Below are 72,089 nucleotides of genomic sequence, written 5' to 3' on the forward strand. Positions count from 1 at the left end.
TTCTATGGACCACCATCATATTTCATGTGCTTCATAACTTATTGTTTTCAGTTACTTTCTTGAGTGAAACTTTAAGGTATTAATCATTTTTTTAGTAATAAGATAAAATCCTCAACAAGAATAAATACAAGTAAGGAGGACTAGACCTTACCTTACCAATTCTAATGAGGTCTTTCTACGATATTAATTTTGTAGAAATAGTTTTTTACTTAAAAAAAATACTTTTTTTCGTTTGCATATTTAAGTCAAATTTGGTTACTAGCAACTTAAGTTCAAATTGGTCAAAATTATAATTCATGCAATCATAGCTTATTTAACTCACTCAAGTTTAGGTTTGATTATTAACCTTCCTCTCATCAAAGTTTGGGCTAAATATCTAACTTAAGATTTATGAAAAATATAACCAATTGTTTTATTTGATATACTATATATAGTACTAACATTGAAAAATAATAATTTAAAAGCAATGATCTAGTGGAGTATTATACATTCATGATCCCATTTTTAAAAGAAACATTCATCAAGTAAAACTAAACAAGTTTTGAAATATTGACTTAGACACCAACATTTAAACAAGAATCTAACAAAAAAGACAACTATGATCAACAAATGTATTCTGATGTGTTTTCTTTGGTATTGTATTTTAGTGGGCCTGGGCTGGTTGAGAAATAGTTGGGCTGAAGTGGGTAGCTCTCTTCTGGAAATATTTTAGTTTGCTGTAGAGGTGTCAATATAGGCTAGCCCATCTAATCCGGGTTAATTTATACAGGCTTTGACATTTTATGGATCAGGCCGGGCTAGTCCATTTTTTATATGAGCTAGAAAATGGTCGGATCAATCCATAAGTATGTAGGTTTGCAGGGTTACATGTGTATATACAATTTTCTCACGTTTTATACAAACAGAAACACAATTTATACATTTTGCTTCTGTTTGTATAAGCGAGATTTGGGAGAGTGGCGAGCGAGATTTGGGAGAGTGGCGAGCGAGATTTGAAAGAGGGGAGAGAGAGGAACAAAAATATATGTATTTATACAATTTTCTCTGCTTTACACAATTAGAAATAATTTTTATACACTTGTGTTTGTATAAAAGGTGAGGAAGCGAGCGAGAGATTGGAGGAGAGTGGCGAGCGAGATATTTGGGAGAGAGGCGCCTGACAATTTTTTGCAAACGTTTGCAATGGAGCACAATTAAATCAAACCCTAGCTACTCCATTTATTTTAAGTTATTAATTTGCTATTATATACAATTTTCCCATTAATTAATGAGTTTATTAATATCAAAGATATAGAATAATTACCTTAATTATAAAATGTTAACTCAAAAATATAAACTAAATAATTAAACAATTAATTTAAATAAAATCCTTTTTGAGACGATTTTTGAATATTCTTAAACTATACTAATTAAATACATAATTATGTAAAGACATATATATTATTTAAAAATCATAATAAGTGACACAACTATATAAAAATAACTTGAAAAATATTTTGAATTTTATAAAGTCAATTATTTCAAATCGTTTGAAATTTAGAAAGCTCGTTGATTAATATATATTGTGCATGATCAAAATTGGGTGTCAACACTTCCTTTGAAATTTATGTCCCTTTCTAGTTCTAAATTTTCAAATGACCATATATTTCTTTCAATTTAGTACTTGCTCACCTTATTTACTTAATCAAGTATTCTTACTTAATTGTAAGAATACTTTTTACATTTCAAAATGATTTTCCAAAAATTGTTTCATAAAACTTTAAAAATCAATTTATTTTTGAAAAAATATTTTTTTCAAAATCATTTTTCAAAAAATCTATTATCTGTTACATGGGAAAAAAACATGATATCCCCTCAAATTTATGATTCTTATGGAAAAGTATAATCTGAAAAAATTAAACTTTGAACACATAGGATTTGTTGTTACAATTAATAGTTCTCAATATTCTTCCTATTCTTGCTGTAATAAATTATTCTTTGAACAATTATTATTAATTGTAGCAAGGAATCTAAGAAAATAATTTATACTTTGTACATCTAAGATTTGGTTCTACAATTAATAGTTTTTCATATTACTCATATGTATATATTTGTTGTTACAATTAATACTTTTCCATATTATTCATATGTATATATTTGTTGTTACAATTAATAGTTTTCCATATTATTCATATGTATATATTTGTTGTTACAATTAATAGTCCTCCATGTTATTCATATGTATATATTTGTTGTTACAATTAATAGTCCTCCAATTTATTCATATGTATATATTTGTTGTTACAATTAATAGTTTTTCCATATTATTCTTCATATATATTGACTTCAAAAGTAAATCTTCCTCAATTGGCAAGTTAATTAAATATTTTTCATTGAGGCTCTACCATTATAAAGAAAAGTAGAGGGACTATTTTATTCACCACAAAATTATTCAATGGAAAATTTTGGTGCATCTTTTCGCTGTTCTATTTTTCTCATTATTTGTATCTATGGTATGTATTCATCTATAATTTTTCTTATTTATATTTGTTCAAAATTAAATTAACATATGCGACTAATTAAATTTGTAATTCGTAATCTTGATCTTGCAGGCGTGTTGATGATGAAACAAGTGAATGGCGATGATACATGTGATGAATTTTTTCCTTGTGCTATTCCTTGTTCACAAATATCACCATCTTGCTTATCATTTTGTAAACAACGTTATGGAAAACTTGTAGTTGGTTCAAGGTGTGATGACGAAGGTCCAGGACATTATACTTGTATTTGCACCCTCAGTATATCTTGTCATCTTCTTACTTAGTTATTACAAATACATAAATTATTAGCTCTTCTACAAAGAAAAAAAAAATAAATGAAAAAGTATAATTTTATTTCAAAATATCTTTTTTTGTAATTGCATTGCTCACTATCTCTATTTTTTCTTTTCAAATTTTGGATTAATCTAATTACCTAATTCTGAAGCTAGGTGATTTGAATTGAAGGAAATATAAGCAATAAGAAGAAAATGTTTATCTGTATGACTATATCTATATACATTTTTTTAAAAATTTACAATATAAATGATTTTTAAAATATAACAAAAATTTAAAATATATAATGTTTTAAGCACTAAAATAAAATAATAAATAATTTGATCAATGTTATAATTACTTTGAGATATCAATGAATCATAGATCAATCTGAAACGAATGAATCATAAATTAATTGAGAAATCAAAATCAACTAGATAAATTAAAAAATTCGTTCAAAGAAACAATTAATAAATAAATAAATTGATTGGCTAAAAGCCAAAAAAAAAGAAGGCGAAGAAGTCTTTCCATGCACACTTTCTCTTTTGCTTTGTATCAACTAATGGAGAGGTATTTTTTGCTTTCAACAATGACGTCACTCATGAATCTCGACTCAAAGCCTTTATCGAATCCTCAAACGAAGGAATTACACATTAATTTAAGAAACAAAAACAATGTATCAGAAAAACATGAACAACAAAAAATCGAGAAAATAAAATCATCATCTGTTGAAAGTAAAAAAAATGATGAAGAAATGTGTCTACCCTTTTTTTTGTTGCTTTGTATTAACTCTCATAGCTTTTCTTACATTCAACAACGGTGTCACCGATAGATCTCAACCCAAACCCTTACCAGAGCCACCATCAACTCGACCTATCCCCCTAATTTTTTGGGCCTCTTTTTTCACAATGAATCTTTGACTAAATTTGTAGATGAAAAAGTTTTTTTTTTTTTTAAAAAGGATACAATTACACTATTATCCAACTCCATAAAGTTCAATCACCGTCAACAAGTCAATTTTAAACAGGTTGAAACATTTTATCTTTCCTTTTCTAAGTTGACCACATGCTCATAAGCGTTTACAAGAAACTAAAAGTTTTTGATAGGAAGTGAAATATCCACAAGAAAAGCGGAGAGTCACTTTCCCAAATAGTGTTTTTGTTTCACTTTCTACATAGAGAGAGAGATGTGATGATGATCAAAGCTGAGTAAATTACGATAAATATAAATTAGAAAGAGAAAAGATTTGAAATTAAAAAATAGAGTGATGGAGGTAATTGGTGATACCCTAAGTGATTTTAGGTGTGAAAAAAGAAAAAAAATCGTAAGATAATAATGTATAATAATATACCTGAAAAAAGTGAGAAAAATTGTGGAAAAAAGGAATTTTTGTAATTTTTCTAAATGTTGGAGAATAATAGAAAATAGGGATAATGCCCAAGTACTCCCTCAATCTATGACCGAAATCTCAGAGACACACTTATACTATACTAAGGTCCTATTACCCCCCTGAACTTATTTTATTAATAATTTTTTACCCCTTTTTTACCTATGTGGCACTATCTTGTGGGCTCAACGAAGGTTGACTTTTTTTTCAAACTAGTGCCATGTAGGCTAAAAAGGGGTAGAAAATTACTTATAAAATAAGTTCGGGGGGGGGGGTAATAGGACCTTAGTATAGTATAAGTGTGTCTCTGAGATTTCGGCCATAGGTTGAGGGGTAGTTGTGCATTATCCCTAGAAAATATGTAAAAATGATGTTTAGTTGATTAATTTTTCCTTAATATATTTAGAGTTAGACAAATTGAATAACTAATCAAATAAAAAAAAGGGCAACTTTCACATATAGCAAACAAAAAATTCATATTTATATGCTATACCAAAGTTTGCATAATTGTGCTCCATAGTAAACATAAAACTGTATAATTCGCTATACATATACAATTGTATAATTCGCTAGCCTAAATTGTATAATACGCTGGCCTATTTCGCTGCAATTGTATAATTCGATATCCTATTTCACTGCCTATTTCGCTGTAATATTTTTATAAAATTTGTTTTGTATACAATTGAATAGAATTAAAATGTATGTATATTGTATAATTATAAGTGTATAGCAAGAAGATATATGTTTTTCTCTCGCTTTATACAAAAATAGAAACACAATATATACACTTCTGTTGTATAAAGCTAGAGAAAATTGTATTTCACTACAATTGTATAATTCACAATTGTATAATTCGTTGACCTTTTTCTCTGCAATATTTGTATAAAATTTGCATTTGTCTACAATTGAATTGAAGTTAAATGTTTGTAAATTGTATAATTAAGTGTGTAACACGAAGATATATGTTTTTGCATGTGTATATACAATTTTCTCTCGCTTTATACAAAACAGAAACAGAAATTATACACTTCTGTGTATAAAGCGAGAGAGGCGAGAATGGGAGAGTGGTGAGCGAGACTTTTGGGAGAGAGACACCTGACAAATTTTGGCTAATGTTTGCTATGGAGCACAATTAAATAAAATCCTAGCTACTCCAGTTATTTTAGGTTATTAATTTGCTATTATATACAATTTTCCCTTGAAAAAAAAGGGAAGAAGGATTTTGGGCCCAAGTCTGATTGTTGTCGGGTCAGAACTTGGGCCTTAGCTGTTGATCTTTTGGGGTTTCGGCTCAATTTTCGTTCTTGTATATTGTTATATACATTTACTGTATATTGACTATGTATTTAATGTATACAATTCATTTTTTTGCCTTAGGTACTTGTAACAGATTCATTTCATCATATATATTAGCTTAACTTTCGTTGTATATTAGTCCAATGATCAACTACTATGAGGTAGACTAAAACGAGAATAAGCTTAAGCCTCCCTTGCCCAACTCGAGCTGCAAAGGGGAAGAAGCCAACTTGTGTTTGCAATTGCATCGCTCCTTCTCTATTTATTTTGTTGAAATTTGAGGTTAATGGCATGACCTAATTTTGAAACCAACTTATTTGAATTGATGAAAAATCAAAACTCATAACTAATAAGAAACAATATCCACGTGTATGACTATACCTGTATTCATTAGTTTTTGAAATTTGCAAAATATATATAATTTGGTTCATACTTATATCTATACTTGAAATTTAAAAATAGAGTGATGGAGCTAATTGGTGATACCATGAATGATCTTAGGCATGAAAAACGAAAAAATCATAGTTTGATAATTCACAATGATATATCTGGAAATTTTAGATAAACTGTGGAAAAGAGAAATTTTGGGAATTTTTTGAAATGGTATGAAATAATAGAAAATATGTAAAAATGATGTTTAGTTAATTTTTCTTAAAATATTTAGAGTTAGACAAGTTGCAACAACGAATCAAATAAAAAAAATGAAAGAACGATTTTGGGCCCAAGTTCGATTGTTGTCTGCCTGGGTTAGAATTTGGGCCTTAGCTGCTGATCTTTTGGATTTTCAGCCCAATTTCCGTTCTTATATATTGTTGTATACGCTCACCGTATATTGATAAATAATAATATATATAGACTACGTATTTAACATATAGTACCCTTTTTTTTTTGCCTTTGGTATTTTTAACAGCCTCATTTCATCATATATATTAGCTTCCCTTTCTTTGTACATCAGCCCAATAACCAACTTCTATGAGGTAGACTAAAAAGAGAATAAGTTTAGGTCTCCCTAGCGCAACTTGCGATGCAAAGGGGAAGAAGTCAACTTGTGTTTGTAATTGTATCGCTCTTTCTTTATTATTATTATTTATTTATTTTGAAACTTGGAGTTAATGTCATGACTTAATTTTGAAGCAAACTGATTAGAATTGAGAAAAAAATCATAAAACTCATTACCAATAAGAAACACTATTCATATGTACGACTATATATATTCATTAGTTTTTTGAAATCTACAAAACATACTTTGATACACCATGAAATTACGGATCAATAGAGGAAATAAACATTAAATGTCAAAAGAGTACCACAAATATTTGAAGCAAACTAACTTAAACCCTTGTCATGTTCATCTGACTCTTCAATCTTCATAGATTCATCATTCTCTTCCACCTCCTTAGTGAGATATTGAATCACAGGCGTCTTCATGATTTTGGAAGAATGCACTATTATGAAAAATGCATTTAAATATAAATTTAATTGATATGATCTTTAGATTCTTAATATAAATCATCAAGTTATAAAAACTATATGTCCAACATAGATAATACTACTATTTTTTTTTAAATATACATATTTGATTTAATTATATAAATTTTTTACAAGTACTACTATTCTTTCAAAGAATTTTCAATGTAACAACTTGAAAATTTTGATAATTAAAGAAAAAAAAAACAAAAGAAAAATTAGTTGAGACGTAAAAATGGTTACTCATAACTACTTAGAGAGGTGTTACTAAAAAAAACAAGATTGTTGTTAGATTTAAATTTTTATCCTCTCAGAGAGAGGTGCTCAAATCTATCATATTATTATATCATACTATGAACGTGGGCTTACACATCTATATTAAGTATTTCTTAAACAGAAAAGACATAAAAACACCATCAAAGTAGTTCCGTATTTGCATAAAGACACCTTAACTTTCAAAGTGTCCTATCACCCCACCGAACTATTTAATATCTTTGTAAATGGATCATTTTGACTCATTCCCTAATCTATGTAGTGGAGCGTGTGCTCACTTTCTATGATATAATTCGACCCGCCACGACCCTATTCTTTGAACAAAAGTCTTCTTCTTTCCTTTTCTTCTCTGTTTGGCATGTACCTTCAAGAAATTTCCATTTTTTTCTTCATTCGGGTTTTTTTTTATTCAGTTATATATGGAATTAGGTGACAACAAGATTTTGAATGTGGGATTGCTTTTAGTTGTAACCCTTTTGGTAGCAAAGCTCATATCTGCTCTAATTATGCCCAGATCTAAGTAGCGCTTGCGTCCAGTATTTAAGGCATGGACTGTTGCTGGTGCGTTTAGAGATGAGTATCCAAAGCTCGGGAGTGTTTACTCTGAATTTATTGAATAAGAACATCACATTCTTCATTGCCCCAAAAGTTTCTGCACATTTTTTCAAAGCTCCAAAAACAGATCCTAGCCAACTGTGGTATCTTATTTTCTTGGAGAAGATGATGAAATCGTCAAACAGAGAATAACAATGTTGATTTTGCTGTGGAAAAAACCATGAAATCAAAAAATTAGGGTTACCAACGATTATTTTGGTTTAAATTTGGGAAAGCTAACATAAATTGATTTAATACTTAATAAATAATGACACATGGCGCTTTTAAATTGGTTCATGGCGGTGAATATATAGCATGACACACTTATGTGCATGGTAACAATCCAGACTAGGGAATAGGTCAAAATGGCCCATTTACAAAGATATTAAATAATTTTGTGGGGGTGATAGGACAATTTGAAAGTTAAGGTGTTTTTATGTAAATACAAGACAATTTTAACGTGTCTTTATGCCTTTTCTCTTATAAGAATTACAACTATTATTGAGATACAGCTTGAGCAAAGATCAGATCAAACTTGGGCTGGGTATTGGCTAAAGTTTGGTGTTTAGGAACATAGCTAAATGATAGTGACAAACAAAGTTAAACTCGAATAATTATGTAATCAATAATCCTAGTACAAGTATGAAGACGTTGTATGTCATGAACAGTGAAGCCTCCCGTTTACTACTACCATTTGGCAAAGATGGATATGAGTCAGGCAGTGGCATCACACAATAATCACCATTGAAATAAACCGTGTGTGGAAATGCCCACCCATTCTTAAAACTGAACAATGTGGACGAATCTTTGGCGAATAGCAGCTCGGACTGGACATTTCCTAACGGACCAGCCTGCATTAGGACATTATTATACAACTCTTTACCCCAGAGCATCGCAGTGTCATCTGTAGATTAGATGATAGATCGCCAATTATATATAGTACATTTAAACAGAGCAACAGTAATTAGTGATTGCAGTACTTACTAATTTTTGTTCCATAAGGAGTTAATGACTTATAATTGAAGCTGAATAACTGAGCAAGGTTGTTGAAATTGGGATGTTGGACAACTAAATTCCACTGCGTATAATTCACATTGTAATTGAAGTTCGTTATCGTGACCTTTACCCTCCAATATTCCTTGTAGTTGAACTTCACATGCCAGTGAATTCGAATAGGGCACATATGACTTGTGCACCCAATCATAGGAGAATTGTTGTCTTTTCCAAAGCCCCAAGCTTGCTGTGGTTCGTCTCGACTACAAGGAATTAAACAAGGATGATCAGGAACTAACTAATATACCAATTTTATTTTGGACTTACTCTACACAATCTCTATTCTTCTGGCAGCCACAACTGCATTTTTGGCACGGTACAATGGTGTCAGTGTAGAAGGCTGAGAGGGAGACACAGCATGTAGGAGCATTTTGAGCTCGGAACTGTGAGTATGTGCATGTGAGTTTCCAAGTCACTGTCAATCAAAAGTTAGATATTAGTAAAATTATGTTTTATTAATCATATCGAATTATGAATGAAAAATGTATCTTACTGATGGCCTGTGTTACTCGTCTCCCATCTTGACTAACAAACTTACTGGGTTCAACTATTTTAGCAACTCCACATGTATAACCAGGCCCTGGTGTCTTCAAAGTGAAGTTCTTAGGAAGTCTAACTGTAGTTCCCGTGCCACCAACACTGAGTTGGAAGGAACTAATAGCTTTTCCTGGATCTTGCACCAGCGAGTTGATTACTCCTCCCTTGCAGCAATTTGCAGTCTGTTGATTGTACGCAGTAGATCAACAACTGTTGGATCCCTCTTGCAACAGTGAGGAATAATATCTCCACGAAACTTGGAGCAATCTCCTTGCTCTGTCGTTTCACCTCCTTTCATGCTCCATATTACTTCTTTCCTCGCCCACATCCATCCCAACTTCCAGCCTGGGGCTTCCATATGCCTGTACTGCTGGTAGTTGAATAGGGTCACAGTTGCCTGTTCACAATTCACAATATTATATTGTAAAAAAGTGTAGTTTATTAACTTGAAATTTACGTGCAACTTACAATATATCCATCTGACGACCAGTCGCTAACATCCCATTGAACGGTTATATTTCCGTTGGGATCAAAACTATCATATGCTTCTAAAACTAGAGTAGAAAATAAAAAAATTAAAATCGTAGCAAAAACACCTGAACGAAAATCCATGGCGACAAGGAAAAAGGATTCTAATTCGAAAGTAAAAATTGAAATGAAGGTTGCTTGTACATTTAGGATGTTGAAAGAAATCACTGGTCTACGTGTTGAAAATGGTATGAATACCCATTGAAGAAAAAATGAGTTGTACACATCAAATACAACAAGAACGGAAATGGGACCATTTGTTATGATATTGCCAACAAAATTAATGCTCTTTCAAATTAAACTTTTCTATTAATTACTTTTATATATATAAGTGTCACATTGGTCACATGCACAAGCTAAATCATTTGTTCACTTATATTAATTGCACATGCCCAAAATAAAAAACAACTATCAAGGTGCATGTCTTTACTACCACAAATGAATATTAACACAAATTTCATTGTAATTACATTTGTAGTAATCTTTTTTAGTGCTTTTGCTTTTTCGATATAATAACACCCACATACTTCTTTCTACATCACCGCCTTTTTTATGTCCCTTTCTTCACTCTTTATTATAAGTGACTGATGGGGTCGATTAAATTGAATTTAAATAGATAAAAATGAACAGGATTATTAAATATTGGATGAATCAATAATTACTTCAAAAAGTTACTTAACCTGAAATAAAGTGAAATGCATGTCATAATCCAAAACGTTCAACTCTATTAATTTTTAATTATTTTATTTGATTTCTATTATAATATCTTGTAAAATTATTATTTTTTAATATTAGGATTATATATAATATATCAAATAAAAAAATTGATTATATTTTTCATAAAATTATAAGTGACTGATGGGGTCGATTAAATTGAATTTAAATAGATAAAAATGAACTGGGTTATTAAATATTGGATGAATCAATAATTACTTCAAAAAGTTACTTAACCTGAAATAAAGTGAAATGCATGTCATAATCCAAAACGTTCTACTCTATTAGTTTTTAATTATTTTATTTGATTTTCTATTATAATATCTTGTAAAATTATTATTTTTTAATATTAGGATTATATATAATATATCAAATAAAAAAATTGATTATATTCTTCATAAATATTAAGTAAGATACTAGCCCAAACTTTGATGAGAGGAAGGTCAATAATCAACCTAAACTTAGTGAGTTAAATAAGCTATGATTTCATTAACTATCCATGCATTAATATTTCGATTTTCACTTTTCACTGTATTAGTTTTGGTAGAGCAATACAAAGTTCTTTAATGGGAATTTTATTATCAATTAGATAAGAGTATGCATTTTTTAAATGACGATGGTTGAAAGATATATGATATTATCAGTTAGTTACCTTACCTTGTTGCTACTGACAAGTACAGACGGTATCTAGATAAGTTTTATGGTCATGTATCATGTATAGTAGTGTTACATATTTTAAGAAAGGGAAGACATAAAGATTCTATTAAAATTATCTTGTATTTGTATAAAGATAATTTTAAATTGTCCTATCACCCCACATAACTATTTAATATCTTTGTAAATGAGTTATTTTAATTCATTCCCTAGTCTGGGTTGTTACCACGCACATGAGGTGCTTCATGCAATATATTCACTGTCATGGACTAATTTAAAAGCGTCATGTGTCATTATTTTTTCTTTATTATTAAGTATTTAATCAATTTATGTCATATTCCCCAAATTTAAACCAAAATAATTGTTGGTAACCCTAATTTTTTGATTTCATGTTTTTTTCATAGCAAAATCAACATTGATATTCTCTGTTTGACGACTTCATCATCTTCTCCAAGAAAATAAGATACCACTGTTGGCTACGATTGGAGCTTTGAAAAAATGTGCAGAAACTTTTGGGGCAATGAAGAATGTGATGTTCTTGTTCAATAAATTTAGAGTAAACACTCCCGAGCTTTGGATACTCCTGTCTGAATCCACCAGCAATAGGCCATGCCTTAATTATTGGAGGCAAACGCTACTTAGATTTGGACATAATTAGTGCAGACATGGCTTTGCTACCACAAGGGTTACAACTAAAAGCAATCACATATTCAAAATCTTGTTGTCACCTAACTCCATATATAACTGCATAAAAAATCCGAATGAAGAAAAAGAATGAGAATTTCCTGAAGATACATGCCAAACAGAGAAGAAAAGGAAAGAAGAAGACTTTTGCTCAAAGAATAGGGTCGTGACAGGTTGAATCATATCATAGGGAGTGAGCAACACGCTCCACTACATAGATGAGGGAATGGGTCGAAAGGATCCATTTAAAAAGATATTAAATAGTTCGGTGGGGTGATAGGATACTTTGAAAGTTAAGGTGTTTTTATGCAAATATGAAACTACTTTGATGGTGTCTTTATGTCTTTTCTCTTCTTAAAAATGCACGTCGTTGGCGTAATGTATGAAAATACTATTAATTATCACTTTTCGTCTTTGCTTCCTGTTTTATTGGGATTTAAAGAGAGTTTAATTATTTTCAAGAGTCGTCACTTAATTTATTAAGTAAAATTAAGAAAAATTGTTCATTTTCAAGAGATTAAAACAAAAATCTAGTGAAAACTTATAAAGGGATTCGAGGATTGATATTAGCATTTCGGGAATGATTTCAAAGCACCCGAAATGTTCGCTAACACGCGATTATCCTATAATTAACTATTTGACTAAAAATAATTTGACTTAACTCGAATTGAACAATTGAACCATTTTATAGTTGAGATCATTTTAAAGGGAAATTTGAATGTTATCTAAGTTGAATACTTTGGAAAAAAATATATATATTAATATCATAGGAAGTGAGTGTTTAATTAATTAACTTTCAGAAAATTAGTTCAGTATGGATGTCTGGCGAGAAAAAGTGAATCGACTAGGCATGTCTGGTTTTCTATACGTCTGGGCCAGATTTTGGGCCTAATCATACTTTTGGACCAGTGGCCACTAAACTCAATTGTAGCTCCCCAATAAATTCAACAAGTTAACCGAATTAAACTAATTAGTGATTCAGTTAAAAATTAAATAAGACGAATTAACATAAATTAATTATTGAGCATTTTAATGTCAACGAAAAAAATAATTAACTTAATTATAAAATGTTAATTCAAAAATATAAACTATTGAATAATTGAACTAATTAATCTTTTTAGACGATTTTTGGATATTCATAAACTACACTAATTAAATACATAATTACGTAAAGACATAAATATTATTTAAAAATCATAAAAAGTGAAAAAAACTATATAAAAATTAACTTGAAAAATACTTTGAATTTTATGAAGCCAATTATTTCAAATCATTTGAAATTTAAGAAGTTCGCTGATTAATATATATTGTGCATGATCAAAATTGGGTGTCAACACTTGCTTTGAAATTTGAATCCCTTATCTAATTCTAAATTTTCAAATGACCATATATTCTTTCAAACTTAGATAGAATTATATTTCCTTTCCCGGCATGAACTCCTCCTAATGAGTCCATTTGGACACTTTTACTTCTTTAATAAAAATTAGATCATGCTTGTATTAATTAATTTAATTAATAGAGTCGTTTATGATAAAGATATAAAAGAGCTATAAAGGTCAACTTCAAGAGCATTTTGTGAACAATCATAATAAATAATAAATTTGTATCAATTTTAATAGTTTAAGCATATTTTATACCCTTGTTCGAATTTTAAAAAACACTTCTGAGCAAACTATTGTTTGGCCAAATTTTTAAATAATTGTTAAAGCATGTTTCATAAAACCCTTATCAACTTATTTTTAAGAAATATTTTTTCAAAATTCTTTTTCAGAAAATCTATTATCTTTTACGTGGAAAGAAGACATCATGTAAAAGAAGACATGATATACCCCTCAAATTTACGATTTTTATGGAAAAGTATGATATATATATATATATATATATATATATATATATATATTTGAACATATAGGATTTGTTGTCACAATTAATAGTTTTCAGTAATCTTCCTATTGTCGCTACAATAAATTATTCTTTGAACAATTATTATTCATTTTAGCAAAGAATCTAAGAGAACTTAATAAATTATACTTTGTACACCTAATATTTGGTTCTACATTTAATAGTTTACCATATTATTCATGTATATATCTGTTGTCACAATTAATAGTTTTCCATATTCCTTATATATATTGGCTTCAAAAGTAAATCTTTCTCAATCGGTATGTTAATTGTACATTTTTCATTAAGAAGAGATTTACTTGCTATAAATCTTTGAGGCTCTACCATTATAAAAGAAATGTGGAGTGACTACTATTTTATCGAAAAAAAGGAATAAACATGTGTTTTAAAGAGTTTTCAACTTTTTAGGATCGCCACTTAATTTTGAGAAAAAATAAAAAAACCTTTATTTTTAAAAGATTTAAACAGACAAAATCATTTGAAAATATTTAAGAGGGTTCGGGGATTCTTATTAACGTCTTAGGAAGGTTAATAAAGCACCTAAGATGTTCCGCTTAATTACGGTTATCCGACAACTAACTCATTTGGCTAAAAATTTGTTTAACTTACAATTGTTTTGGGATAATTTTTTTTTATATAGTTGTTTGGAAATGAATACTTAGCTTTTTATCTCGGTGAAACATTGAACTTGAGAAAATTATATTAAAACTATTAATCTTGATTCAATTTTAAATTATTAAAACATTACGGCATTTGTGGGAATTTGGATTCTTTAACCTTAAAACAACCGGCAAATATAAGCAAATAGATAAACGAACATGAGAGAGAGAGAGAGAGAGAGAGAGAGAGAGAGTTGGATCCAAATCTGGATTATCTGTCTTCCTGGACCGTTATTTGGACCCTTTGTTTGTGGACCTTAGGCCCACTTCATTTGTACCTGTCCTAAACTATTCAAAGTAATAATAAGGAAACTTTACAAGGCTTAAGTCTAAAAATAGCAAAATACGACATAAGATAAACAAAGTATGAGCTTTTGGCCGCAAGACTTCAATTTTTCGAATGGCTTCATATTCTCCACCTTTGGAGAACTTGTTCGTCTATTTCTATGGGTTGACTCGATGAAGTCGTTATCAAGCTTTTATGGACCAAAATGATGGAAAGAAAAATCACTAGAGTCCCATGAACTCAATCCGAATCACATGAAACGAGAAAAAGAAAAAAAAATTAGTATTCATGCTGAAAATGATGCTCATGAATGTTAGATGACAATAAGTCTTCTATGTAAACTCAACATCCTTTATTGATTAGGATAGCTCTTTTCTGTTTGTATTCAAACTCTATCATGTACATCATCAGCACCTATATATATATATATTATGGCAGCCTTGGTTACCTGTAGAAATGACTAAGTTTCTGTCCTCTTCCTTACGTTTTAGTTTGGTATCAAGAGCCAACTTTTTTTTTCTTTCTTTCCGCCACCATGGACAACCCCAACCAGTCCATTGTCGCTGCCGTTCAGCCACATTCATCCTCTTCCACATATCTCTCCATAACTGACTCCAACTCCCAAACAATTGCCCTTCCCGGTCTTCCGATAAAACTTGATCGCGAAAATTATTACCTTTGGCAATCTACCGTATATTCTGCCTTTNCTTCATCCTCCCTACCCACTCGAGTCCTACCAGTACCTCATTCATCCACCACAATATCTCCACCACACAATACATGTCCGCCCACCGTCGCGTCCTCTGCTTCAAGCACATATCAGAATGCTCCCACATATTTCCGGCCTGCTACTTCTTCCAATCATCCTATGACCACACGAGCTCAAACAAATTCCCTCAAGCCTAAAACACTTGTTGTATCTCGCCATCCTACCCCAGTTTCATCCGTTATAGCAAGTGAACCAAAAACCTATAAGCAAGCTGCATCCTCTCCTGAGTGGTTGTGCGCCATGGAAGCTGAATATCAAGCATTGCGTTGTAACTGCACTTGGATACTTGTTCCCTGCCCTCCTACTACAAATGTGGTGGGTTGCAAATGGGTATACCGTATTAAGCGACGAGCAGATGGTTCAATCGAAAGGTACAAAGCTCTCGTAGTTGCCAAAGGTTTTCATCAAGAAGAGGGGGTGGATTTTCATGATACATTCAGCCTAGTTGTCAAAACTTCAACCATCAGACTTGTTTTATCTTATGCAGTGACTAAAGGTTGGGATCTTAAGCAATTAGACGTTAACAATGCATTCCTTAATGGTGACCTTACGGAGGTTGTTTACATGTCTCAACCACCAGGCTTTATTGACAAGTCTCACCCACATTTTGTGTGTCGCTTGTCGAAAGCGTTATATGGACTAAAGCAAGCTCCTCGCGCCTGGTTTCTCAAGCTCAAAACATTTCTCCTATCGCATGGTTATACTTGTTGTTACTCTGACTCATCCTTGTTTGTCCGTCATACTCCTTCCTCCACTACCTACCTCTTAGTTTATGTGGACGACATCATCATAACGGGTAGTGATCCCTCTTATATATCCTCATTCACCCAATCTCTTGATCTTGAGTTCTCTTTAAAAGACCTTGGTAATCTCTCATTTTTCTGGGGTATTGAAGTTAGTCGTGTCGGATCTGGGATGCATCTCTCTCAAACTAGCTACATTTGAGATTTACTCACTCGAACAAAAATGACAGATTGCAAGCCTTCTCCTTCTCCAGCAGACACCACATTTCAGTTGTCCAAACATGGTGAAACCTTTGATGATCCATCATTATTTAGGAGCATTGTTGGCGCTCTTCAGTATGCGACCATTACGCGACCAGAGATCTCCTTCTCAGTTAGTCGTGTTTGCCAATACATGCAGAATCCTACATTAGATCATTGGAAAGCCGTGAAACGGATCCTTCTCTATCTCAAAGGCTCCCTTACGCATGGTATCTCCATCACTCCATCCACTTCATCTACTATACATGTCTACTGTGATGCAGGGTGGGCTGCTGATCCTGATGATCGTCGTTCTCATCATGGCTTTGCTGTATATTATGGTCCTAATCTAATCAGTTGGTCCTCACGGAAGCAAAAGGTAGTAGCTCGGTCCAGCACTGAAGCTGAATATCGTGCCATTGCATTTGCCGCATCAGAAGTATCTTGGATAGCTAGTTTGCTCAAGGAACTCCGATTGCCTTGTCCTTGTCCTCCTGTGATATTCTGTGATAACATCAGTGCCATTTATCTCACTGCCAATCCTGTCTTTCATCAAAGGTCGAAGCATATTGAAATTGATTATCACTTTGTTCGCGAAAAGGTTGCTCGTGGCCAGCTTTGTGTTAAGTACATTCCTTCCACTGATCAAACTGCTGATGTGTTCACTAAAGCTCTAAGCTCCCCTCGTTTTGCTCATCTACGATCCAAGCTCATTGTCTCCAAACCCGACATGTGCTTGCCGGAGGGTGTTAGATGACAATAAGTCTTCTATGAAAACTCAACATCCTTTATTGATTAGGATAGCTCTTTTCTATTTGTATTCAAACTCTATCATGTACATCATCAGCACCTATATATATATATATTATGGAAGCCTTGGTTACCTGTAGAAGTGACCAAGTTTCTGTCCTCTTCCTTACGTTTTAGTTATGAATAAGGCAGAATTAAACAAATGGACCCATATATGGATGGCAACAATACATTTGGAGAGTAGCCTTAATATACATATTTTACGCTCTCTGTATAACAAGCAATATTTCAATCTAAACCAAATATTTTCCGGGATAAACAAGATACCAAGCTAACAACATTTGATTTAAAAATAAAAATATATGTATATAAAAAAACTATGAACTTATTTTATAAGTAATTTTCAATCCCTTTTCGTCCTACGTGGCACTAGCTTGAAAAAAAAGTCAAATAACGTTGGACCCACAAGATAGTGTCACGTAGGCCAAAAGGGGTAGAAAATTATTAATAAAATAAGTTCAGGGGGGTAATACTGTTAGGATCGAATCCACACACACACACTTGATGAATGAAGAACACAAGAACTTTCAAGAGAAAGAGATGAGAGATCTAGAGAGAGAAAGAGAGAAACCAATATTTTGTGGTAACACCCCGTAAGTATACTTCCACGGCGGTGGGGTTTATATTAATTATTCAGAGTATTTTTGGTTACATGGAGAATAAATAGTACAACCTAACAAATAGGACCTTTGTATAGTACAGTGGTCTCTGAGATTTCGGGCATAGGTTGAGGGGTTACTTGTGCATTATCCGAAAAGGTAGTAAAAAACAATAATTAAAATAAGCATCTTATTTATTTATTTTAAATATTTTTTTTGTATTTTTACAAAATTTAATGAAAAAATTGTTTAAATTGATTAAGTGACTTTGTAAGTGAAATATAAATAGTAAAGTAATTTTCTACGTGAAACACCAATAGTTGAGTGACTTTTGAGTTAAAAAACAAAGTTAAATAACTTTCTAAGTAAATTTTTCAAAGTTGAGCGATCATATGAGATATTATCTCCTCTACTTAATAAACTACTCTAATAAACTTGAATACAAAGAAAAATTAACTTGAATGCTTTATAAGTAGACATTAATATTCAAATACATTAACAAAAATAAATAAATATTATTTTTTATGTGCAAACAAATCCTTAACTTGGCCATCGTCTATACTATTATTATTAAGCAGTAGCAAGAAATGGAGGTAGGGTCGTACGGAGCTTTCCAATTCTTATCATCACCACCTACTATAACCCTTTTATTTTATTTTCTTCCTAAGTCAAGTTCATGTCACCATCATATTTCACGTGCTTCATAACTTATTGTTTTCTGTTACTTTCTTGAGTGAAGCTTTATGGTATTAATCATTTTTTTAAGGGATAATGCACAAGTATCCCCTCAACCTACGTCCGAAATTTCAGAGACACACTTATACTATACTAAGGTCCTATTACCCCCATGAACTTATTTTATAAGTAATTTTATACCCCTTTTCGGCCTACGTGGCACTAGCTTGTAGAAAAAAGTCAACCATCGTTGGGCCCACAAGATAGTGCCACGTAGGTTGAAAAGGGGTATAAAATTATTACTAAAATAAGTTCGGGAAGGTAATAGGACCTTAGTATAATATAAGTGTGTCTTTGAGATTTTGGGCATAGGTTAAGGGGGTACTTGTGCATTATCCCTTTTTTTATTAATAAGATAAAATCCTCTACAAGAATAAATACAAGTAAGGAGGACTAGACTTTACCTCACCAATTCTAATAAGGTCTTTCTACGATATTAATTTTGTAGAAATAGTTTTTTACTTAAAAAAAATACTTTTTTTCGCTTGCATATTTAAGTCAAATTTGGTTATTAGCAACTTAAGTTCAAAATGGTCAAAATTATAATTCATGCAATCATAGCTTATTTAACTCACTCAAGTTTAGGTTTGATTATTAACCTTCCTCTCATCAAAGTTTGGGCTAAATATCTAACTTAAGATTTATGAAAAATATAATCAATTGTTTTTTTGATATATTATATATAGTACTAACATTGAAAAATAATAATTTAAAAGCAATGATCTAGTGGAGTATTATACATTCATGATCCCATTTTTAAAAGAAACATTCATCAAGTAAAACTAAACAAGTTTTGAAATATTGACTTAGACACCAACATTTAAACAAGAATCTAACAAAAAAGACAACTATGATCAACAAATGTATTCTGATGGGTTTTCTTTGGTATTGTATTTTAGTGGGTCTGGGCTGGTTGAGAAACAGTTGGGCTGAAGTGGGTAGCTCTCTTTTGGAAATATTTTGGTTTGCCGTAGAGGTGTCAATATGGGCTAGCCCACCTCATCCGGGCTAATCGATACAGACTTTGATATTTTATGGGTCAAGCCGGGCTAGTCCATTTTTTATATGGGCTAAAAAAATGGTCGGCTCAATCCATAAGTACGTAGGCTTGCAGGGTTGCCGAGTCATCCCACTTTTTAAATAATTATATTTTTTTATAATTATTAAATTAAATTAAAAATTATAATTTAAAAATATTATCATAAATATCGACAAAACAATATTACATGATGTTAATATTACTACTTGTTAATCATATGCACAAATAAATTATCTTTATAATATTTATTAAGTTTTTTTTTTCAATTAAAAGTATAAATATCTAAATAGAAATATTAACCTAATTGTTTTGAGTTTGGAATCTTTTTAACTTTAAATTTTAATATTATATTATATTTTTTAATTAATTTATATTGGCCCACGGGTCGTTCCTACCGATATTTCTCAAGCCCATAAAATTAGCAGGCTTATTCAAGCTGGGCTAAAAAATTCTTTTCTTAAATGGGCTACAAAAATCATAGTCTAACCTTATTAAATTTCGGGTTAAGCCAAGCTGGCCCAACAAGCCTATCTCATATTGATGGCTCTAGTTTGCTGGAACATAATAAAAGACCCAAAATTTGGTTTGTGCCAAATGGGTTTAGGGCAAAAATGGTGCTATAAAATAGGTTAGATTTGCAATTAGGAAATGGCCCAATAGATTGCAATTGTAGTTCCCCAATAAATTCAACAAGTTAACCAAATTGCACTAATTAGTGATTCAGTTAAAAGCTAAATAATATAAATTAATCAAGGGCAACTTTCACATATAGCAAATAAAAAATTCATATTTGTATGTTATAGCAAAGTTTGTATAATTGTGCTTCATAGCAAACATAGAAACTGTATAATTCGCTATACATATACAGTTGAAGCAAGTTGTATAAAACAAGAAAGAGAAAGACATTTGGGCAGAGAACTGTATAAAAACGAAGTGTATAAAACGAATGGTATTATTATAAGTGTATAGAACGATTATATACAATTTGAATTTGTATAAAATGAGAAAGAGAGAAAGACAAAAGAGACTTGACAAGGAATATACAATTGAATCGAATTGTATAAAACGAGAAAGAGAGAAATAAGATTCAATTTGAAAATTGTATAAAATGAGAAAGAGAGAAAGACAAAAGAAACTGGGCAGGGGAGTATTTTTATTGTATAATTATAAGTGTATAGGACGAAAATATATGTACTTGCATGTGTATATACAATTTTCTCACGCTTTATACAAACAGAAACACAATTTATACATTTTGCTTCTGTTTGTATAAGTGAGAAAGGCAAGGGTGGCGAGTGAGATTTGGGAGAGTGGCGAGCGAGATCTGGAAGAGGGGAGAGAGGGGAACAAAAATATATGTATTTATACAATTTTCTCTGCTTTATACAATTTGAAATATTTTTATACACTTGTGTTTGTATAAAAGGTGAGGAGGCGAGCGAGAGATTGGAAGAGAGTGGTGAGCGAGATATTCGGGAGAGAGGCCCCTGGCAATTTTTCGAAAATGTTTGCTATGGAGCACAATTAAATCAAACCCTAGCTACTCCATTTATTTTAGGTTATTAGTTTGCTATTATATACAATTTTCCCATTAATTAATGAGTTTCTTAATATCAACGAAATAGAATAATTAACTTAATTATAAAATGTTAACTCAAAAATATAAACTAAATAATTAAAGTAATTAATTTAAACAAAATCTTTTTTGAGACGATTTTTGAATATTCTTAAACTTTACTAATTAAATACATAATTATGTAAAGACATATATATTATTTAAAAATCATAATAAGTGACAAAACTATATAAAAATAACTTAAGAAATATTTTAAATTTTATAAAGTCAATTATTTCAAATCGTTTGAAATTTAGAAAGCTCGTTGATTAATATATATTGTGCATGATCAAAATTGGGTGTCAACACTTCCTTTCAAATTTATGTCCCTTTCTAATTCTAAATTTTCAAATGATCATATATTTCTTTCAACTTAGAGAGAATTTTATTTCCTTTCCCGGCATGAACTCCTTCAAATGATTTTTAGTACTTGCTCACCTTATTTACGTAATCAAGTATTCTTACTTAATTGTAAGAATACTTTTTACATTTCAAAATGATTTTCCAAAAAAAAGTAAAATTATATTACAATATACTAGCTTAACATATTTTAATCAATGTAAAACTCACGAAGAACTTCACTCCACCGCATTCCTTTTGTTATGGCTTTCTTTTGGTGGAATTTGATGAAAATATTTCCTATGTGATGCATTAATCATTGCATTTTTACACCAAACTATATTTATTTTGAATGATTTAAGCATTGTTTTTGTAAGCTTGTATTTTTTAGTAAAAAACGAATTAGATCATGCTTGTATTAACTGAGAAGACTAATTAATTTAATTAATAAGGTCATTTATGATAAAGATATAAAAGGGCTACAAAGGTTAACTTCAAGAGCACATCATAATGAATAGTATTTTTGTACCAATTTTAATAGTTTAAGCATACTTTAGGCTCTTCTTCGTATTTTAAAAGGCATTTTTGAGCAAATTAGTGTTTGGCCAAATTTTTAAATAATTGCTTCTTTAAAGCATGTTTCATAAAACTTTAAAAATCAATTTATTTTTGAAAAAATATTTTTTTCAAAATCATTTTTTAAAAAATCTATTATCTGTTACATGGGAAAAAAACATGATATCCCCTCAAATTTATGATTCTTATGGAAAAGTATAATCTGAAAAAATTAAACTTTGAACACATAGGATTTGTTGTTACAAGTAATAGTTCTCAATATTCTTCCTATTCTTGCTGTAATAAATTATTCTTTGAACAATTATTATTAATTGTAGCAAGGAATCTAAGAAAATAATTTATACTTTGTACATCTAAGATTTGGTTCTACAATTAATAGTTTTTCATATTACTCATATGTATATATTTGTTGTTACAATTAATACTTTTCCATATTATTCATATGTATATATTTGTTGTTACAATTAATAGTTTTCCATATTATTCATATGTATATATTTGTTGTTACAATTAATAGTCCTCCATGTTATTCATATGTATATATTTGTTGTTACAATTAATAGTCCTCCAATTTATTCATATGTATATATTTGTTGTTACAATTAATAGTCCTCCAAATTATTCATATGTATATATTTGTTGTTACAATTAATAGTCCTCCATATTATTCATATGTATATATTTGTTGTTACAATTAATAGTCCTCCATATTATTCATATGTATATATTTGTTGTTACAATTAATAGTCCTCCATATTATTCATATGTATATATTTGTTGTTACAATTAATAGTCCTCCATATTATTCATATGTATATATTTGTTGTTACAATTAATAGTCCTCCATATTATTCATATGTATATATTTGTTGTTACAATTAATAGTCCTCCATATTATTCATATGTATATATTTGTTGTTACAATTAATAGTCCTCCATGTTATTCATATGTATATATTTGTTGTTACAATTAATAGTCCTCCAAATTATTCATATGTATATATTTGTTGTTACAATTAATAGTCCTCCATGTTATTCATATGTATATATTTGTTGTTACAATTAATAGTCCTCCAATTTATTCATATGTATATATTTGTTGTTACAATTAATAGTTTTTCCATATTATTCTTCATATATATTGACTTCAAAAGTAAATCTTCCTCAATTGGCAAGTTAATTAAATATTTTTCATTGAGGCTCTACCATTATAAAGAAAAGTAGAGGGACTATTTTATTCACCACAAAATTATTCAATGGAAAATTTTGGTGCATCTTTTCGCTGTTCTATTTTTCTCATTATTTGTATCTATGGTATGTATTCATCTATAATTTTTCTTATTTATATTTGTTCAAAATTAAATTAACATATGCGACTAATTAAATTTGTAATTCGTAATCTTGATCTTGCAGGCGTGTTGATGATGAAACAAGTGAATGGCGATGATACATGTGATGAATTTTTTCCTTGTGCTATTCCTTGTTCACAAATATCACCATCTTGCTTATCATTTTGTAAACAACGTTATGGAAAACTTGTAGTTGGTTCAAGGTGTGATGACGAAGGTCCAGGACATTATACTTGTATTTGCACCCTCAGTATATCTTGTCATCTTCTTACTTAGTTATTACAAATACATAAATTATTAGCTCTTCTACAAAGAAAAAAAAAATAAATGAAAAAGTATAATTTTATTTCAAAATATCTTTTTTTGTAATTGCATTGCTCACTATCTCTATTTTTTCTTTTCAAATTTTGGATTAATCTAATTACCTAATTCTGAAGCTAGGTGATTTGAATTGAAGGAAATATAAGCAATAAGAAGAAAATGTTTATCTGTATGACTATATCTATATACATTTTTTTAAAAATTTACAATATAAATGATTTTTAAAATATAACAAAAATTTAAAATATATAATGTTTTAAGCACTAAAATAAAATAATAAATAATTTGATCAATGTTATAATTACTTTGAGATATCAATGAATCATAGATCAATCTGAAACGAATGAATCATAAATTAATTGAGAAATCAAAATCAACTAGATAAATTAAAAAATTCGTTCAAAGAAACAATTAATAAATAAATAAATTGATTGGCTAAAAGCCAAAAAAAAAGAAGGCGAAGAAGTCTTTCCATGCACACTTTCTCTTTTGCTTTGTATCAACTAATGGAGAGGTATTTTTTGCTTTCAACAATGACGTCACTCATGAATCTCGACTCAAAGCCTTTATCGAATCCTCAAACGAAGGAATTACACATTAATTTAAGAAACAAAAACAATGTATCAGAAAAACATGAACAACAAAAAATCGAGAAAATAAAATCATCATCTGTTGAAAGTAAAAAAAATGATGAAGAAATGTGTCTACCCTTTTTTTTGTTGCTTTGTATTAACTCTCATAGCTTTTCTTACATTCAACAACGGTGTCACCGATAGATCTCAACCCAAACCCTTACCAGAGCCACCATCAACTCGACCTATCCCCCTAATTTTTTGGGCCTCTTTTTTCACAATGAATCTTTGACTAAATTTGTAGATGAAAAAGTTTTTTTTTTTTTTAAAAAGGATACAATTACACTATTATCCAACTCCATAAAGTTCAATCACCGTCAACAAGTCAATTTTAAACAGGTTGAAACATTTTATCTTTCCTTTTCTAAGTTGACCACATGCTCATAAGCGTTTACAAGAAACTAAAAGTTTTTGATAGGAAGTGAAATATCCACAAGAAAAGCGGAGAGTCACTTTCCCAAATAGTGTTTTTGTTTCACTTTCTACATAGAGAGAGAGATGTGATGATGATCAAAGCTGAGTAAATTACGATAAATATAAATTAGAAAGAGAAAAGATTTGAAATTAAAAAATAGAGTGATGGAGGTAATTGGTGATACCCTAAGTGATTTTAGGTGTGAAAAAAGAAAAAAAATCGTAAGATAATAATGTATAATAATATACCTGAAAAAAGTGAGAAAAATTGTGGAAAAAAGGAATTTTTGTAATTTTTCTAAATGTTGGAGAATAATAGAAAATAGGGATAATGCCCAAGTACTCCCTCAATCTATGACCGAAATCTCAGAGACACACTTATACTATACTAAGGTCCTATTACCCCCCTGAACTTATTTTATTAATAATTTTTTACCCCTTTTTTACCTATGTGGCACTATCTTGTGGGCTCAACGAAGGTTGACTTTTTTTTCAAACTAGTGCCATGTAGGCTAAAAAGGGGTAGAAAATTACTTATAAAATAAGTTCGGGGGGGGGGGTAATAGGACCTTAGTATAGTATAAGTGTGTCTCTGAGATTTCGGCCATAGGTTGAGGGGTAGTTGTGCATTATCCCTAGAAAATATGTAAAAATGATGTTTAGTTGATTAATTTTTCCTTAATATATTTAGAGTTAGACAAATTGAATAACTAATCAAATAAAAAAAAGGGCAACTTTCACATATAGCAAACAAAAAATTCATATTTATATGCTATACCAAAGTTTGCATAATTGCGCTCCATAGCAAACATAAAACTGTATAATTCGCTATACATATACAATTGTATAATTCGCTAGCCTAAATTGTATAATACGCTGGCCTATTTCGCTGCAATTGTATAATTCGATATCCTATTTCACTGCCTATTTCGCTGTAATATTTTTATAAAATTTGTTTTGTATACAATTGAATAGAATTAAAATGTATGTATATTGTATAATTATAAGTGTATAGCAAGAAGATATATGTTTTTCTCTCGCTTTATACAAAAATAGAAACACAATATATACACTTCTGTTGTATAAAGCTAGAGAAAATTGTATTTCACTACAATTGTATAATTCACAATTGTATAATTCGTTGACCTTTTTCTCTGCAATATTTGTATAAAATTTGCATTTGTCTACAATTGAATTGAAGTTAAATGTTTGTAAATTGTATAATTAAGTGTGTAACACGAAGATATATGTTTTTGCATGTGTATATACAATTTTCTCTCGCTTTATACAAAACAGAAACAGAAATTATACACTTCTGTGTATAAAGCGAGAGAGGCGAGAATGGGAGAGTGGTGAGCGAGACTTTTGGGAGAGAGACACCTGACAAATTTTGGCTAATGTTTGCTATGGAGCACAATTAAATAAAATCCTAGCTACTCCAGTTATTTTAGGTTATTAATTTGCTATTATATACAATTTTCCCTTGAAAAAAAAGGGAAGAAGGATTTTGGGCCCAAGTCTGATTGTTGTCGGGTCAGAACTTGGGCCTTAGCTGTTGATCTTTTGGGGTTTCGGCTCAATTTTCGTTCTTGTATATTGTTATATACATTTACTGTATATTGACTATGTATTTAATGTATACAATTCATTTTTTTGCCTTAGGTACTTGTAACAGATTCATTTCATCATATATATTAGCTTAACTTTCGTTGTATATTAGTCCAATGATCAACTACTATGAGGTAGACTAAAACGAGAATAAGCTTAAGCCTCCCTTGCCCAACTCGAGCTGCAAAGGGGAAGAAGCCAACTTGTGTTTGCAATTGCATCGCTCCTTCTCTATTTATTTTGTTGAAATTTGAGGTTAATGGCATGACCTAATTTTGAAACCAACTTATTTGAATTGATGAAAAATCAAAACTCATAACTAATAAGAAACAATATCCACGTGTATGACTATACCTGTATTCATTAGTTTTTGAAATTTGCAAAATATATATAATTTGGTTCATACTTATATCTATACTTGAAATTTAAAAATAGAGTGATGGAGCTAATTGGTGATACCATGAATGATCTTAGGCATGAAAAACGAAAAAATCATAGTTTGATAATTCACAATGATATATCTGGAAATTTTAGATAAACTGTGGAAAAGAGAAATTTTGGGAATTTTTTGAAATGGTATGAAATAATAGAAAATATGTAAAAATGATGTTTAGTTAATTTTTCTTAAAATATTTAGAGTTAGACAAGTTGCAACAACGAATCAAATAAAAAAAATGAAAGAACGATTTTGGGCCCAAGTTCGATTGTTGTCTGCCTGGGTTAGAATTTGGGCCTTAGCTGCTGATCTTTTGGATTTTCAGCCCAATTTCCGTTCTTATATATTGTTGTATACGCTCACCGTATATTGATAAATAATAATATATATAGACTACGTATTTAACATATAGTACCCTTTTTTTTTTGCCTTTGGTATTTTTAACAGCCTCATTTCATCATATATATTAGCTTCCCTTTCTTTGTACATCAGCCCAATAACCAACTTCTATGAGGTAGACTAAAAAGAGAATAAGTTTAGGTCTCCCTAGCGCAACTTGCGATGCAAAGGGGAAGAAGTCAACTTGTGTTTGTAATTGTATCGCTCTTTCTTTATTATTATTATTTATTTATTTTGAAACTTGGAGTTAATGTCATGACTTAATTTTGAAGCAAACTGATTAGAATTGAGAAAAAAATCATAAAACTCATTACCAATAAGAAACACTATTCATATGTACGACTATATATATTCATTAGTTTTTTGAAATCTACAAAACATACTTTGATACACCATGAAATTACGGATCAATAGAGGAAATAAACATTAAATGTCAAAAGAGTACCACAAATATTTGAAGCAAACTAACTTAAACCCTTGTCATGTTCATCTGACTCTTCAATCTTCATAGGCTCATCCTTCTCTTCCACCTCCTTAGTCAGATATTGAATCACACACGTCTTCATGATTTTGGAAGAATGCAGTATTATGAAAAATGCATTTAAAATATAAATTTAATTGATATGATCTTTAGATTCTTAATATAAATCATCAAGTTATAAAAATTATATGTCCAACATATATAATACTACTATTTTTTTAATATGCATATTTGATTTAATTATATAAAACTTTTACAAGTATTACTATTCTTTCAAAGAATTTTCAATGTAACACACTTGAAAATTTTGATAATTAAAGGGGAAAAAAAAGGAAAATTAGTTGAAACGTAAAAATGCTTACTCATAACCACTTAGAGAGGTGTTACTAAAAAAACAAGATTGTTGTTAGATTTAAATTTTTATCCTCTCATAGAGAGGTGCTTAAATCTATCATATTATTCTATCATATGATAATAGTGGGTTACACATCTATATTAAGTATTTCTTAAAGAGAAAAGACATAAAAATACCATCAAAGTAGTCCCGTATTTGCATAAAGACACCTTAACTTTCAAAGTGTCCTATCACCCCACCGAACTATTTAATATCTTTGTAAATGGATCATTTTTACTCATTCCCTCATCTATGTAGTGGAGCGTGTGCTCACTCCCTATGATATAATTCAACCCGCCACGACCCTATTCTTTGAACAAAAGTCCTCTTCTTTCCTTTTCTTCTCTGTTTGGCATGTACCTTCAAGAAATTTCCATTCTTTTTCTTCATTCGGGTTTTTTTATTCAGTTATATATGAAATTTGGTGACAACAAGATTTTGAATGTGGGATTTCTTTTAGTTGTAACCCTTTTGGTAGCAAAGCTCATATCTGCACTAATTATGCCCATATCTATGTAGCGCTTGCCTCCAGTAATTAAGGCATGGACTGTTGTTGGTGCATTTAGACAGGATTATCCAAAGCTCGGGAGTGTTTACTCTGAATTTATTGAATAAGAACATCACATTCTTCATTGCCCCAAAAGTTTCTGCACATTTTTTCAAAGCTCCAAAAACAGATCCTAGCCAACAATGGTATCTTATTTTCTTGGAGAAGATGATGAAATCGTCAAACAGAGAATAACAATGTTGATTTTGCTGTGGAAAAACCTATGAAATCAAAAATTTAGGGTTACCAACGATTATTTTGGTTTAAATTTGGGGAAGCTAATGTGAGAAAAGATTCATCCTAATGGGTGTGTTGTGCTCTAGAGAATTTTGGTTAGATTGGATTATTGGGTTAGTTTGTAACTTGGTAATATTATATGCAAAAGTTTGATTTGAAAGTTCAATTTCTAGTAGTTGCCTTTGGATGAAATGTTCTTAAGGATGAGCTCACTTGGAGTTGGAGAGATAAACAATAACGGAAATTATATCTCAAGCTTGGTAACATCGGTTATTCGTTCTTCTTTCACCTTATGTTCGAGGACGAACATGATTTTTAGTGGTGGATAATGTAATGACCTGAAAGGTCTTTTTTTTTTAAAAAATTGATTATTCTTTTAACTTGAGTTAATTAATTAATGAGTAATTGTAGATAATTGACTTAATTGATAATTAATGGGCTAAAGTGATAATTTATTTAACACCTTATAATATTTGATCCATATTTATCAAAAATAAGTTACTAGGGTTTGTCACATATAATACATAATTATTTTAATCAGATAAAATAAAGAATTAATTTAGCAAAAAAAGAGGCGAAAACTTATCTAGGCGGATGAACGGGAGGAAAAAGAACGGCCAAGCTTCATGTTTCAGGTAGGTACACTGCCTTTAAACAATGAATTGAGTATGCATAAAGGTGACATTTTGTTATTTTATTATTACTACATGTTAGAGGTAACAATTTAGTTTTCAAATTTAGTTAAGATAGTTATTCCTATTGGTGGGTGTGTCATGTTGGTGGATTAATGTGAAGAAGACTGTTAACGGCTAAGGTGTTTGGTAGGTATAGAATGAAACAGGTTATAATTTGGTTTGTTGATGAATGACGTCAGAATATTGGTCAGAGGGAAGTATGGTTTGGTAGGATATAATATGTTAGTAATCATTCAATAATTATTATCAAATTATAGCATAATAATTAGAAGGATAGGATGGAGAAAAGGATTTTGAGATTAACTTGTGTCTATTAAAATGGTGAAAGTTTTGTTTTTTCCGTAACCGGAAAAGGTATGTTCATAATTTGGGGTTTTAGTGTTTTTCCAATTTAATCTTATAATCATCATATTATGATTCAATTTTTGATATATTAGGATAGATCATTGAATATAGGGAGTAATTTATTATATGAATAATATGTTGAAGTGTTGTTATCGAGGATATGTAATTTGTTAAAGTGTTTTTGTAGAGGATATGTAATTTGTCTAAGTGTTATTGTTGATCTACGTGCTAGGTAAACAGTGAGCTGTTAGGTTGAGCTGATTTGTATGCAGTTGTAGTTCGGTTGGGGGTGGTAGGAGTACCCGTATTTCATCCCCTTAGCTTGTGTTTAGAGGTTTACTTGCTGAGTACCGTGTGGTTTGGTACTCACCCCTTGCTTCTACAATTTTTTGTAGGTTACTAGCCCGGACCTTTATGATACATTCTCTTCTTTTCCGAGGCTTCCTGGAGATTTGTGAGGTAGTTGTTGGTCATCTCAGCATACCTCCTTACTCCTGTTTATGATTTTGTTCTACTCTAGAAACGATATCATATGAGACTTATATTTTCTTTTGATTCAATTGTAATACTTTAGAGGCTTGTACACGTGACAACCAGGTTTTGGGGGTACTTTTAAGTAACTTATAAATTTTCCGCATTTTATTGAAATGATTGAGTTTTAGGCTGACTTGTTTTGGTGGGATAAGACGAGTGCCATCACGTCCAATTTGGGTCGTGACAGAAGAAGTCCTTCCACACTTTCTCTTCTGCTTTGTATCAACTAATAGAGGTCCTTTTCGCTTTCAACAATGACGTCACTCATGAATTTCGATCCAAAACCTTTATCGGAGTCATCAACGAAGGAACTATACATTAATTTTAGAAACAAAAACAACTAGATACATTAAAATAACCGAACTCAGATGTATCAGAAAAAGATGAACATCGAAAAATTGAGAAAAAAAATAATCAAATATCTAGTGAAAACTTATAAAGGGGTTCAGGGTGTTCAGATTAGTATTTCAAGAAGAATTTTAAGGCACCCGAAATGCCCGTTAAAACGCGATTATCCGACAATTAACTATTTGGTTAAAAATAATTTGACTTAACTCAAATTGAACAATTGAATCATTTATAGGTGAGATCATTTTAAAGGGAAAGGTGGAATATATGAATATTATGTAAGTTGAATACTTTGAAAATTATGTTTTAATATCATAGGAAGTGAGTATTTAATTAATTAACTATAAGAAAATTAGTTCAGAATATCAATGAACAGTGAGCATATTCACTAATATTATAATCAAGACACATCATACAAAATTATTATTATCAAGTGAATTTGTAAACTACTAACATAGCGACTTCAATTATACAATTCTTATAATATATCAAGTATTCAACTTGTTAAAAACTCTTTTTTAATATATTAGAACACATTATTCAAATTCGACATTAAATTAAAAAAATATTTAATGTCAAAGTTTCCGCCTTCTTTTCAAATTTTAAGGAATAATACCCTCCACTTTTTTTTTTACATATGCATACATATCGAGAATTTGTCGTCAAAGGAGAGTGGTATTTTGTAATTGTTCTAGAGAAATCGATCAACATATGTCTTCCTTAGGATGGGTAGTAGATCACTATCAATTTCATAGTCTACACCTACAAAATAAAAGTATTTATAAAAAATGATCATTATTTAAATATTTAGTGACATTTATAAATAATAATTACATGTATATGTACCCTTCATCTTTTTTGGCTCATTCTAAGTTATTAATTCTGCCATCTGAAAATTTTGACAATTTTTTTTGTCAAGTTATATACATATAATTGAATTATGAAATACAATACAATCATTTTTGAGATATTAATGGTAGAAAAAAACAATATAAACCAAAATTTATATAGTACAATAAATAAATGCATATAAAAGGGCAATATGCAAATAAACGTCAATAAACGATAAAATAACAATGAATATATTAGATAAAAACTTACCAAATATTTCCATCAACTTGTGGAATCAAATAGAAAGAAAACTATAATATCATCATCATTGTTGATAATTGATTTAATTTAATTTCAACATGTGATACAAAATTCTCTGAAGATAGAAAAAGATTTAAAAACTACCACAATGTAATTAAAATGAACTCAGAGGCCACTATATATAGTTAGATTAAAAGTTGAGTGGTCAAGTAGAAAGTTGGAAAGGACAAAAATAAATAGCAAATTAGATATAATTTATACTTATAATGGTATATGTACTTCTAGTAACGGTTGACAAAATGATACAAAGAGATCTCATTGAATTTGTGAATAAAAATGAGGGGTGCATGGGGATTTACCATAGAAGTCATTTTATTATTTATTCAATCTATATCTTTTTTTCTTTGAGTCATTAAAGTTGTTTACTCTATCCAATTAAATTGAATCTATTGCTCTCCTTATTTAAGATTTAATTATTGTATATAGTGAAAGATGTAAGTCAGTTCCAAAATCTCTTCATCTTCCCTTAATTAAGACTCATAAATCATACTTTAATTATTTTGATTACGAAAAATCATTTCGAAATTAAGATTTTATTAAATACATATGAAAGTTTAAAAAATCTATAAAAAAAAAAAGAAAAGAAAAACATATATAGATGTTGAGTTTTGGAGGTGTGAAATCACCATTTTCATTTCCCAACTATATAGTTATATATAGATTTTTTAAACTAAATTTCGAGTAAAATTAGAATTACACGATTAGTAATTTTTTTTTCTAAAAACAAATAAATAGAATGAAGATGAAGCAAAGAGCCGTTAATTAGATTTTAATGAAATGATAATAATGAGTAAAGTTTTTGGGTATAAATGTTAATGGTGTGCCAAACTTATATTAATTAATTTTTTAGTGTATAAAGAGTAAAAATACACTTACCACTTTTATTATTATTATCATTATTATTATTATTATTATTTAATGTTTAATTCATTAGATATAATAATAACAATATGATATGATTTACTTAATATTTAACTAATGCTATATATATATATATATATATATATATGAATTAATCTAAGAAAATTCAAAAGTTGTTATTATTTTCATTAAACTTATTAAAACATTTTAATTTATAGGAGGGTAAAATTATAATTCAACTTTTGACTTGGATTCTTCCCACTTATAATATTAATATGAAATATGATATGATATGATATATAGAGAGAGAGGGGTTATGTTTTTTATTTAAACTTCTCAAGATTTTGGACAAGTCATATGCGTTACATTGAGTCTACTATAAGATAAGGATCTTTAACTTTGACAATGATAGGTGACCTTATGTTCAACTTTGATTTGCTATTATATTATGATAAGCTTTGATATAGATTGTCATAAGCTCCTATAAAGATAAGAGACCTAAAATATTTTGAACTATCAAATTTATTAATTTTGCTTTCAAATTATTTATAGCTTAAAAATACTGTTTATCTGATTATAGATACTTCTTGATATATCACTGGTTTGCCACATGACATAACAAGAGGTCGCAAACTCTCGTAGAATCATAAACTCTTAATAGAAAATTGTATTGTATTAATTTATCAGATCAAGATTATACTTAAGTTCAGTTCAGTTAGTCAACCAGAAAGAATTTGTTTTCAATAGTGAATATAAGAAGTAAGGACCAATATGATAATGATAGGAGCTGGCAGTGCCTATCCTTTTGGTATGTTGTCTGTCTGATTTGATAAAGGGGATGAATAGTTACTCTGCTTATATCCATCCCCACCCCCATTTCAGCTCTCCAATAATGTCACTCACCAAACAACCCATTTATGTCAAATCTTGAGCATTATTAGCATCAATTTCAACTCTTTTTTTTTCAGCTCAGAGTTTAATTTTACACATGAAAAATTGCTGACCATGTCTCTTCACATCTCCTCCATTGTATCCAGGTATATTTTGGTCCAAGATTCTTCTTTTCTTGTTTAGCACTTGAGGTATATTTAGAAATTGACTCAAATAGATTAATAGTTCCTCCAATTTCTTCTTAGTGGCAGAAAGTTTTCACTTTGCAATCTTGGTTGCTCATTCATTAGCACAATTTTCTTCAACTAGAAACATGGGTTTACTTTGTTATGAGGGGAATAAATCTCCACTCCACTCCACAAAGTAATTGAGATTTATTCCCCTCTTCATCTTTTGTACCTGTTACTTTACTCATCAAAGTCCCTCTTCATATCTGTTACTAGGTATCTGAATTCTTGCAAGCTACATGAGGTCCTGCCCAATACTGCTGTGTTATCTCAGTTTTATAAGGTGGACATCTTTTTTAATTTTTAGTTACTCTCCTCTAATATATGAAAATAAACTACTGTATCTTAATTGAGCTATTTTCATTATTTTATCTCTTTCTCTCTGAATCTGTTGTTAAGTTTTTTTCTGGTTGATGTAAGATCTAGATAATTAGAGGGTTCAATATTCTGTTTATGACCAGGTGAAATATTAGTGAACTGATGGTTTGCAATAATAATGTTAGACTTACATCTAATCATAAATTTTACTGCAGTATTGCAACGTTCGATAATCTCTATTTCGTATTATTGTGAACAGATTCTCTTGTTCTGTTAATAGTGTATCTTTGACAAATCAAATTTGATCACGATCATTAAGAGTTTAGTCGCCTTTTTCAGGCCAGTATGCAGGAGAAATTTCAAAAGAGGAGCACTCTAGTAGTTCCACTTGATGAGCTCGAGGATGATGACATGTTGCCTCTTGTCGATATATTGCTTAATGTCCACCTTTACAATGTTGATGCGGTAGACATACTTTCCACGTCAAAATCGGTTGTGAATCAAGAATCTATCGTGTCTTTAATGCGTGCAGTCAATTCAATACTCCGAAGGGTTGATCTTCAGGATACACTATTAAGAAAGGACATCTTGTGGTATGCCTGAATACTATTGTTTAATAGTGAAGTTTGGATATCATCTTGCCTTTCTCATTTATCCTTCTCTAGCAACTGAAACCAGGAAAAGACTTAGAAAAAGAAACTATTTTTCTCTTAAATACATGACAATTAGAAAGAGGTGATATATAAGATGATGCGCATAAGATGATAGATTGTATCTGCGGTTTGACAATACTAAGAAATGACGAATTGTGAAAAACAGATATCTGTAAGTTCACAATGCTATTACTAACTTCTTTTTTGTATTCTGGCCTCTGCAGGGATCTTTTTCAAGGTGGTTTGAATTGCCAATTGCTAAAGTTGAGGTCCACTGAGATTCAAAAGTTGAATATGGTTGGAAGCTTCATGCAGTTACACACCCTTAATCTGGACTTTTGTTCTTCTCTCACTAGCTTAGAGAAGGATTGCTTTACTTGCATGCCAAAATTGATGTGCCTCTCCATGTGTGGAACTAGAATAGCTGATCTGTGGACAACCCGTGAGGCTTTGTCTCGGCTTCATTCTTTGACAGAACTAAGGTTTCAAAATTGCATATGTTGCAAAGATACTGGGCCATGTCTTGCATCATCCAGTAAGATGACAAATCTTCCTGTTTCTGAAATAACTTAAATCAGGTTATTCACGCAAGGACTTTGACAGCAACCATAAAGTATCTAATCAGAATTGTGACTATAAATTTCGTATGCAGATGGTGCAGACAGTTCAGCTTCTGTTGGAAAATTATTTATAAACCAGGACTCACTTAATGATTCAGCGAATAGAGTATCAAATTATTTCGGAGGAATTCTTTCATCAGACACCTCTTTTGTTGCGATAAGCGGAAGGGTGGATTTTCAACTTGAGGTCTATAACTTTTGCTTTATAGCAGTGGTTGACTTAAGTTCTTTTTTTTTTTATAGCTCAAACATCTGTATTTTTCAATATATATCAGGTTTCTTCTGGTGATTTGCATGTTAAAGAGAGAGATGATTATTCCGAGTATATAAACTTGAAACTGAGAGATACTTCAGTTGTTTCCAAAATGTATCTTACTTGTCATCCTTCACCAATCTGCTATGAGAAGCACTACAGGGAATACATGATTGCATCATTGCCTCATCTACGGGTTCTAGATAACTTTCCTGTAAAAAAGCTAGACAGAGAAATGGCAAATACTGTTTTCTCGCAGTACTATGAGTATCTTCCATACAAACGCCGTCAGAAAGAAAATGTTGCAAGTGTTTTGCATATGCGTGAAACAGGTAGAGGTAATGCGTACCACAATAAATCCTCTCGGATAAAGGAGGCAGTTTCTTGTAGGAAAAGTCCACATTTCTATTCAAGGTCCCTCTGTGCTGCCAAACTTGGTTCATCTGCTTCTCCTTCCCTGCATACGATGTCTAATATCAGCGATAATATCAAAGAAGGAAGCGAGAGCCTTCGACCAAGACAATTTGAGTATCACCCCACTAATCCTAGTCTAATGGCTTTTGGAACTTTGGATGGGGAGGTTGTTGTTATTAACCATGATGCTGGAAATATTTTCAGTTATATTCCACTCTTTGGAGTGACTAATAGCATTTTGGGCCTCTGTTGGCTTAACAAGAATCCATTTAAGGTAAGTTATTTTCTTATCTACTGTGACTAACTTAAAGTTGCTTCATAGATCATATTAAGATGTACTCTTGAGGTCTTGCTCCTAATTTTATGAAGGCAATTTCAGATGGCTGATAAGGCTGGAATTGTTGAATTACATGCTATAAATTGAAGGTTATCTGTCTGTGTTTTGAATTTGATGTGTAGTAAGATACTTAGTTTTGGTTATTTTCCATCCTAAAAGTATAATGATATTCATATTTTAGATATTATAGAGGTACAGATCATAAGTTCGTCGAAAGATCATTTTACTGAGTTGTAGTGTGCATTCTCATAATGAGACATGTCCCAACTCATATTAGAGCCTCCCTGAAATTTTCTCGGGGAGTATAGTGCTACAGATGATTTTCTTTGGATAGTATAGTGCTACGGATTATTTCATCACTCTTTTTCATGGAAACAGCTGATGAATTTTTATTTTGTCTTCATAAATCAGCTCCTTGCTGGTTCTGACAGTGGCTCTTTGAGATTGTATGACATCAATGACACATTGCAAAAGGCAAATGGGGGCTGCAGCAGTTCCAGCCCTGTTGTTTTTGATAAATTTGAACATTTGACTTCACTTCATGTTAATTCAACGGATGATCAGTTTCTTACAAGTGGTTATTCAAAGAAAGTTGCTATATATGATATTTGTAGTGGGAAGCGCTTGCATTTGTTCAGTGATATGCATCAAGAACCTATTAATGTGGCAAAATTTGCACACCACTCTCCAAACCTGCTAGTCACTTCATCATTCGATCGGGATGTCAAATTGTGGGATTTAAGGCAGACACCAAATCAACCCTGTTATACAACCTCAAGCTCAAGGGGAAATGTGATGGTTTGCTTCTCCCCGGATGACCTGTATCTGCTGGTATCAGCTGTAGACAACGAGGTACCTTGATCAATACAACATATTAAGCATCTTATTTGATCATACAAAATTTGCTTTCTATTCGTTAAAGGTCTGATTTGTGGCCTCTGGATTCAAAGTTGAGGTTTATTCTGTCTTTATGGTACAGGTGAAACAACTTTTGTCTGTAGATGGTAGGCTGCAGACAGATTTCGGTATAGCTTCGACTGGGAGCGCTCATAATTATACACGATCATATTACATGAATGGAAGGGACTATGTCATTAGTGGAAGCAGTGATGAATCAATTGTTCGGATTTGTTGTGCTCAAACTGGGAGACGATTGAGGGACTATTATTTGGAGGTAAAAGCCCAAGAACAATATTTTGCAGTTTCTTCTTTTCCCTTTTTCAAATAATCAATTGTATTTCTTGTCTCGATTCCTTGATACATTTTGAAGTGAATAGTGTTGAAATACATGTGGTAAACTAGTTATTGGATGTGGTATCAAGGCTTTTGCTTCGATTCTATTTTTCCAGGACCGCAGATTGGAGAGTCCGATATTGGTGCAGTCATTGAGAAGTGATCCTTTCAGAGTAAGCTCCTTGATATATTCTGAAGTGAATAGTGTTGAAATACATGTGGTAAACTAGTTATTGAATATGCATTCTTCGTTTAAGAAATACTCTTTATTTTGTGTAAAACCAGCATTTTCACATGGCTGTTCTAGCATCCTATGTTCGCCCCAGTTCAAAACGAGACATCATTAAGGTCAATTTTTATGCTCCTCTTTGTTTGGTTCATATGATCATCTTTCCTTTTTAGTTTAAAATTGTTTGCTTGGATGTTTTGCCAGGTCAATTTGCTAGAAACAGGACAATATGGTGATGAAGATTCCAACAGAAAAGACTTCTCCAGTTCTTATGGTCATGGAGGTTGAATTTTCCATCTTGAAAATTTGTATTATATATGCTCGATTTAAACGACTGTACATACACTTTCCTGTTCAAACAAAACAAAAATTATATTAAAGTATGCGTAGCTAGCTACTTCAATGGGTGACTTTTCGTATGATCAGCTGAGTGTTATGATTTATTTACATCTGCCGATTCATTGATCAACTCGATGTATTCAACACTACACAAAAATACCAAAAGAACAACAAAAAAGAGAATTGACTTCATCATCAGAGACATGTAAACACTGCCATTCTGAAATTACCCTATAGGTAGAAGCCTTGTACTGATTTATAGAGCACCTCTAGAAATTTACATAGTCTATTACCGTTTACCACTACTCTAATTTCAAGTGAGTTATCTGCAACTCGGCACCAAGTTAGCCAAACAACATTGGTTCAAAGCCTCGTGGCTAAGGCGAATTGGTTGGGTAGTAATTCACAGTGAATAGAACATTTTCTCTTCTTATGAATTTTCTCAACATTGAGGGGCAGAGTTGTGAAGCCTTGGAGTATGTCACCGACACTGTAACGACATATACCAGCATAGGTTGTGATCACGAGATTGTATTTTTTCCCACTCCACGAGACGGGGTGGTGAGTCCAGTGTAAAATACTGATAGCTTGCACATTGGGTTCAAATTGAGTCCAAAGTAACACTCGTAGGAATCACATCCACGATAAGTAGTATTAGAAATCTGAAGAAATTACATACCTGTCACAATCACATCCAAGTACTTTGTATTTGGCCAAATTCTAGTAATAATCCCTTCCCAATTCTGTTGTTCGCATTCCTTGATAATGAATGACCGCAAATTCATGATTTGGAGATGAAGTCCCTAATTGAAGGGTCAGAAACTCTGAGATATCTTTAGCAAGTTGTTGCCAATTGAGTTGAAAAAAATGAATAGTTCAAAGTAGACCACAAAGCATTTGTGTATACATGCTCGGGAAAGAGTCGACACAGAGAACAGCCTCGTTGGACACATAGTAGTAACCTGTTCACTACTCCAAAGCCAATTAGCTGATTTGAAAGATTATATACATAATATTTTCTTTTAATTTCTAAGTCTAAACTAGTGACGAACTCAAAGATGGGATAAAATGAGAAAATTGGAAAACTCAAGAGCGAGACCTCAGTAAGGCTTAAGGCTCTCCCACCACCTTGAGGCGTTGTGGTTCAAGTCAAGTTCTTAGCAGTATGTCCACTCTTTGGTTCATATATATTTTGTGACCTACTACGGCTACTGTTTCTTGAATTTCTCCTTGTGGTTTTTGTTTTTCAACATTTTGCATCAAATATTTTATCATAATCAGTTCAGATAATAGCTTTCATGCTGGCTCTTACGAATTTTGAAATTTGAACTCAAAAGGAAAAAAATCTCGAAACAAATTCAGAACACTCACCCCGAACATAAATTTTTAATCTTCAAAAGTGGGGCCTCGGGTCCTAAGGGTAAGGCTCGAGCCACCCCCACCCCCACTACAACCACCGGCCTCGAAGCGTTGTGCCCCCAGGCCACCCCCTATACCCAATCTCGACAAACACGCCCGACCCCCCTTCCCTTTCCCGAGGCCACCCCCTATCCCCAACCTCGAGGCACACGCCCCCACCACCACTACAACCACTGGCCTCGAAGAGCTGTGCCCCGAGGCCACCCCCTATACCCGACCTCGAGGAACACCCACCCAACCCCCCAGCCCGACCTCGAGGAACCCTCACAAGAGCGGGGAAAATGGTGAAGCAGCGAATATTGGCAGAGGAACTTTCAGTACTTCCCTGAGTCTTCTTTCCAACACCATTTTCTCGAAAGATTTGACTGACCCTTTTTCTGATTCTGATAAGGAATTGGTGTGGAACATCATGGTTGAGGTTGGTAAACCCAATTTGGTCGACTATTTCCCTTTTCTTCAGAAAATTGATGCACATAGTATAAGGCAACAGATGACTGACTATTAGTGATCACCTTATGCGTGGTTTGGTCGATCACCAACTAAAGAAAAGGGAAATGCAAAACCGTTCAAATATCCATGTCTTAGATGCCCTTCTCAACATTTGCCCCGAAGAAATTGATAGGAATCATATCGAGCAATGGTTGTCATAAATTGATGATCAGTTATCTTGAATGATGCGATCACCTCATCAAAAGGTTTTGATGGTACAACGAACATTATACCAAATATTTAATTGTATTTTGGTAGGTCGCTTAAATGTTTGTGGCAATGATGCCACACCATCTTTGGTCCCCTTTTTTCCCTTGACAAAAAAAATTAGAAATTTCAGCAACATGTTTTCTGGATCTGTTTCATATATGGAATCTAAGCCATAGGATCTTAAATTAGAAAGTTTTGCAAGACTTGTTTGCAAGCAGGGAGCGTTACTACATCAAATACATTGGAGTGGGCAATGGCTGAACTATTCAAGAATCCACATACTTTGGAGAAATCACAAGAAGAACTTGCACAAGTAATTGGCAGAGGCAAACTAATAGATGAAACTGATGTTGGAAAATAACCTTAGTTGAGGTGCATCGTGAAAGAAACCTTTGAAATACACCCACAAGTTCCTTTCCTAATTCCACACAAAGTTGAGGAAGATGTTGAGCTTTATGGCTTCCAAAAGACTCACAAGTTCTTGTGAACGTATGGGCACTCTAGTCTACGGGAAGACCCTTTGGACTGTAGGCCGGAGAGATTTTGGGAGTCAGTAAAAGATGTTAGAGGTCGAGATTTTGAGCTCCTTCCATTTGGTGCTGGTGGAAGAATTTTCCCTGGATTGCCTTTGGCTATCAGGATGATTCCAGGAGTTCATTGATAAATACCTTTAATTGGAAGCTACATGGTGGAATTTCACCTAACGAACTGAACATGGAGGAAAAATTTGGTATTACCTTGGCAAAAACTCAATCTCTGCTAGCTGTACCTATTCTACTGTAGATGTTGGGATAAACTTAAGACTTTAAGTTAGCAACAAGAATATTACTACATCTATAATATGGGGAAGATGTTCCAAATTAACTCAGACAATTTCTAAAACTTCAAACTAAAGAATTTTCTGCTAGTGAACTTGTTTATACAATAAACAAAGAACTCAATTTCCAAATATCACAATCTCGACCAAAAGACGAAATCCCAAAAATCTGCTCATATAAAAACCCTCAAATCACTTAATAATTGTTAACCAGTAACATTAACCATTCTATTTATTTAATGATCCAAGAAGCAAAACCCCAAAAAAGAGATCACAAAACCCACCAATATTTCCCTTGCATACACAAATTTATACAAGAAACCTCATAACCAACATTCAAAAACGTGAATCATTGAACTAGTAATCAAAAAATTACACACAAAAAAAGAAGAAGATAATACCCAGTACACAATTTCTCATCACCCTCTTCTTCAAGAAAATGAAGACGACGAAGAAAGGTGTTGTTGTAATACATACGGCGAAAAAGAAAAAGGTCTATTTGATATGACCGCTTGATTCCATTGAGGCATTGGTTAAGGGTTGGGCCCCACCAAAAATCAGCTGTTTGAATTTAATATGGGCCAATCATATGAAAACACATAGAGTAAGGAAGATCCTGTGCCTTTTTGGGAATTTATTGAAGCCAAAAAGTCGGTTAGATAGTTTTTTGATAATGGATTGCTTATAAAAGTTGAAAAATTATGAGTAGTATTACGTATTGAAAAAAATAATATTAATAATATATTTGATAAAATTTTACTAGTTAGATTCAAAAAAGATGATGTTGTAGACGTTGTAGAAAAAGTTATTTAAAGTTTCGTGAATGTTTGATCTTTATTGTGAAATTTTTAAGAAGATAATTTTTGTTTTTAAGTGAAAACTTATATTTGGTTATGAAAAATTTAAATTCAACTTAAATTTGTAGATGGCAATTCCGATTGAAATAAAAAGAAGAAGAAACATATAGGATTTCAATAGGATCAAATTCGGAAATCAAGTAAAGAGGCCGAAAACGAAATGAATATACAACACATTTCAATAAATATTCAACACATAGAATTGCGATTTCGAACCAATCAAGACAACAGAAGGATATACATGTTACTAAAACACTTCTCATGAGCAAATTGACTAATTAATTAATATCAACGTTGAATATTCAATACTACTCACAAAGATACAAAAAGAAAAAAAAAGGTTTTATTCCACTTATGTGGTCTCGATCATGACTTGAATTAACTTCATCATTAAACTTGTAAACGCTGTCGTTCTGGGGTCCAATGAGGTGCAGCTGGACTAAAGTGCACTGAAATTACCCTGGAGTCTAATAATTCCACTATAGGTGTAAAATTAACACACCTAGGAGCCTTATACTGATTTATAGATGCACCTCTAGAAATTGCATAGTCCATTAACTCTTCAAATGTACCATTTTCCACTACTCTAATTTCAAGTGGTCCAATTGAGTTATCTGCAACTCGGCACTGTCGATAACCGAGTTCAAACATTCTTCCATAGCCAAACAACATTGATTCAAAACCTCCTGGCTCGGCGAATTGGTTGGGTCCTTAATAAGTAATTCACAGTAAATAACATAATGTCCTGGAATGGTTTTGGTGTCGGCATAACTAGTGTACTCGACCACGCTAGTATTGTACAGACGCAAAATGGCAGCAGCGCTGTCAACTGCGTTTTGTAACTCTGCCTCATCAGTTTTGTCCGAATCAATGCTCAATAGCACATTTTTCCTTCTTATGAATTTAAACTGAGGGGCAGAGTTGTGAAACCCTGTGACCTGTAGTATGTCACCGACTCTGTAACGACATAATCCAGCGTAGGTTGTGATCACGAGCTCATACTCTTTTCCCACTTCCACGTTGGCTAGGTCAACGAGACGGTGTGGTGAGTCACAAGGATTGGCTGAGTCGTGAGGGATAAATTCATAGTAGCACATATTGGGCATTATAGTGTAACTTACTTCAGATGGCTTGCAAATTGGGTTTAAATTAAGGCCAAAATAACACTCGGACGATGCGTACATGGTACATGCCTTTGGTAAACCACCACTGTAATAGTCGAGCGTAGGGATGTACTGAGCCATTGCACCTGTTGCAATCAATCCACAATAAGTAGTATTAGAAATCTGAAAAAATTAATAAGGCTGTAACATGTTATCGCGTATATAAGTAATTAAATCTTGCTAACCAAATTAATTTATCATACCAGTCACAATCACATCCAAGTACTTTGTATTTGGCCAAATTCTAGTAATAATCCCTTCCCAGTTCTGTTTTTCGCATTCCTTGATAATGAACTCCGCGAGTTCATGATTTGGTTTGAATATTTTGGAGATGCATTCCCTGATTGAAGGGTTAGAAACTCTGGGATTCAATATTCCTGATGCGATATCTTTAGCAAGTTGCTGCCAATTGAGTTGCAGAAAATGAATAGCTCGAAGTAAACCAGAGGCGAAAACAGCCCCTAACCGGAGGACTTGTTCTCTCATAAGAAGGCCACAAAGCATTTGTGAGTACATGCTCTGGAAAGAGTCGACACAGAGAACAGCCTCGTTAGGGCTAGTATACACATTGTAAGGATCGTATGGCCTCGTCTTGAAGTGATCACTTTTGTAATAACTTGTCAAGACAGGCTACTCACTTGGTGTCTTGGTTTCTGCTTTTATAAATAGAAAGTACAAGCCCTTGCCTTTGTCTAAATCAGGAACATACCTGTTCACAATCCCAAAATTAGAAATGCTCAAAAATAAATACTTGAAAGCATATTTACAACAGCACTTACAGATTCATGACGGGCATGAGAAGGCTGTACAATAGTTGTTTTCGGTCTAACTCATCTTGAGTTGTGGGCATCAGTTTTCTCTCACCAGCAGATGTCCCCGAGCTACGTATAAAACAAATTTAATTCACTACGATAATTCATACCAATCATTGATAAGCTAATTTGAAAGATTAGGTGGTTAAATCTCCACCTGGTGAGGAACTCAGAGACGGGATGAGATGAGAAAATCGGAGAACGATCTCCATTAGCAATACGTTGAATATCAGGTTGAATTTCCTCATATGTAATTATTGGCATTTTGGACTTGAATGTATCCCGGTCCGTAGCACCACCAAGTTTGAATCTTTGAAGATACTCAGTGTTGGCATTTTGGCTTAGTATTTCAGCCAAAACTCTCTCTTGAACTGAATCAACATTTCTAGTGATCTCTTCGATGAATTGAAGGGCTTTAGCATCCTTCTCACATGCTGGCGGCCCAGGACGAAACGATGAAAAACTAGTATGCATGGTAATTATGAGAGAAAATTGAAAATACAAGAAAGATTTTTTTTTTTTTTTGTGTGTGTGTTTTGGAAGCTGGGAATGAGTAGCTTTTTATAATGACATGTTTTTTTAATTTCCACGTCATTGTTGACGTAAGTATGCACACGTTGAAGTTGGACTAAAAAAAATTTGGAAAATTTCTGGTATGGAATATGACTGATCGTATTGCCTATAGACATTGTAGTATTTTGTTTGAATTTTGGTCTTGAGAGTAAGGTGCAAGTGGGACCCAATATACACCACCGTGTCTGCTTCGACCGGGACTTAGTGGGTCCAGCGTGTATGCCAACTCAGCAAAGTCAACAAGTTGACCGGACAAATCATCCATTTTTAAGTGAGTTTGTTGGTCATGGACAAACATATAGAGCCGATTATCCTAACACTTGTAACTATTTAGAGTATATATAAAATGGAAAAAAATGGTTAGCTAATATTTGGTCTAAAAATATTTCTATTATAATTCAATTCGTCTAAAACGTATGATCATTTCCCCATGGTCTTTGAGTGTATGTGTAAGTACTTTGTTCTCTTCTTGGCTATATTATCATAAATTCGGTACAGGTGTGTATTGATCGGTTTTGTTCATTTTTTTATTTTCAATTTTTAAATACACTAAATCAATAATATTTTTTCGACTTGATTTATTTATCGGTTTGATTTTTGCACACCCCTAATATGCGATTATTCCAGGTGATTAAGTTATTAGTACATTTTAGCATAATTGGTACTCTCTCTATTTTGATTCACTTATCAAATTTTAACTTGTCACACCTATTAAGAATATAATGATTACTATAATAAAGTTCTAAAAACTTATTTATTGATAGAGTCCCAAACATTTGTTAATATATTTTCAAAGACATTAATGTTGGGAATAAATCCGTAACAGAAATAATATTTGCGGTAATAAAGGCAACAAATGCGGAACACAACAATACGGTTAATCAACGAGAATAAAAGAGAAAGAATGACACCAAGATTTTACGTGGAAATCCTCCTAAATAAGGGAAAAACCACGACCCGAGAGGAGCAACGAATATCACTATAGTAAGGATTTTACACTTGTGTGTCTGAGTAAAACTCCAAAGACCACTACACATTCAAAAGAAATAACACTCTTTTGATTTTTCCACCTCACTACAATATCGCTCACACTCTCTATTTTTCCTCACAGATTATTTTCCTCTGTGATGCCTCACTCTTCTTTCTCTCCTTTTGTAATTCTTTTTTGGTGTATTTTGAAATGAGCAAGAGCTCTCTATTTATAGGAAAATCTACTCCTAATGATGTCACCAATGACATCACAAGAAACACAAGATTTCAACATTTTCACCTATGTAGAAATCTTGCTAAGATTTTAGTTGAAAAAAGAAATGGTGAGCTTTGAATTTTGTTGCAACATTTGTTGACTTTAACAATAATCAACAAACAAAATTCAACCATTTTTGCTATGTTTATCTACAATGGGTATGGACTCCACAAATCTCCCCCTCCAGACCCATTCACCCTGAAGGAGGTAGCTCTAGGTTTCTAGCTTGAGTACATGCCGACAAGTTCTTTGCATAGCTCAAACTTGTCCCTTGATACCACCTTGGTCAGCATATCTGAAGGGTTTTCACTAGTAGGGATCTTCATGACCTGCATAGATCCGTCCTCTATCTTTTCACGAATCCAGTGATATCTCACGTCAATATGCTTCGTCCTTGCATGGTACATGGTGTTCTTGCTCAGGTCTATTGCACTCTGACTGTCACAATAGACGACATACTCAATCTGATGCAATCCAAGTTCTTGAAGAAATCGTTTCAGCCATACCATCTCTTTGCCAGCTTCAGTAGCTGCAATATATTCTGCCTCAGTTGTAGAGAGTGCGACACACTTCTGCAACTTTGATTGCCATGATATAGCTCCCCCTGAAAATGTAAACAAATATCCAGTAGTGGATTTTCTATTATCGAGGTCACCTGCCATATCAGCATCAGTATAGCCCTTCAAGATTGGATCAGATCCTTTAAAACACAAGCAATCTCTTGTGGTACCTCTTAGATACCTGAGTATCCACTTAACTGCCTCCCAGTGTTCTTTTCCAGGATTTTCAAGGAATCTGCTAACAACACCAACTGCATGAGCAATATCAGGTCTTGTACACACCATCGCATACATCAAACTCCCCACTGCTGAAGAATAAGGAACTTTAGCCATTCCCTCTTTCTCCTCTTTTGTTGTAGGACACATCTGTTTGCTCAACTTCAGATGACTCGCAAGAGGCGTGCTAACAGGTTTAGCACTCTTCATGTTGAAGCGTTCTAGTACACGTTCAATGTACTTCTCTTGAGATAGCCACAACTTTCTTTTTGTTCGTTCTCGAACAATCTTCATCCCTAGAATTTGTTGTGCTGGGCCCAAGTCTTTCATGTCAAATGACTTGGACAAATCTTTCTTCAACTTTGCAATCAGCTCTTTGTCTTGTCCTACAATTAACATGTCATCCACATATAACAACAAAATAATAAAATTGTTGTCAGAAAATCTTTTGAAGTATACACATGGATCAGAATAGGTCTTTGTGTACGTTTGACTTTTCATGAAAGAGTCAAACTTTTTGTACCATTGTCTTGGGGCCTGTTTCAACCCATAAAGACTCTTATTCAATTTGCACACCATGTGTTTCTTTCCAGATACTTCAAATCCCTCTGGTTGCTCCATATAAATCTCTTCTTCCAAATCTCCGTGAAGAAATGTTGTTTTCACGTCCAATTGCTCCACTTCAAGATCTAGACTAGCTGCTATGCTCAAAATAGTTCGAATAGAAGTCATTTTGACAACAGGTGAAAAAATTTCATCAAAATCAATACCTTTCTTTTGTTCGAAGCCTTTTACAACCAATCGAGCTTTGTACCTCACCAACTTGCCATTTCCATCTTTCTTGAGTTTAAAGACCCACTTGCACTTAAGTGGTCTTTTTCCTTTTGGAAGTTCAACTAGCTGGTATGTGCCATTTTTCTGTAGAGATCCCATCTCTTCGTGCATGGCTTTCATCCATTGGCTCTTTTCTGGATGAGACAACACCTCCTTAAGACTTTCTGGCTCACCTTCATCATTGATAAGGACATACTCTGAGGAAGGGTATTTGGTTGATTCTACCCTTTGTCTTTCTGATCTCCTCAGAGGTTGAGATTGTTCTTCTTCTGGGTACTCCATTTGCTCGGTATTATCACCAAGTTGCTCCCCCTGCTCAACAATCTCATCAGGTTGCTCTTCATGCTCAGCAACTTCATCAATCATACTTTCTGCACTTATGGGATGGTTAGAAGAAGAAGGAATGGTAACAAGATTAGGAACTATACCATTCTTTTTCTTGGCCTTCTCGGATAGATCATCAGCAGTTCCAACTTCACTTTCTCGAAAGATTACATCTCTACTTCTGATGACCTTCTTCTTTACAAGATCCCATAGTCTGTACCCGAACTCTTCATCTCCATATCCGATGAATATGCAAGGAACTGATTTATCATCTAGCTTGGTTCTTTGCTCCTTCGGTACATGTGCAAAAGCTTTGCAACCGAACACCTTTAGGTGCGAGTAAGACATCTCTTTGTTGGTCCAAACTCTCTCCGGAATGTTAAACTCCAACGGAACTGATGGACTACGATTGATAAGATAACACGCTGTCCGAACTACTTCACCCCAGAATGTCTTGGGTAATTTAGCCATTCTGAGCATGCTTCTCACCTTCTCAACAATGGTGCGATTCATTCTCTCAGCTACACCATTGTGTTGTGGGGTTCCAGGAACTGTCTTTTCATGTCTGATTCCATGGTTTGAACAGTACTCTTCAAATTCTCTTGAAGTGTACTCACCTCCATTGTCGGTTCGGAGACGTTTTAGCTTTCGACCTGTCTCTCTTTCTATCAGAGCATGAAACTTTTGAAATACTTGAAACACCTGATCTTTGGTTCTCAAGATATAAACCCACAATTTTCGAGAAGCGTCATCAATAAAGGTAACAAAGTATTTATTACCTCCTATCGATTCTATCTCCATTGGACCACAAACATCAGAATATACCAAATCAAGTATATTCGACTTTCTTTCAGATGATGTCTTAAATGAGACTCTATGTTGTTTACCAAATAAGCAGTAGTTACACGATTTTATCGTTGTACCTTTGGCAAAAGAGATGAGTGACTTTTTGGAAAGAATTTGCAATCCTTTCTCGCTCATATGACCCATTCTTTTATGCCATAAATCTGCAGAATTTTCTTCGTGAGCCGCATTTAATTCACCTTGGCATATTTCTGCATTTGTCCTGTATAACGTGCCACGAGCAACTCCTTTTGCAATCACCAATGCCCCTTTGGTGAGTCTCCATTTTTTATTTGCAAAGTAGTTCTCATATCCATCTTGGTCCAAAGCAATTCCCGAGATCAAGTTCATCCGCAAATCAGGTACGTGGCGCACATCTTTCAACACTAATGTGCATCCAACATTTGTTTTTAAGCAAATGTCTCCGATCCCCGCAATCTTTGAGTAACTTGTGTTACCCATTTTCACATTGCCATAATCACCGGCTACATATCTGCAAAAAAGATCTCTTACCGGTGTGGCATGATAAGATGCTGCTGTGTCGACCACCCATTCCGACTCTATACCTGCCAAGTGCATGCATTCTTCTTCCTCATTTATGAGGAGAACAACATCGTCATTATTTTGCACCATGGCAGCTGTGTTGTCATCATTCTTCTGGCCGCTGCTTTCCCCTTTGCCCCTTTTTAGATTTGGACAATCTCTTTTGAAGTGTCCTGGTTGATCGCAATTGTAGCAATTTCTGGCCTTCGATTTTGATCGGACCTTGGACTTTCCACGAGCTCCGGATCTACCATAGTTACTTGAGCTCCTTTGGTAACTTCTGCCTCTACTTTCCGTGATGAGAGCCTGTCCGTGATTTTCAGGCCTTTTTCTCATCTTCTCATTAAGCAAAAGGGCTGATGTGACATCCTTCAACTCAATAGAGTCCTTACCATGTAAAATGGTTGTTGCTAAAGTATCGTAGGAAGAGGGCAACGAGTTTAGGAGCACTATGGCTTTATCTTCATCCTCGATCTTTACTCCGAGGTTTGCTAGCTGCGTGATTAGTCCATTAAGTACATTTAAATGAGACAAAAAATTTGTACCTTCACCCATATGTAGCGCATATAACTGCTTCTTTAGGTACAATTTATTTGTCAGCGTTTTGGACATGTATAGATTTTCTAACTTTGTCCAAATGCCACATGCACTCTCTTCATCGATGATGTTATTAACTACATCATCTGTTAAGTGCAATCTGATTGCACTAGCAGCCTTTTCATCCATTTCTTCCCAATCCTCAAGTTTCATGGATTCGGGCTTTTTGGATTTGCCGCCTAGTGCCTTGTGCAAACCCTGTTGGATGAGCAAGTCTTTCATCCTTCTCTGCCACGTTGAGAAACCGCTATCACCGTTGAATTTTGCTACCTCGTACTTTACTCCAGACATTTTTTTTATTGAGTATAGTACAATAAGCTGCAAAAAATATTTCTGTAAATGAGCAGAACCTGTGCTCTGATACCAATTGTTGGGAATAAATCCGTAACAGAAATAATATTTGCGGTAATAAAGGCAACAAATGCGGAACACAACAATACGGTTAATCAACGAGAATAAAAGAGAAATAATGACACCAAGATTTTACGTGGAAACCCTCCTAAATAAGGGAAAAACCACGACCCGAGAGGAGCAACGAATATCACTATAGTAAGGATTTTACACTTGTGTGTCTGAGTAAAACTCCAAAGACCACTACACATTCAAAAGAAATAACACTCTTTTGATTTTTCCACCTCACTACAATATCGCTCACACTCTCTATTTTTCCTCACAGATTATTTTCCTCTGTGATGCCTCACTCTTCTTTCTCTCCTTTTGTAATTCTTTTTTGGTGTATTTTGAAATGAGCAAGAGCTCTCTATTTATAGGAAAATCTACTCCTAATGATGTCACCAATGACATCACAAGAAACACAAGATTTCAACATTTTCACCTATGTAGAAATCTTGCTAAGATTTTAGTTGAAAAAAGAAATGGTGAGCTTTGAATTTTGTTGCAACATTTGTTGACTTTAACAATAATCAACAAACAAAATTCAACCATTTTTGCTATGTTTATCTACAATGGGTATGGACTCCACAATTAACTCAATGTAAATAAATTGATTGTATAATAGGAAGAAATTTTTTTTTACTTTCTTAATATTTCAAAAATGACAAATAAAAGTAAAAATCAAATTAGAAAATATTTAATAAGTAAAAGTAAATGGAAAAAATATTTCAAAGATTAGAATAAATGCTCGAAACTAAACTACCTACAGATATTTATTCATACTTTCCTGTTCAAGCAAAACACATTTTATATATACATCATTGTTAGAATTTTTATTCAGTATAAAACATTGTTATACAATCATTCTTCACGTGCAGGATTGATTCTTTTTTATGAAATAAGTCATATGAAACCTTTTTTTTTTATATCAGTAACATTGAAATTAAATTCGAGAACTTCTACCTGCTCGGATAACATGTTATGAATGGCATGGATGTTTACGTTTCTCAACTTATAGCGGCGGCATTATAACGACCTTGACTGTGCAATTAGTTATTTCTAAATAGTATTAGGGGAAGTTCAATTTTTTATGGCAATTGATTGATAATCAATGTGTCCAAAGGGGACCTAAAACAGTACCTGCCTTACTGGATTTCTTTTTGCCTGCCTATATTAAAGTAAAGTAACTACTTCAATTTTGACTTCAATAAAAGTTCCACACGTTTGATGTGCACATGCCTGAAGACGTATACGTCTGGTATAAATCAAGTCATTAATAACCTTTAAAATTTTACTAATTGGTAATTTTCCGCATGATCAGCTCATGAGTATTATGATTAATTTATCCTTATTCAATCAGTCGCTAACGAGAATATATATGACACTAGATAGAAAAATATAAAGGTCGAGAATTAAAGTCGAAGATTAATAGATAATCGAAGATATACAACTCTCTTATCCGTCTTGTTATTATTACGCTCTTATAATATCTTTTTTCTTCAATTATAGTACATCTTGTCTCTTTTGTTTTATTTATCATATTATTTATTGTTCCAACCTACTTGTTTTCTTTTTAATTGTTTATAACATGGCTTCTTTGCTAATATATTTGGTTTTATATACTTAATTTTTTATATGTTTTACTTGAACCGAGAATTTATTAGAAATATTTTTCCTATCTTCACAAGATAGGATAAGATTGCATACATATAATTCTCCAAAAATCTCACTCATGAAACTACTTGTTGGTTTCGTTGCATATTCCATACAATTAATTTATTAAAAAAGACAAGCTGGCCCTTCCCCAAACAAATAATATGATTTTATACATTTCATCGGATATTCTTTGATTTGACTTTAAATAACTAGAGGTTTACCTTAATTTTTAACTTAAAAGGTACGTAATTATGATTTTTTATATATATTATTTTGATGAGAACTGATTATTACAACATATAACACTTCTTTTAAATTTTTCTCAGAAGCTTCACATTTTTGCTATGGGTGACTCAACCTCATTGGCGCAGTCGATAATTAAACGTCCTTTATCGAAAGATTATATCATGTATATAAAAAATTATACAAATTATATAAGTCAAAAATTATTTTTATTCATATATATTAAATTTTAAATATTCGTAACAAAATTTCTAACTACACCGTCGCTTAACCGTTGGTGAACCATCTAAGCAACACCACCTCATTCAAGATTTAACACTTCATTATTGTTACTCTCTCTGTTTTAATGTATATGGTTTATGTCATGGTTATGATTGAACATGGATTCTTCTTAAGACCTTTAAATATACTGTTGGTTTTGATTGTATGGGCTTAAATATGCATATAAGTAATATTTTTGTGATTATAAAAAACAGTGAAGTAAGAATTTAAATTTTTGAGCTAAATAATTACCACTATAAGTAATATTTTGTGATTATAAAAACATTAATTGAAGTAAGAATTTAAATTTTGAGCTAAATAATTACCAAATTTAAACGAGCACGTTTAATGTATTTATATTAACCGACAACCATGTTGGGACAACGAGAGATTCCTTATATATGAGTATAGTCGGATGTTGTTTTCTTGTTCACCATTATCCTTTTTTTTCTTTTATCTGTCTATCGATAAAATAGGCCTATATTTTAATAATTCGCTTAATTTATTTATATTGATTGAGTGTTTTTTAAATTCGTATATTTAACTCATAATAATATGGATAAAATTTAAATTAGCTAAATGAGTTAAAAATTTTAATTTCTACTCACTTAAAATTTATGATATCACTAGTGTTATAATTCTCTTCCTGATTATGTTCTTTTGTAAACTGATTATTCCTTTCTATAATTGAATAAGTGAAGTCTCTGACCAACAATATGTATACACTCTCTGTCCAATAATACTTGTCCATTATTAACTTTGCACACTTCTTAAGAAATTATAAATTGGAAAGTTTAATTTACTATATTACCCTTTGACTATAATAAATATAATGTCTTGAAAAATTAATAGGGAAATGACTATAGTTAATGACAAGGACAAATGAGGACGGAAAAGTATAATTATCCATTGATTTCATAAAGTGGACAAATATTGTTGGACATCCTAATACTCCCTTCATCCCATTTTATATGTCACTTTTTTACTTTGCATTTGCATTAAGAAATAATGTAACTTTACGTTTTTGTCCTTATTTAATGTTATTTTAAGTCAACTTTATAATAAATGATGAATACATTTCAAGATTAATTGACTATCCCATCAAGGGTATAATAGGGAAAATATGATAATTTATGCATAAAGTTTATAAAATGACAAGTATTGTGGTTCAACTATTTATAGAAAGGGATAGACATATAAAATGAAACAGAGGGAGTATAGTGCACGATTATTGTTGGATAGAGGGAGTATATTAAATGTACATTTTTTTGTTAATTATAACTATTTTTTTTAATTTGTTTAATTTTATATTGGGTAAATAATTAAGTAACATAAACAAATTTTGTATTTGTATTGAAGTTGCTTAAAGTCCATTAAGGTACATTTTACTCCTAAAATACAAATATTTATTTACTTTAAAATTAAAAATATCCTCCCCTTATTATAACATCAATTTCTTTTATATTAAAAAGTTATAGATTTTATTTTTTACTTTTATTATACAATAAAACTAAATAAATATTTTTAACATTTTTTATATAAAAAAAAGACTAAAATATTTTTTCCATGCTGAATTCCAATTCTAAAGTGGAGTAGTATTACTCATAAAAATATGAATAAATTTAGGTAAACTTGTTATCCAACACATTTGCTATCCGATCATTTTTATCCATATAAAATGTGAACGGACTAAATTATTATCTATATTTTATTGATCCATTTTCAATCCATCTAAATTTAACCTAAACTGTCTATTTGTCAGCCCTACTCGTAGCGAACATTTGAAGATACGTGTACGTATGGTGGTTTAATTTATATTTTCAATTATTTAGCAATGAGTTTTGTTTTTAGGGAAAAGCTTCTTTAATAAATGGTACGTATATGCCCTTCGTTATACTTTGCGTCCATATAAGCCGCTACCGTCCAATCATAGGTACATATATACCCCTCTCACTAACGGACTCCTAATTTTTTTACACGTGTCTTAATCCTATTGAACTACCATTTGATCCCTTTTTTTAACCCATAACTCAATTATCCGTCCAATTTCCTCTAAAAGGAATCCAAATTAAAACACCCAAATATTCAATTGATACATATCTATGGAATTGGTGGAATAGGCAAAAATTCTCCACATTCATCAACGACAAATATACACTAAGTTCTATACATGGACAGACAAAATAAATATTATTTGGAAGTGATAACGAAAATGAACAAGTGCCTTAAATGTTGCATTTGAGGCAAATATACACTAAGATCCACAGAAAATGTGCAGGGATTTTACATACTCTCACTCAGCCTCAGTTAACCATTGTTTTAACCTCATAATTAGGCTAAAATGATCTGTAGAAAACAAATGAAAATCCTATACTAAAGCCTTTTGCTTTGTCTAGTAGAATTTCAACAGAAGGAACGGAAGGTGATGACGCCTTCTCTTCAGGTCCCTTTGCAATGCTAGCAGCACTCTTTGCTTCTTCCTCAGCTTTCGATTTTTCAAGGGCTTATGCATAGGCCTTTCTCCGACCATCCTCAGGAATGACGTTTAGTCTATATGATGTTTCACTCATTTAGATTATATGTCGTTGATGGATGTGGAGAAATTTTTGCCTATTCCACCAATTCCAAAGTAATATGTATCAATCGAATATTTGGGTGTTTTAATTTGGATTCCTTTTAGAGAAAATTGGGTAGGTATTGGGTTATGAGTTAAAAAAAAGGGTTAAACAGGTAATTTAATAGAATTAACATAATTAGGAGTTCGTTAGTGAGAGAGGTATATATGTATCTATAATTGGACGATAGGAACTTATATGAACGCAAAGTATAACGGAATGCATATACCATTTACTAAAGAAGCTTTTCCCTTGTTTTTATGTGAACCTAACAAAAAAAAAAAAGCTTCAGCTGTTGACCAAAAAGTCTGATGAAATAGCAGCCAAGATTTTTATAGCATTTGTTGCCAATTTCCTAGCAATTCGTATTTTTTGACCAGAAATCTTGATAATTATCATAACTTGTGTAGGACTTGTAGGCTCTAGCAACTTTGAGATCAAATCTTCCAATTAATTCCGTCCAAATAATTTTAATTGTTATTTTAACTTAAAGATTCAAATATTCATAAATTGATTTTTTTGAGATAAGTCCAATTTTTTAAATATAATATAAAGAGCAAAATTAATAATTAATCATTTATTATTTAAAAACAACAAATCTAACAAACTCGTATATAAAAAGAGAGCGAAAAAATTCCTTTAAAAGCCTTTAACAATCAGCTCAGTTAAACGGTCAAGTGGACGGACTAGCTTGGACCCAACCTAAACCATTTTAATTCTCAACTGTGGGTGATGGGTCTGTCTTCTCGTCATTAAGGTTCTAAGGGTTGGGTGTCTGGTTCTTCAATGTCCGATAATCTGATAAAAGATTTAGGTTACTTTATAAAAATCTTACTTTTCTTGTGCTACGAAGCTTCGTCTATTCTCAACATTTCTCTAATTCTTTTTGTAAACCATATATATATGTCATTGAGAAAGAAATTACATTTAAAGAAGCAGGGCTAGGCTATACCTTCTTGAGAGTTTTTGTTACACAGTCAAACCAAACACATAAGTGTACAAAAGATCTAAGCTAAACAAGCACTAGCACAATTAGAGGGGCGCAAGGGGGATCAAAGTTCAAAGTAATTGCTTTACGCTTTATGACTCTAAAGAAAGGGTATTCCCACCTATCTAAGTTGAGAATCCCTTTCATAATTCTAGGAATGGTATTGCAGTGAGAATAAACTTGTACATGAGTAAGTGAGTAACTTAGGGAAGCTAATTTGTCAGCAACTTTATTAGCTTCCCTGAAGCAATGTTGAATAAAAATATATCATGTACGTAACTAGATTTTTATCTCTTTGGCCTTGTTTTCGATTCCCCAAGGAATTGCGCAGACATCAATGGTGCAATTCAGCAGCAATAGAGAATCTACCTCAGCAGTTGAGATGTGATGGCAATGTATTGGAAATGCAATGCCGTACGTGTTTCAATTAAGCAATTTTGGAGTACCACAGTTGTATAACCACAAATAAAGTTAATGGTATTCAAAATTTTATACTCTCAGTAGAATTGCTTGTCAACATGTGTGTATACAGTGTCTAGAAAACCATCAAATTGACACCTATAGAAGGTGAATAAGAAGTTTCCTTAAAAGTAATTTAAACTTACAACTTTTAATAATTTTGAGTTTAACTATATCAAGTTGCTTAAATATGATATTTTTTTCAATTTTGAGTTTACATTAACCTTTTATTTTCGTTGTATAACTCTCACACGCATGTTTTAACTGTTAAATTAGGTTTTAGATCTAACTCACGCTCCAAAAGTTAGTTCAAAGGGAGAAGGACTGTCAAGCCTTATAAGAAGTCCACTCATTTCGTTAACCACTAATTTTAAAAAACTTTTTACTAATTCACATGATTGGCATGTGTGATCGCGACGATATGCACACGTGACAGTGGCAATGCATACATGAGATGCACGCATGACATGACATGACATTCGCAATGCATACATGACCCACAAGATGCACAAAATGCATACGTGCGACACATAAGGTTTGCAACATAATGCAAATAATGCTAATTTATTTGTATATATATTTGAAATCTCTTGACCACTAATTTTATTGAATCGCACCGATTGAAGAGAGTGATTTGATTAGAACATAGAGTAAGTGGAGAGCATCAACTTAGCCAGGATAGCCGTCGTACGTCCCAATACCACCTCCAAAACTTCTATTTCCGATATATGTTTTAGTCCATTTCTTCTCGAATGAGAACGATAAGTGTTTGTTTTACCTTTTTTTGATTTGGACATATTCATTGTAGGTTCCTTGTTATACGTATTTTGCAATGTTATTATTGTTGGATTTTATTTGCCCTGATTTCTTACCATAAATTGGTTTTCCTTTTAGAAAAAGGTTTTGGATTGACTAATCATTTTCTTGTAGGAAAAGGTGTAGGACTCTATAAATAGAAGAATGTTCCTTCTAACTTAATCAGCATTCACAATGTAGTCTTAAAGGCTTTGAGAGTTTTGGTTAGAGGGAGAATTTATGGGTCACAAGCTTGATACGTTATCACTTGTGTAAACCTCCCATGTATTCCGAGTGAATTGGTTGATGTTGTTTCTCTCTGTATTTTGTACTCTCATATTTATAGTGGATTAATCATTTCCTTTGTGGACGTAGGTCGATTGACCGAACCACGTTAAATCTTTGTGTCTTTTGGTATATACTGCTTAAAAGAACGGAAAGAAATTAACACATTATATTGCTCATTAATAGACTCCATGGCATTATATTAGAATCTATATATAATAACAAAAATGCTCCAATAGTTCTATACAAAAGTAGATACTACTATAAAGAGATGAATTGAAAATTGAGATTTGGCCTTAGCTTCTTCCAGTTGTAGTATTCACTAACTAATGACCTCGACCATGACGGCTTGGACCAGAATATGCTTCATTTCTAAATATTGGAACATCATCTGATTTGAAGTAGCGCGTCGTCGAAACTGGTCTTGTAGCCTCCGTTGCTATGCTACAAAAAATGAGTATAATGGTGATGTTCAATAATATAAAGATGTTGAACCGTCTCTTTGCTTCTAACATTACAAGTTTAAACTGAATCCAAATCTTTGTTTTAAGTTTATGTATTGGTGGTGGGTCAAAATATATATAATGCTTATAATTGCCATTTTGGAAAATGTATATATACTCTGTAGTGTGTAACATCGAGTTGGAAAAAAGTGGAAACTTGTTCCGTCCGTTAAGACAGAGAATGGGCATGCCGGGGGACAAACTAAACCGCTTTTACGGATTTTATTGTCCCTTTCACTTTGAATTTCGTTTCAGATGCATTTTAGTATTGTCAATACACACTCTACGTTACAAAATAATCTTTAGCAGTTACAAATGTTTATACAATATATAGCGACTTTAGATCTAACGATAATTAACTAGACTTTTATATATTTTATTTTATTATCGCTAAAAGTTATTTTTGAGCGAATTAATCAACTCAAAAGTCAGCTCTTTTTAATTAATACTGCTTTTTTACATTTGATTATTTTCATGTTTGTATTTACTGATCTTGGTCAGGGTTCATGTATGTGGGCAAAAGACCACTTTCAAAATTTGATTGGACATTCATATATAAATTCAGAAAAAAAATGGTGAAATGGACAATCATTATTACTTCAAGTTGAAAAGCTACCAACTCTAGCATCAAAGATTTAAATAAATACAAAATAGCCCTTACCATCAAATTTATTTATTTTATTTTAATTTATTGATTGCATATTTAGTCAAATACTATTCTAGTTTATATAATATATCCAGTAGTTAATTATTAATAAATGAAATGATGTAGTTTGAAAAGAAATTATATCTATTGATAATTGACACGATCGGCTGTTTATGATATACATACTTGTCCATAGTCGATTAGTTTGGGAAGAAGGAACTACTATTTAATGAGTAAATAAATGAAATTATAATAAAAAACTTAACACTATTTAAACGTAAAATTAATATTACTTTATATAAGAGACGTGCCATCAATTGCTCCAATGATCCAAAGAAATCAAGAACTAGTAATAATACTCGAAGCACATTCTTGTCATTATAAGGTGGTTTTCCCAGGACAATCGCAAGGTAGAGGTCTCCTCCTTTCTTTTTTTCAGAAAAAACACTTTATTGCATACTTTAAAATATGTTTCAGATGTCATAAGATACCATTGCATCAGTTACAACACAACTTAGTGCTGGACTATTGCTCATGTTCCAGCCAAAGGCTCATGGCCTAATCCTACTTAAAAAAAGATTGAAATTATTCTCTTTATTTGATTTTCCAATTCCCTTAGGAAAAGGATTGGAATTGTAATCCTATTTGTAGTAGGTTTTGGCTTTGTAAGGAAAAACACAAACTCTATAAATAGAGGATGGTCTTGAGAGAATAATCAATTGCTCATTGATATTGTCTTTGAACGACATTTAAACATAAGAGAGGTTTTTTGAGAGAGTTATCAACAAGAGAAAAGAGAGAAGAAAAAGGGTTCTTTTGCTGCAGTCTTTTTCTCTGACCAGCAACCTTCAGATCGTGTTTTTCGATTAATTAACCGTTGGATCGGGCTGAAATTTGGACTACATGTTCCTTACATCTTGGTGGTTGATTTGAACGGTAGAGATCGGATTCAGAGGTCAGCAAGATCCTGTTTTAGGTCCCGAACAGAAGTTGAGTTTGGGTGGTGTTTCTTTCTATTTATCTTTTGTTGGTGTAGCTATTGTTTGTTCTCTTTTGGAACTTGTTGTGTAGTCATTAGAAAAATATTTGTTACCCTATTATTGGTATAGTGAAGCAAGTCGGATCTTGTCGATCCCGTGGTGGTTACCTTCTGTTGGAAGAGTTTTTTCACGTTAAACTTGGTATTCTTTATTGTTAGATTTTCGTTTTCATCTTTTTTCGTCACAACAACTGGTACCAGAGCTAAGGTTTATGGAGGGAATATGAGCAAGATGATATGTCTAAATGGAAGAAACTACAACATATGGAAAAGCAAGATGAAAGATCTATTGTTTGTAAAGAAGATGCATCTTTATGTTTTTTTCTGCTCATAAACCCGAGAATGTGACCGATGAAAATTGTGAATTTGAGCACCAACAAGTATGTGGATATATAAGACAATGGGTTGAAGATAATGTTCGCAACCATATTGTGAATGAGACACATGCTAGAACATTGTGAGAAAAGTTAGACGCTTTACGCTTCAAAAACTAGCAATAACTAGTTGTTCTTGCTAAAGCAGTTGATGACCTTTAAATACGAGGAGGGCATTCCTATTCTTGATCACATATATGACTTTCAGGGTATTCTTGATCAACTATCAGGAATGGATGTTAATTTTGATGATGAAATACAAGGACTCTGGCTTCTTAATATTCTACCGGATTATTGGTAAACTCTTCGTGTTTCTTTAACAACTTCTTTCACTGGTGGAAAGGTGACTATGAAATATGCAAAGAGTGGTGTGTTGAATGAAGAGGTTAGAAGAAAATCTCAAGACACATCCTCACATTCAGATGTTCTATATACAGAAGATCGAGGGAGACATAAGACAAGAGATATGAGGAGTAGAGGTAAAAGCAGAAGCAAGTCAAAATTCAAGAATCCAAATACTATATGTTATCATCGTGGAAAGAAAGGACATATTAAAAGATTTTGCAAACAATTGAAGCAAAATCTTAAAGAAGGGAAGAAGGAAGAAACCAATGAAAATAATGTTTTTGTTGTTGTCTAAGATGACCTTCTCTTCGCTTGTGATAAAGACGTCATCAATTTTGTATCTCAAGATACAAGTTGGATAGTAGATTCTGGAGCCACATCACATGTCACACCAAGAAAAGACTTCTTTTCATCTTATACTTCTGCTAATTCTAATGTGTTAAAAAATGGGTAATGCTGGTGTTGTTAAGGTGTTTGGTGTTGACACTATTTGTTTGAAAACCAATACTGGTTCAACGTTGGTCCTTCAGAATGTCAAGCATGCTCTAAACATTCCCTTAAATTTGATCTCTGTAGGACAACTAGATGATGATGGCTATCATAATGACTTGTTCAATGGCCAATGGAAGCTCGCCAAAGGCTCATTGATTTTAGCTCGAGAAAGAAAACATTCAAATTTGTACGTGACACAAGGATCGATTCTTGGTGACTCTATAAATTTGGTGGAGAGCGAGACTTTATCAGAATTGTGGCACAAGAGGCTTAGTCATATGAGTGAGAGGGGGATCACCTGTTTGGCTAAGAAGAATTTGCTTGCTGGTATGAAACAAGCAAAGGTGAAAAGATGTATTCATTGCTTAGCAGGGAAATAGAAAAAAGTTTCTTTTCACAGTCATCCTCCTTCAAGAAAGTCTGAGCTACTGGAGTTAGTACACTCAGATTTGTGTGGTCCTTTTAAAGTGAAGTCAAAAGGTGGTGCACTTTACTTTGCTACTTTCATTGATGATCATTCTCGCAAGATTTGGGCATATCCTTTAAAATCCAAAGATCAAGTGCTGTTTAAACAGTTTCAAGCCTTATCTGAGAGACAAACGGGAAAGAAAAATTAAAATGTATTCGAACTGATAATGGTGGTGAGTATATTGGTCCCTTTGATAACTACTGCAAATCGCAAGGAATTTGTCATCGAAAGACTCCTCAATTAAATGGTATGGCAGAGAGGATGAACAGAAATTTAGTTGAGAGAGTTAGATGCGTGCTTTCAGAGGCTAACTTCCAAATTCTTTTTGGGCTGACGCACTTAACACTGTTGCTTATGTTATCAATTTGTCTCCTGCTGTTGCTTTGGATGGTGATGTTCCAAATAGAGTTTGGTCTAATAAAGATGTTTCTTATGATCACTTGAAAGTGTTAAGGTGTAAAGCTTGTGCATGTTCCAAAAGATGAGAGGTTAAAATTGGATGTTAAAACTAAGCAGTGCATCTTCATTAGTTATGGTCAAGATGACTTTGGAAATCGCTTTTATGATCCAATTGATAAGAAGTTCATAAGTCGTGATGTTGTGTTCTTTGAAGATCACACTATTGAAGATATTGATAAGACTGAGACACTAGATTCTCAAACTGATGAAAGCTTAGCTGATGTTGATCCAATTCCTATTATTGGTACATCTTCTGCACATGAATGAACCCAAGATAATGATCCAGATAATGATCAGAGTGTAGAACATATAAATGTTCCTACTTATGATGTTGTGGTTGATAACCAACCATTCTCATGATGAGTATATTCTATTGACTAACATGGGAGAACCTGAAGGTTATGATGAAATCATGTTAGATACTCATAAAGATAAGTGGAAAGAACTCATCGTAGACAAGCATGAGTTTTGTAGAAGTGTGGCAGGTAGGAAGCCTGTCAAGAGTTTCTCTGCTTGAAGTCCATTTGGCCCCTTGGCTGGAGGGGGAGTCTGTTGGCTATTGCCCATGTTTTATCCAAAGGCTCATGGCCTAATCCTACTTGAAAAAGGATTGAGATTATTCTCTTTATTTGGTTTTCCAATTCTCTTAGAAAAAGGATTGAAATTGTAATCCTATTTGTAGTAGGTTTTGACTTTGTAAGGAAAAACACAAACTCTATAAATAGAGGATGGTCTTGAGAGAATAATCAATTGCTCATGGTATTGTCTTTGAAAGACATTAGAACATAAGAGAGGTTTTCTGATAGAGCTTTCAATAAGAGAAAAGAGAGAAGAAAAAGGGTTCTTTTGCTGCAGTCTTTTTCTCCGACCAGTAACCTTCAGATCGTGTTTTCCGATTAATTAACCGTTGGATCGGGCTTAAATTTGGACTGAGTGTTACTGACATCTTGGTGGTTGATTTGAATGGTGGAGATCGGACTCAGAGGTCAGGAAGATCCTGTTTTAGGTTCCGAACAGAAGTTGGGTTTCAGTGGTGTTTCTTTCTATTTATCTTTTGTTGGTGTAGCTATTGTTTGTTCTCTTTTGACACTTGTTGTGTAGCCATTAGAAGAATATTTGTAATCCTCTTATTGGTATAGTGAAGCAATTCGAATCTTGTCGATCCCGTGGTGGTTACCTTCGGTTGGAAGGGTTTTTCCACGTTAAACTTGGTGTTCTTTATTGTTAGATTTTTGTTTTCATCTTTTTTCGTCACTAACACTTAGAAAGACAGAATTTCAAAACATCCCATTTATACATGTAAGGAAATTCTTTTTCTATGAAATAGAGCATGTATAAATCATTGCTGAGGAGATTGATTTTCTTTGGGTGTTTGTTCAATTGTTATCCCTTTTTGTAAGCTTAAGTGACGTCCTAATTTTTCAACAGCTATAGGCTGTATAACTTTGAGCTATTTATCAGAAGACATCCGCACTTGAAAAAGGTCGGATTTAGAAACCTTATCTTCTATCTTTATGGATTAGAGAGAACTCATAATACAATCATCATGTAGAAGTTATAAGTTAAATATAATGAGAAAAACCAGAAGTATATAAGTTAAATATTGATATTTTATAGTTTGATCAACATAGAGAAGGTCTGTCCCCAGTCCACACACCAACTTAAATTATACTTTGTGAAACAATAAGAAGATCTGTCCTGGCCCCACTCCACATACCAACTTAAACGATACTTTATGAAACGATAAATAACAACGAACCAAAGAAGATGTTGGAAAATTAAAGTAGTGCATAAGCAATATCACGTGCCTTGCACTTTGCAGCAAGTGGCTCAGCTTTAGCAAGAGTAAGACCACTCCCTTCAGCTATATCACTGTCTTTGCTAACTATTTCCCACTCAAAACACTGAACCAAACTTCCAACAGTTAAAGCAATCACACGTTGAGCAAGTCCAGCACCTGGGCATATCCTCCTGCCCATTCCAAAGGGAAGCAACTCCCACGGTTTCACATCGATACCTTCGAATCTCTCTGGTCTAAAACTTCCCGGATCGTCAGCCCAGACAAACGGATCCCTATGAACAGCCCAAGCATTCACCAATAGGATTGTCCCACGTGGAACGTCGAAACCACCTATTTTGGTGTCATCAGATGATTGATGAGGAATTAACATTGGTGCAGCCGGAGATAATCGGAAAGTCTCTGAAATGATACTTTGGAGATATTTCAAATTGGGTAAATCAGACTCATTCACTAAACGATCATATCCAACATGATTGTCTATTTCAATTTTTACTTTGTTCAACACTTTTGGATTGTTAAGCAAATGTGTCATTGCCCATTCTATAGTCACAGCTGTTGTGTCTGTTCCACCAATCACAATGACCTGCGTTACATACCATGAATATTATATCTACAACTTTTTAATGATTGAATTACGTTATATATATATTTTTAATCGAAAAATCAAATCAAATGGCCTTTTTTTTTTCAACAAACAATAATTAAAAGGTACACATATACGGGGGATGCATCAGTATTGAAAGCTTACCAATATAATTCCTTTGATGATATCGTCAGTATAGTAATCTGGTTGCGATTCTTGCAAAGAAAGCAAATTATCAATCATAGTATTTTGGTTCTCCACACCACGGTATTCATCAATTAAATCTTGCAAAAATTCATCCAATTTTTCGCCAAGTTGCGTCAACGCATTCTTTTTAATAAACTTATAAATCCAACCAAATGGAACAGGCAAAAAATCATCAACATTTGATGCACCTCCGTTGCTAAAAAACTCATCTATAAGTTCACGAAAATACACAGCCTTACCTTTATCTTGATCGAAAAATCCATCTCCTGATACCATTCTCATAATAACATTAAATGACAATTCACTAAATTTTGACTTGAGTTCAAAAATTGTACCAAAATCATTACAATTTTGAAACAAGTTGTTTAAAAGAAACTTCACTTCAAATTGTCTAATGGCTTTTGACTTGTTGAGACTCGTAACGGAGAGTATTTCAAGTGCACAAATACGTCTAAGGTTACGCCAATGATCACCATAACACGAATCGATGATTGTTGTGCAGTTGTATCCTCCGATCATTAAAGGAGGACGATCAGCAAGAACAACATCATTCTTGGTGAAACATTCTTTCACTGAGGATGGAGATGACACAACCACGACGAGACGTTTACCTAATTGAAGAGAGAAAATTGGACCATGTTTTTCAGATAGATTTTCAAGGGTACGATGTATATGCTGTTTCAAAATATAGAGATGTCCTATAATTGGAAACTTAAGTGCTGGACTTGGTGGAAGGTTATGTTTGTTAAGTGTCAATGACACAAGTTTGAAGACTAGGAACAATAATAGGGAAATAGTGAGAGGTGAAAATAGCCAAACTATTTCCATATTATCTCAAAGGGACTTAATTTATTTTTTTTCTTCTCTAGCTAGTTAATTAGTGTTGTAACTAGGGGACATTCATCATGTTTATATAGGAGGTGAAGTCATGTTTATCATAATTGTATTTTGATTCTCTCTGTTTTGTTTCTTCCTATCATATAATTAATTAAATTTTGAATAAGGCATGATGTTATTTTGTTTCTTCCTAACATATAATAAATTAAATTTTGAACAAGGCATGATGAATGTGATGAAACATTAATAGTTATTTAGTTGATGTAAATTTTTAATTATAATTATTAAATATGTGTTTGAATGTAAAGTTTGATTAATTTTTTTAAAAAAAATTCAAAAAAATATCTCAAATATTCACTTAATTATGAGTAAATTTTCTTAAAAGCCAGTCAACTTTATTTTGTAATCAAAAAATCATTTCATTACTAGTATTTCACCTACAATTCCAGTTGATTTTTTAATTAAATTTTTGTTGACATAAAGTTCTTATCTAATATCAAGTTTTATAAGAAAAAAAAAGATATCCGCTTCAACCACTTCAATGATCTGACCCATAAAAATAGTTTAAACTATCTTATTAGACATATATTTATATTATATATACTAACATTACCTATAATTCTAAATAATTACAGATATTTTCACTAATTAAGAATTTTATATCATATTTTGAACTCCCCTGTGTCAAAAGGGAAATCAGGATCAATATATCTGTTGTAGATACAAGAGATCTGAAAGATTGACTCATCAATCATCAAAATATGTTCAAGGCAGATTGGACATTGCTGAATTTTAGTCATAAATTCTTGATTGAAGGAAACTCCATTGGATTTCATGTTAAAGCTAAAACAACCATATAATACCGTATATATAGACAAATCTACGTTTTTAGTTCGACGCACACAACTTCAGTTGAAACCTCTGAAAACCCAAAGGGACTGATCTAAGGATCAAACCGGTGATCCGAACAAATATAAAATATTGTGTATTAATTTAATTTCTATTTTTTGCTTATTTATATTCTATAAATCTAATTTGTAGCAAGTGTCGACTACTCACAAATGTCAGTCGATTACTATAATTTTAATTCACCCCTTTCTTACCTTTCAATTGATATCTGACCCACACATGAGTAAATATCTATGAAAAATTATCAAATTCCTAGTGCTTTTATTCAAGACAGACATTCTTCAAAACGCCCTCCTTACTTTAATGGTAAAACACTAGTACTACTCGAAAGACAAAATCATGATTTTGTTACTTTAAACGACCTCCAAGCATGGATAGTTATCAAAAAAGGACAAAGCTCATTCCCAAACTCATTGGAAGGAAGTTGTTGACAAACCTTTTATCCAAAATCTTTCGACATTACAAAGGTATAATAAGAGGTAAACCAAACTAATGTTAGAGCTGTAAGTCTGTTATATTGTGTAGTTAATGAAGCAAAATATGACAAAATCTTCATACATGAAACTAGAAAAAAATGTGAGACAAGCTCGAAGTCATCTACGAAGAAACCAATAAAGTAAAAGAAGTTCCAATCAGTTCATTAGTAAATGAATATGCATTGTTCAAAATGGAAGACAAGGATAATGTATGGAATTTCTTCTCTCGATTTAGCAAAATTATTTGCGATATGAAATCTCTGAGAATGATATACTCAAATAGATTACAAATCAAAAAAAGCTCATCGAAAGTCTTTCAGAAGCCTGGGAAACCAAGCTTCTATTCTTGAAGACGAAGATATGCAAAAGATGACCTACGATAAATTTTTAAAAAAAATCGTATTAATAGATACAACAAAGATGACAAAAAGAAAATTGTAACTGTTACTTGTGGAACTTTTGAAATTGAGGAAGAGGTTGATTAATGTAAGGGAATGCCTCTTATAAAATGGAGAGGTGTCAAAAACTAGCTCACAACTATGGCTGATCATCCATGAATGTAACAGCAAAGATGGAAAGGAGAAGAAGAGAGTGTGGAAAGAATCAACCAACTGATTTACACTATGAGGAGACAATGTATTTATACAAGAAATCAAAAATATCTAACAAACTAATGAACTATCAATAACAGAATTAGCTAACTAACTATTCTAACTAATTAATTGAAATAGCTAACTAAATGAATGATTAAACATAATTAACTAAACTAACTAAATCGTAACAAGAGGCAAAGAAGACATAGGCCCCAACAAGACTACAAGAATAATGACTACCATAAAAATGATGATCATACCAAACAACAAATGTCTGCTTTATGGCAAGGGGAGAATCAATCGATGTGAGACAACATGATTGTCCTAATTGTAATTATTTTTTAAAATTCTTTGGATATGATTACCGATGAATTGCAAAAGGTTATTAATGAATATGGTAAGATTTGTGCATGTGTTCCGCACGTGCATTCGGATATACATTCCAAAATATGTATCCTTGAATCGATTGAATTGGATCGATGTAAGCTTCACCTTCAAATCATTAATTATGTTATGATTTGCATATATCTGCATGTGCGAGAATTCAAACGGGCGATCTAACACATAAAATTCGATTGCTTACATACAGAAAATACAATTTACGTTAACTTATATTATATTAGTTACAACTCAAAAACTACTCATCATTTTAAGAAGTTGGTAATAGTCAACTACAAATCTAAAACATAAAGTCTAATTCCTTGCATACAGAAAATGCAATGACACTACATATACATTAAATACTACTTAGATTTGCTAATCAACATTCCAAACACCATAGTCAAATAAAAGTGGCAGTGACACAAAATATAAAGTATCCAAGTTTGAAAAATATCTAAATATTCAAATATTCTAAAAAAAAAAGAAAGGAAAAATGCACAATTATTCCCTCAACCTATGACCGAAATTTCAGAGACACACTTATACTATACTAAGGTCATATTACCCCCTGAACTTATTTTATAAGTAATTTTCTACCACTTTTCGGCTTACGTGGCACTAGCTTGAAAAAAAAATCAACCAGCGTTGAATCTACAAGTTAGTGTCACGTAGGCCGCAAAGTGGTAGAAAATTATTAATAAAATAAGTTCAGGGGGTAATAGGACCTTAGTATAGTATAAATGTGTCTCTGAGATTTCGGGTATAGATTGGGGGGATATTTGTGCATTATAAAAAAAAAATGAAACTAATTGTACATTAACTACCAGTTACATTAACTATTCACATTTTAAGTACTTTTTAATATTCAAATACAGATGACAATAATCCCCAATACAATAGACATATCCAATGTGTATAAGTATTCCACAATATAGTAATTTGAAAAGTATTATAAATTATAATAACTTCCCCTTTTTCAAATTACACAACATTAATATGAATACAAATAATTGTCTACCATACATGGAATACTATAATCAAATAATTGATAGGTTAAACAATATAAAGTCTTGTCGTATAGATGTATAAAGGAGATCTCAAGTGCCAACAATATCTAATACAATAGAAGCAACAAGCTTATATGTAATCCACAATATATTCATTTGAAAAGTATATATACACACCGCAATTTCTTCATGATGATTTTCTTGTATAACTCACTACAAAAAAAAATCTAAATAGCCTAACAAATTTTATTAACAACTTAAGTTGGTTAATTTTTACTAACAAATTATCAATATATTTCTAACTGATTTATATTTTAAAACTTAACAATGAAATTTCAACAGATTACCAACCACAATCATACTAACTAAGTATTTTAGTTGGTAAATACGGCGGAAAAAATGGCGTCAAATTTAGCAAGATTCCATCAATGGATTACCAACTGAAATATTACTAATGTACACCTTCTGTCGGTAATATTATCAACGATGTATATATCGGTTGGTAAATATGACCAAAAAATTGTTTATATAAATTAATAACATATTACCAACGAATTACTAACCAAACACTGGATTGTGTTGCTAAATTTACCAATCAAATATAAATATGTTGGTAAATTAGTAACGAAATGTAATTTGTTGGTAAACTTTCCAATCAATATCTAATTAGTTGAAAATTTTACCGAAAAATAAAGATTGTAGTTAGTAAATTACTAACATCATTAAAATAGTTGGTAATATACCAACCGATAATTAATTCATTGGTAAAATTTACCAATGCATTAATTATTAGTTGGTAATATTACATATGAATGTTTAGTTGAATAGTAACTATTACCAAATGTGATAAAATTTATTGGTAAACTATTAATTACTAACTTATATGGGATAATGCCCAAGTACCCCCTCAACCTATGCCCGAAATCTCAGAGATACACTTATACTATACTAGGGTCCTATTACCCCCCTGAACTTATTTTATTAATAATTTATTACCCCTTTTCCACCTACGTGGCACTATCTTGTGGGCCCAACGATGGTTGACTTTTTTTTTCAAACTAGTGCCACGCAGGCTAAAAAGGGGTTGAAAACTACTTATAAAATAAGTTCAGGGGGGTAATAGGACCTTAGTATAGTATAAGTGTGTCTCTGGGATTTCGGGCATAGGTTGAGGGGTACTTGTGCATTATCCCAACTTATATTTGAATAGTTGATAAATTTATCGATTGAAGTTAAATTTTTTGTAAATCATTGTCTAATGTTGAGGCTTTCATATTCAGTTTGTGTCGTTAGACGTTTAAACTTTTAAATTTTATTCACAACTTGCCTTTGGTCAATATTTTTTATAAACGTGCTCAGATTAAAATTATGTCAGTGTCAATAGTTTCGAAAGGTTATTTTTTTATCTAACAGGAAAGTTGGTTCAAGTTTTAAGGCTTTCCTTTTTTTTTTGTGCGCCGTTAGGTGTTTTAAATCTTATGTTTTGGCCAAAATCTGACTTTGGTCAAAATTTTTGTGAACATGCTCAAATAAGAATTCCGTCAGCATAATTAACTCCAAAGGTCATTTTTTATCTAGTACAATGGTTGATTCTGATATTGAGGCTTTCATTTTTAGTATGTGTCATTAGGTGTTTTAACTACTAAATTTTGGTCAAAATTTAGGTTCGATCAATATATTTGATAAGTATGTATTGAAATTTTGTCAGTGCAGTTAGATTCAGAAGGTCATTTATGTAATAAGACAGGGGATTTGAGTTTTGAGACTTCCGTTTTTAGTTTGTATCATTAGACATTTGAACTTTTAAGTTTTGACCAAAATTTCACTTTCGTCAATATTTTTTATAATCGTGCTCGAATTGAAATTTTGTCACCGTTTTAGCCATACAAGTTCATTTTTGATCTCATAGGATGGTTGGTTCGGGTTTTGAGACTTTTATTTTTATTTTGTATCATTAAGCGTTTTTAACTTTTAACTTTTGGCTAAAATTTGAATTTGGTCAATTTTTTTTGAGAAATATGCTCAAATTTGAATTTCGTCAGCGCAATTAGCTTTGGAATGTCATTTTTCGTCGTATAGGAAGGTTGGTTTGGATTTTGAGGTTTTCATCTTCAGTTTATACCTTAGGCGTTTTAACTTTTAACTTTTGGCCAAAATTTAACTTTGATTAACATTTTTTGTGAACGTGCTCTGATGAGAATTTTGTCAGCGCGATAAGCTTTCGGAAGGTCATCTTTATATCTAATAGGATGGTTGGTCATGTTTTGAGGCTTCCATTTTCATTTTGTGTTGTTAGGCGTTTTAACTTTTAAGATTTGACCTACAATTATATTTGGTCAATATTTTTGATAAACGTGCTCAAATTTAAATTTTTGATATAATAATATGTGTTATATTGAGATTAACTTAACTTGTTATCATAGATTTTGCATTTTGTCATTCAAATATAATTTCTAAAATTGATATTAATATTTTTGAATTTATATTTGTGCTCTTAGATTTTTAAATGCAATAAATTAATAAATATTTTACTATTGAATAATCATTTAGTTAGCAATATTTTGAACAGATTGTCAATCAATTACTAACCTAACATTAAACGTGAATGATATATTACCAACAAACTAACAATCAATTACAAAAAATTATTAGAAAAATAAATAATCATACTAACGTATTTAAAATTTATTATCATCAAGGATTGTGGTGGAGTGGTAAGTCCTCTTTATTCTTGATCAAGAGATCTCGGGTTCGACTCTCGCTAGATACGAAGTTGCATTTGTTAGGAAGCACTTTATTTTACTCGATTTACCAATAAATTCTTTTTGTTGGTAATTGAGATTTCTTTTGTAGGGCTTTTTTTTACCATTGCTACTAGAAGCAACATTTTTTACTTTTCTTCTCTTGTCATCTTTGTTAAATCTTCTTTCATCTTGATGTTATTTGTTTGTTCAATTATAGTAAATTGATATGAATATAACAATTGATTAACATACATTGAATAACCCATCAAGTATGACATATTGAAACTGATACAATCCAATTTCATATGTATGTCAATTTGTGTTTTATCTATGACAGGTTTGACCCTTCTTTCCTCTTCAAAGAATTAGCCCTTTCTGGTTCATCATTTACTTTCAAAGGTATTTCTACCAAACATTTATCAGAATCAGAGGCGGACCCACATGGTGTCCGCCGGGTGCTCGAGCACC

The 72,089-nt window shown here is 32.2% G+C and overlaps 2 protein-coding genes, 3 long non-coding RNA genes and 3 pseudogenes across 7 annotated transcripts; 4 read left to right on the top strand and 4 right to left on the bottom strand.

Annotated features, from left to right (window-relative positions):
* The first annotated feature begins 2,341 nt into the window (after positions 1 to 2,341).
* LOC114076033 lies at positions 2,342 to 2,881 on the top strand. Its single transcript, XR_003576299.1, has 2 exons — positions 2,342 to 2,492; positions 2,592 to 2,881. It is a non-coding gene; the product is annotated as an uncharacterized LOC114076033 (long non-coding RNA).
* A 5,364-nt stretch (positions 2,882 to 8,245) lies between these two features.
* On the bottom strand, positions 8,246 to 10,081 carry LOC107009988 (annotated as a pseudogene).
* Positions 10,082 to 23,454: 13,373 nt separating this feature from the next.
* Positions 23,455 to 23,994, top strand: LOC114076034. The gene is made up of 2 exons (XR_003576301.1): positions 23,455 to 23,605; positions 23,705 to 23,994. It is a non-coding gene; the product is annotated as an uncharacterized LOC114076034 (long non-coding RNA).
* A 9,844-nt stretch (positions 23,995 to 33,838) lies between these two features.
* On the top strand, positions 33,839 to 38,629 carry LOC107011495. 2 transcript variants are annotated; one of them, XM_027914615.1, is made up of 11 exons: positions 33,839 to 34,081; positions 34,379 to 34,436; positions 34,820 to 35,073; positions 35,358 to 35,668; positions 35,786 to 35,940; positions 36,029 to 36,694; positions 37,169 to 37,609; positions 37,737 to 37,931; positions 38,107 to 38,163; positions 38,276 to 38,338; positions 38,424 to 38,629. In XM_027914615.1, exons 1-11 carry the CDS (start codon positions 34,050 to 34,052, stop codon positions 38,505 to 38,507), a joined length of 2,316 nt encoding a protein of 771 aa, XP_027770416.1. In that variant the 5' UTR covers positions 33,839 to 34,049; the 3' UTR covers positions 38,508 to 38,629. The 2 variants fall into 2 exon arrangements, with proteins under 2 accessions (XP_027770416.1, XP_015066507.1); XM_015211021.2 differs by having other exon boundaries at positions 33,840 to 34,081; positions 34,379 to 34,445.
* LOC107011496 lies at positions 38,509 to 40,058 on the bottom strand. Of its 2 annotated transcripts, none has more exons than XR_001455900.2 (2): positions 39,238 to 40,058; positions 38,509 to 39,138 (listed from the first exon to the last, which is right to left on the bottom strand). It is a non-coding gene; the product is annotated as an uncharacterized LOC107011496 (long non-coding RNA). The 2 variants fall into 2 exon arrangements; XR_003576762.1 differs by having other exon boundaries at positions 38,509 to 39,145.
* An 802-nt stretch (positions 40,059 to 40,860) lies between these two features.
* Positions 40,861 to 41,459, top strand: LOC107009991 (annotated as a pseudogene).
* Positions 41,460 to 42,526: 1,067 nt separating this feature from the next.
* On the bottom strand, positions 42,527 to 44,476 carry LOC107011497 (annotated as a pseudogene).
* A 19,299-nt stretch (positions 44,477 to 63,775) lies between these two features.
* On the bottom strand, positions 63,776 to 65,517 carry LOC107009992 (cytochrome P450 81D11-like). The gene is made up of 2 exons (XM_015209281.2): positions 64,633 to 65,517; positions 63,776 to 64,467 (listed from the first exon to the last, which is right to left on the bottom strand). Exons 1-2 carry the CDS (start codon positions 65,500 to 65,502, stop codon positions 63,862 to 63,864), a joined length of 1,476 nt encoding a protein of 491 aa, XP_015064767.1. The 5' UTR covers positions 65,503 to 65,517; the 3' UTR covers positions 63,776 to 63,861.
* Between the last annotated feature and the right edge of the window lie 6,572 nt (positions 65,518 to 72,089).

The sequence above is a fragment of the Solanum pennellii genome, chromosome 2 (genome assembly GCF_001406875.1).
Source record: "Solanum pennellii chromosome 2, SPENNV200".
In the NCBI taxonomy this organism is placed as follows: Eukaryota; Viridiplantae; Streptophyta; class Magnoliopsida; order Solanales; family Solanaceae; genus Solanum; species Solanum pennellii.

Excerpts from the sequence above, each read along its gene's own strand:
- LOC107011495 (XM_015211021.2), top strand. The coding sequence starts at position 34,050 with ATGTCTCTTCACATCTCCTCCATTGTATCCAG. Across the intron at positions 35,074-35,357 it reads TTAAGAAAGGACATCTTGTG|GGATCTTTTTCAAGGTGGTT; the intron begins GTATGCCTGAAT and ends TGGCCTCTGCAG. Across the intron at positions 37,610-37,736 it reads TATCAGCTGTAGACAACGAG|GTGAAACAACTTTTGTCTGT; the intron begins GTACCTTGATCA and ends TTTATGGTACAG.
- LOC107009992 (XM_015209281.2), bottom strand. The coding sequence starts at position 65,502 with ATGGAAATAGTTTGGCTATTTTCACCTCTCACTATTTCCCTATTATTG. Across the intron at positions 64,468-64,632 it reads TCATCAAAGGAATTATATTG|GTCATTGTGATTGGTGGAAC; the intron begins GTAAGCTTTCAA and ends TATGTAACGCAG.